We start from the raw sequence: 65,085 nt of genomic DNA, 5'->3' as shown, positions 1-65,085 counted from the left end.
GGTATGCCCCTCCCCACCATTACCTGGCAACAGCCAGGTAGGCCTGGCCCACTATAAAAAGGGCTGCTCAACCCCTCCTCTCTCTCTTACTCCCTATTACTCCTCTTATCTCTTACTCTCACCTCTCTCACTCTCAGCTTCTCTCTTGCCCTCCTTGGGCTCTCTTCCCCTCCCCCTCTCTCCACATGGTCATGGCTGGCCTCTGCTTCTCTACTCTCTCCCTCTCTCTGCCTTTCTTCACCTCTACTACCCCCTTAACTCCCATCCCATGCCCTGAATAAACTCTATTCTAGACTATGTCTGTGTGTGTCTGATCCCTCAGAGGAAGGGATGCCCGCTGGGGCACCCCCTTCCCCCACACTGCTGTATACCATATTCTCTAACCTCTTTCTCTTTTTATGATCACAGTCAGTCCTTGCATGTATACCAGTTGTGTTGTATAACACTATTGGGGGGGGGAAGTCAAATGAACATTTGCTCATCCTAGAGTAGGAACCAATGACAGACTAACAACAGTCCAACTTGGTGGAAGAGTTTGATTGTGGTTCCTTACAGGAGTGTGGGTGAGTGCTTAACTTACAGAGACGTGGATAAATGGAAGGGTGCTTGCATCATCCATAGGGTAAGCCTACCCTAGCACAGATGACAACTTCTGAAAGCTGGAATTCTGAACTTACTGCACAACTTGCAGAGGCCAGCCAACTCCCACTGTTTATACACCCTTGAGCAGAGAAGGGCCCTGTGAATCTAATCAGTTTCAGGGACTTCATGAAACTTGTGAGTTGCCTAAAGGAGCTTCTTTCTAGGGTAGGATGCTTCAACTAGGAGGATATTATTACACAATGTCCCCAGATCTGACCCAGATTTGCAGAAGTTTCTGGAACATTATTTGTCACCAGGAAGCAAGGGAAGGAAAGGCCTCCACCTGCCCTTGCCTATGACGTCATCCCCACAGAGTGGCTCTAGGAGAATAGAGTAAGCTCTCTCCATTCCCTTCTCTCTTCCCAACTTTGCAAAGTCTAAAGGACAAGTCGAAGTCACCCCAGAAAGAAGACTCAGGAGCCTGGCTAGTGTCCTATAGTTCTTCAGGGCTTCCATTGTTTCTGTGACAGCTTCGAGAACAGTCCTTTTAGAGCAGATGTAGCCATGCTGCTTGAAAGGGCTTAAAAAGAGAGGATTGGGGGGTAAGGGAGTGTGGCATGGCGGTGTGGGGGAAGGGGTACCCAGGCAGGCCCTTGTCCAGGCACCTCTTCCCCCTGAGGGACCACACGCACACAGGTATGGTATAGAATGGAGTTTATTCAGGGTAGAGGATGGGAGTTACAGAGGTACAGAGAGAGAGAGAGAGAGAGAGAGAGAGAGAGAGAGAGAGAGAGAGAGAGAGAGTAGAGAAGTGGAGTGGAGTGGAGGCCGGCCATGACCATGTGGAGAGAGGGGGGAGGGGAGGAGAGCCCAAGGGGCAGAGAGGTGAGAGTGCGATGGAAGAGAGTAAAGAGAGGGCAAAGAGGAAGAGGAGGGGCAAGCAGCCCCTTTATAGTGGGCCAGGTCTGTGGGGCGGGGCATACCTGGCTATTGCCAGGTAGGTGTGGGGTGGAGCTTAGACAGAATACCAACACTGCTCACTTAGCTAGGCACATAGGTTTCCAGACTGCAATTGTCCCCATGTGTTCCAGCCCCTGCCTGCCTCCATGTCCCATCTCGTACTTACTTAGTGGTCATGCTGTCCTTCAACCTTTGCCAAGATTTTGTTTCTGTTTGTTTTCTTGTTTTAGTTTTCATTTTTATTTTTTATCTATCTGATAAACTTAGTTGATACCCAAGCCCTATGCCTGAGACAGCTGTTCCCATTGTGGCAAAATGCCAGTTAAGGCCATTTTATACAATTCTCTCCTCTGTCTTTCTCTCCCTCTCCCTCCTCTCCCCCCTCTCTCTGTTGTTGTTGTTGTTGTTGTTGTTGTTATTGTTGTGCCCAGATTATAAAAACCCCAAAGAGAGCACCAGGAATCACAACCCTCTGTAATCGCCTGAGGGCCTTTATTCAAGCTCCAGCTTGGGCCACGACCTTCCTGATGGGACAGAAAAGAGAGTGAACCCCCAGGTCTAAGTGAAGGGGTTTATAAAGGAAAATCTGTTTTCAAGCCTTGGCATTGCATGAGAGGGTAAAGGAATACCGTCCTTCAAAGCTGATAACATTTGTCCAGAGAGTGGGGCAGAACTGTGCAGCTGGAAAAGGACCTTTCTGACCTGGGAAAAGGAACTTATTTCTTTTTCATAGTCCAAGAGTGGGCTATTCTCTTACTCTCTTGTTCTCTTTCCTTCTCTCTCTCTCTCTCTCTCTCTCTCTCTCTCTCTCTCTCTCTCTCTCTCTCTCTCTCTCTCTCTTTCTTTCTCTCTCTCTCTCTCTCTCTCTCTCTCTCTCTCTCTCTCTCTCTCTCTCTCTCTCTCTCTCTCTTCTTGCCCCTTGCTCTCCCTCTCTCCCCATTCCCTTTCCCCCTCTCTCCTGGCCATGACCAGCCTCTACTTCTCTACTCTCTCCTTCTCTCTACCTTTCTCTGCCTCTACTACTCTCTTAACTCCCCTCCCCATGCTCTAAATAAACTCTATTCTATGCTTTAAAAAGAAGAGTGGGCTATTATTATTTCAAGGGTATTGGCTTGTTTCCTTCAAGGGCAGGAGCCATCTGCATTGGAGAAATGTCGTTGATTACAAAAGGGGATGTGAGTTTCAGTGACATGGAGGCTATGCAAGCTGCTTTTTGTCTGTTCCCAAGGCTGGCATTTGCCCCCCCCCAGGGGGGATGTCAGGGGGAAGGAGTGCTAACTGCTCTGGCTCTGCACAGGATGTGCAGGTTTCTCCTGTCTCTTCAGTGTGTGTGTGTGTGTGTGTGTGTGTGTGTGTGTGTGTGTGTGTGTGTGTGTGTGTGGTGTTCCCTTTCCTAAGTAATGTCCTTGAGAGAAAAGTAGAGGCATTTCAGTCTCTGCTGGGTAGTACCTGTCACCAAGTAGGCAGGAAATGGTGTATGCTGACAGGATGGAGTGCTGTGAGCAGCTCCTCAGAGGAGCCCAGTGCCAGCCCTGCATGAACCACAGCTTGAGTCCTGGGTTCCTCCTCATTGCCTATCTGTCTTGGTTTCCTCATGCAATTAGAGTGACCCTGCACTTGACTTCTGGTGGCATCTGACCTTGACCCAGTCCATTCTCTGTTACTTGAGAGGCCAGCAAATTGGCCTACACTCCTTTTTCTTGCCCTTGGATGGAATCCCAACAAGTCACCAAGCATCTCTTAGTCACCCCGGGGAAGATCTTCCCAGATCTTCCTAAGTTAGCCATGTCTGGTCTCTGTAGTTCCAGATAACACGTGGGGACTATAACCTATACTTCTAGGTGCCTTTAAGTAGGGATGCATTGCTACTGGATATACTCTAAGAGTCTTGACTTTACGAAGAGACAGTATCATATTAAAATTCCCCAGTCTCTTGGAAGTACACAACCTTGGACGAATGATGAATCCCAGTCTACATCTTCAGTTGCTGAGCACAGAGCTGAAGTCTGCTATGAACCATCATCTTTTTATTTCTGTTGTATTCTCTTTGGTCGGGATGGAGTGGGTGCCAGAAAGTACTGGGGTTCTCATCTCCTAGAATTACTGGCAATGCCTGACACTTGAATAGCCTATGCCTTAGCCTGAATGGGAACCACCATTTCCTCCTCAGAGAGGAAACTCCACCAAGTTCTCAGCACAGAGGAGGTTTATATGTCCCAGAGGGTCAAAGAATAGGAAATAAGAGACAAAGACAGGAGATAGAGGATGAGGAAGAAGAGGAAGGGAATAAGGGAGAAAGGAATAAGGAAGTATTTGTCCCGTGTGTGTGTGTGTGTGTGTGTGTGTGTGTGTGTGTGTGTGTGTGTGAAAGGACTGCCTCTGGATAGAGAGGAGACAGACAGAGCCCATAGGAAAGTAGAATTTATAAAGGTAATAGTAGAAACTCATTTTAGGATGACATGTTTAAGTTATTTTATTTTATTTTATTTTATTTTATTTCATTTTGTTTTATGTATATGAGCACACTGTCGCTGTCTTAGACACACCAGAAGAAGGGCATCAGATCCCATTACAGATGGGTGTGAGCCACCATGTGGTTGCTGGGAATTGAACTCAGGGCCCCTGGAAGAGCAGTCAGTGCTCTTAACTGCTGAGCCATTTCTCCAGCCCTGAGGTGTTTAATTTTAATTAGGCACGTTAATTAGCTGAGCCAACAAGGGCTTTTGATTGCTGGACTTCAATACTTCAATAGTTAGACATTGTAGTCAGCCTCAAGAGGAGTCTCAAATAATGGAATAGACCTTGGTGGTTAACTTTAGAAATGTAATCTAAAGATTTTTAGCAAGGCATGGAGAATGGGAAGAGGGCAAGGCCTGCCAGAGCCATGTTTGCCACGCTGTGGCTGGCTAGAGTCCCTTCAACTGGGGTTCCTTCTCAGCTCACATCTGTTTGTCTCACCTGAACCCCCAAGCAAGAGAGGCTGAAGAGAAATTGGATTTGTTACTTTGGGCTTGAAAAACAAGTTCTCCTTGTTTGTCCTTGGACGACATCCAAGTTTCTGAAGTAGGACTTTTGCCATCCACATTTGCCAACAAACTATTTCAAAATCTCTGAAAAAAGCTTCAGGAAAATGGAGACAACTCTGACAAATGACAAAGCCAAGACGAAGTCTTTGGGAGCTAAGCTTTCATCACGGTGGTCACCACTAGGCTTGTTGCCACGACAGCATCTGTTTCTAGTAGAGGAATCTTAATCCAGCAACATGGGCGCTCTGGCAAGGGATTATATCCAAAGGCCTTGTCTATGTAATCTAGGTCTATGTGATCTGACTGGAATGCGGTCAGGCTCTGGATCACAGTACAATCTGGCTGGAATACAGAAACGCCCTTAGTATGTACCTTTCATCCCTAACAATAAAGGTAATGTTGGTTTATAGAAGAAAGCAGCCATGTTTGAAAGTGACATCTAATTGAGAAGTAGACAAAAGTGGTGAATCAGAGAAAGATCTGACAGAATGAGTCAGAGATAGGATGCACCCAACTCTCACAGGAACAGACAGAAAAGTGAAGCTATTTAAGAGTAGTGCAGTGGAGAACAGAGGGCAGTTCAGTTGAGTTCTGTTCAGTTTGTGCAGTCTGGACAGTCAGTGCAGTTCAGTTCATGGAGTTTAGAGGCAGTTTTTCAAGTAAAGCAATTCAGTGAGAAGCTGAGAGAAGCCAGTTGGAATCAGTCAGCTTGGAGAGGAGTTTTGAGCCAGAACATCTGAGTTGAACCAGCAAACCAGAGCTCAGAAAGAACTAGAAAGGGTGAGCGTATTCAACAGTATGCCTCCCAGATGACAATTACATCTGGTGAATAAAAGTTACTTTTACATCTGTGCTGATGGTCCTGCAAGGCAAGTGCAGAGGTGGGGGTGGGGAGGAACATTCTTCAGCACTAAGTTAGTGCCCAACCTCTCTATCTCTTGATTGTATTCCCTGCAGATAGATGTCTGCTGTGGAGAGAGATGGATGACCTCCAAATGGGATCTCACAACTGGCTCTAAAATGTAAGAACTCTTGGGTGGAAAAATACCAGTGCCCAGCAGCAATCAGACAGATGAGACCCAGTTCTCTCAGAACCTTAAGTACCATGCTCAGGGGAGTACCAGTAGCCTTCAGAGGGACTGTAGTAGATGCCAATGCCTTATCCAGTGTTGGACAGAGAGAACAGGTTTCCTTTTATTTCTACAGGAGACACTAAACTAGAGATGTGGAGAACAAAGTGGTTACCAGACTGTGCTGGCTAGTTTTATGCCAGTGTGGCACAGCTAAAAGTCATCTGAGAGGAGGAAACCTTAATTGAGAAAAATAAGTCCATGAGATCAGTCTGCAAGTCGAGCCTATAGGGGCATTTTCTCTATTAGTGATTGATGGGGGACGGCCAGGTCATGGTGTGAGGTGCCACCACTAACAGTAGTCCTGGGCTCTATAAGAAAGCAGGCTGAGCAAGCCACGGGGACCAAGCCAATAAGCAGCACTCATCCATGACCTTCTCATCAGCTCCTGCCTCCAGGTTTCTATCCCGTTTGAGTTCCTGATTTGGCTTCCCTCAATGGACTGTGATGTGGAATTATGTAAACCAAATGTAACTTTTCTCCCTAAGTTGCTTTTGGTCATGTTGTTTCATTGTAGTAATGTCTCTAACTAAGACACAGAACTACAAAAGATTAAAGCTGGAAGGGGCCTGCAGGTCATTTAGTCCAAAATAATTTTATAGATATGGGCACTTAGGCCCAGAGGCAATTAACTAGCTTGGGGACCTACTGGTTGCCAGGGACAGCACCCCATAGGGTTTTAGATCTCAGCTCTGACTCAGAGCTACAGACAGAGGTGAACTTTTTCTGTCAGAGCATGATTTGTTGTTGAGGCCACTTCACTGGAAAACCCTTGATTCAGTAACCAGGGACTCCAACCGTTTCTCTTTTATAGAGAGGCAAACATTAGTTTGGGGCTCAAGTGAGCTGCCTTCAGTTACCTGTGAATATTACTTGGCTCTGTGGAATAAAGGCCACTTAGCCCATTTTATTACAGAAATACAAATGTCCCCAGTTGTCATTAGGATGTAATAATAGGAATAGGAAGTATAAAAGTAAGGAGTTACATGTGAATGAAAATATCCGGTGACTGTTTGAGAGGTTATCTCCCCTGGTTAAGAGCCTTCCAATTTGAGTGGTCACGATGACACATCTCTTTAGTCACAGCACTCAGGGAACAGAAGCGGGCAAATATCCGTGATTTTAAGGCCAGTCTGGTATAAACAGAGAGTTCCAGAATAGCCAGAAATACATAGAAAGACCTGTCTCAAAATAAAGATAAAATGAACCCTTCAAATAAAAATCAAATATCCTTTTCTTACTCTCAAGACACCTCCTTCAGAGGCCAGAGCTGAGATGGGTCACTTGGACAGCTTAGGGTGGCACGATTCCAGGAGGTCATTTGCCTCTGGCCTCTCTTTCCTCGAACCTCCACTGATGGGGTGCTGGAGGAGTCTTGAAGAGTCACAGGGGCCCACTTGATATTCCTTACCAGGAATGAAGTCAAAGTTCCAACATACACACACACACACACACACACACACACACACAAGCACGTTTCTTTCTCTTTGTCCTAGCAGCTCCACTCATTTTTAGACATATCCCCAAGAAACTATACATGTACATAGGAAGCAACTGCTGAGAGAGAGAGAGAGAGAGAAAGAGAGAGAGAGAGAGATATTTAAATGTACATCAATAGAATGGTCTGTGGCAGATCCACACAGTGGAATATTATATAGCTGTGAAAGGGAAACTAGTTAGAACCACATGTCTAAATGAAGCTTAAAATTTCAATGTTGAACAAAAAAGTGTGATGCGATTTAAGAATTTAAGTAAAACTTGGAAGTACACAAGTACTCACTAGTGCTCAGGGATCAAATGACCACTTAGTAAAAATATAAAGGGATGCTTAGAATATCCAATCAGAGTGTAGTGTAAGATCCTGGTCTTCTCAGTATAGGGCACTAGAGGGAAATTCAGTTGTAGTCCTCAAGGTTTATCGAAGTTGGCAGAGGTTCATGGGTGCGTGACACACAAGATTCTTTTCTGAATTTTATACATCTAGAATATTAACGAAAGGGAACAAAGAGAAACACCGGGCTGCCAACCCCATTGGAAACAATTTATTTACCACTGTAAGATTTGTGCTCCAATGTGTAACCAGACATGTGACCACAATGTCTCATGCGACTTTTTGTGCTTCGATTTGGGATGGCATCATGAACACGCAGTATCTAACAACAGGAAACAGAGAGGGCAGAAACACTCCACAGGACTAACTTTCTCCTCCAAAGCTTCCCACCTCAGTCCAGTTCAGACACTGCCCCTCCCCCCGGGGCTCCTTTATATCTGAGAGCTGCTGGTCTGAACAGCATTGCTGGGCTCCTCTGATCTGGTGTTTCCGTTAAGGTGACACGCTGCTCAGTCGCCCCACCCCTACCCCAGCCTTCTCTAATCAGAATGGACAGACACATACAAGGTCTTGGTGGACAAACACTCGACAAAAATACCTATTTGCCGTTGGGAGAGGATTCAGAGAGGGCTGGGGTGAACTCCTAACTCCCCAGCAGTAGCCCAGCCTGGAATGGCCTCTCACTTTATTTCCACCTCTTTCCAGAAAACACTCTTTGGTACAGACATAGATAGGTTCCTTCCCAAGCTGCTTCGGGGGGTGACTTACAAGCATGGCTGAAAACAGGCTAAGCCGATGTAAAAGGTGACTGCAAGGTTTTGGTCTGCCAGTCTAACATCTCTGAGAAAGTTACAGAGGAGGTTTAGGAGAAAAGGCACAGCCAATGGAGGAGCCAGGAAGTGCCATCGAGTGAACAGCAACAACCGATGCCTGCTAAGATGCCTCTTGCTCACCTTCTGAAGTTGGACTGGCAAGCTCCCATGACATCGGTGCTGTGCTATAGGTGGCCACACGGAGGCGCTGTGGAACACGGAAGTAACTGACAACCCGAATTCCAGCTCACAAGTATCTATCTACCCCTGCAGCTAGCTACTTATATTTGTATCCTAGTGGGGGCATCTATTGGAAATATCAACAGGGGCAACCAGACCTAGCTTTTTGTTATTTCCAAGTTAAAGGGACAGGTCTCCCAAACTGGAGGGCGGCATGTTTTCAAGAGGTCACATTTCCTCTTTAAAGTTCATCCACCTCATCATTTACATAGCCGGATGGAACAAGGAAAGCTCAGAGCTGCTTCTTCCTGAAGTACAGGCTGGGAAGGACAGGTCTGTCACACGGAGTTCGCTTGGTGGGTGACGTGACAGCTGTCCTCAGAATGCCGCAGACACTCTAGACGAGTGGCAACCTAGACTTGCCAGGGAAAGGACACACTACATGTGATAAAAAACAAACAAAATCCACTCTGATCCCTTAAATAAAACAGTCAAAACACACAATACAGCTCGAGAGTGAAATGCGAACAGCAGAAAAATAAGAAAGAAGAAATGAAGTAAGCAGAGATCCCTGTCTCCATACTGTCCTGGTGCTGAGTTCCTGGAGGTGGGGGTTGGGAAGGCTGCCTGGCCTTGGGAAGGGATCTTCTCATCAAGCGTAGCCCCTCCAGCTCTGCTCCAGAACCCCTGTGCTAGTTAAGGACAGATGCCTCGTGTATTCCACCCAGAGAATCAATGCGGCGTGACCCCAGTGGCTCAGGGACCTGCTGCCGGCCACTGATTTTCATCCTTCCTAACGCTGTGACCCTGTAATGAAATTCCTCATGTTTTGGTGCTCTCCAACCACAGAACTGTTTTCATTGCTTACTTCATAACTGTAATTTTGCTACCATTATGAATCACAATGTAAATATTTTTGGAGAGGGAGGGTTGCCAAAAGGTCATGACACACAGGTTGGGAACTGAGGCTTTAGACCAGTGTGAGCAGGGACTGCCTACTGAGTGTACCTGATACACATCTTTTTTCCATGACACAGATGACCAGGGTCTTCTGAGTGACCCTGATGTGCCAATCCCGTCACTGTCCTGGTGACACCGTTCACCTTAGTATTGAGAATACAGTAAGAGAGGAATGAGGTCCTGGCCTCAGCCAACATGTCTGCATCTGTCTTCGGGTGTGTAGGCATGTGGACAGAGCAGGAGGGATGACTGACAGCTGAACCTGGAAGATGACTGTGTCCAAGAAAGACGGTCAGTGGCTGGCGGCAGGTGGCCGACTACAGGTGCAATTGGTGCCACATGGCGATCTGCCGGCGCGGGTTTTTTAGCATCTCCTCCCAGTGGCTGCGCTCAGAGCCTGAGGCATGCAGGCCTAGGCTGCAGTGGCCCAACTCGCAGCTCGGCCCCTCCTCGCCCTGGCTCAGCACCTCCAGCTCCACACTGGATGCCCGCAGCAGGTCATCCGGCAACTCAAACATGATCATCTCGTTCCACACGGGGTTGATCTTGTGCTTGGCCCGTTTCGTCTGTTTCTTCTTCAGCTTCTGAGCCTGGTGTTTCAAGGTTACCTTGACAGAGACATCTAGGAAGGGGTACAGAGAAATGAAAGTTGGAAGGGAGCAAGTGAGCTGCTAGGATCTAGAATACTGCTCCTTCTTGGGGTTCCCTACACTTCCTCTGGACCATGCATTCTCTCAATAGGTATTAAGTATCTACCAGATTACCAGATGGCAGGAACTGGTCTAGAGATAGGAAAACAGAGTTGCATGTTTAAAGCTTGCATTAGAATGTAAAAGAATCTGGGAAAGGGGATAACTTTTGAAATGTAAATAAAGAAAATATATAATAATAATAATAATAATAATAATAAGAAGAAGAAGAAGAAGAAGAAGAAGAAATGAATGTGAAAGACTGACCATACAGGTTGAATATCGTTCTCTATAAGGTTTGGGACCATAAACATTTCAGATTTGGGGTGTTTTACAGACTAGGGGATATTTGCATATATTATGCAAATTGGGATTGGGACTCAAGTGTAAGCATATAACTTAATTCATTTAATGATTCCTTTTCCTTGAACCTCAGACTTTACACACACTAAGCAAGCATGCTAGCACTGAGCCAAATCTCCAGCCTTCTTTTTCTTTTTCTTTAGAGACAGGTTGTACCAACTCACTACAGTTGATCTCGAGCTGCCTCTGCAGCCCAGGCAGCCCTGGAACTTGAGATCTTCCTGCCTTCACAGAAGCTGGGATTCCAGGCCTGCACCCTGAGACTTCCACGTGCATCTTAAACACACAGCCTAAAGATACTTTTATACAACATAAAACCAAGTGTTCATGGAGTAGAATTCTCCACGAGTGGCCAGGAGATTCCAGAAGTTGGCATTTATTAGATTTTCAGGTTAGAGATACATTAGCCTGTCACAAAACATGTGAGGTCAGTGGGTGGCTCAGACCTGAGCATGTCAGATGGCCTCTGGGGAAGCACGTTGGCCATAAGCCCTTTCTAAGTGACTTGACAAACCAAGTCACGGGCAAGGGCTTAAGAGTCCTCTAGTTTGCTATCAAATGAAACCAGAAAAAAGTTCTTTCCACCTTTAGCTTCTCCATTGTCTGGTCAAGCCTATGTGTCCATTGTTAAGATGGTCCTCCTGGCTGGCTGAGTTCTGCCAGAATGTCTCTTTCCTAAGTTTTACTTGAGGATCTAGATTGACTAGAGAGAGAGTGAAGGCAGGCTCTCCCGCCTCAGGTCCCCAGGAAATTCACAAGTCAGCAAGCAAGCTTCTGCAGCTTAGGACGGTTTGTTTTCATTAGTCAAGGTTGCCCAAGCTAATGTGAGAATAATTGTTACTTTGTATTTATTGCTACCGTTATCGCCCCTGGGTGGTTAGTTTGTTATTTCTACAGAGATATTTCAGACAGAAAGTGCTCTTCTGTAATGGTCCTGATGGGAGCTATTAAAAAAAAAAAAAAAAGCAAGACAGAATTGACTGGCAGGGATGAAGCCAGGCAACAGCCTCTGACCTGTGGCTCAGGACTGTAGCGACACCAGCCCTTCTGATGTCATTTATCCAAGACTTGTTAGGAATGCACAGGTGAACCTGTATTTTTAACGTTAATACATAAAGATGATTTGCGCGTTGTTGCTATCTTGCACTGAGCACTCCATTGCCTGTGTAGGTGTGTCCCAGCTCATGCTTGCTGTGTTTCTGCTTTGTTAGGAGAGCCTTCTCGGTCCTCATGACTAGGAACCTGTGCCCAGGTATCAGAAGGCAACCTTAAACCTACAGGCTTTTATGAATAGGTTTATGTGGGCATCTCTACCACAGACTCCTTGCTCCCCAAACTTTAGCTTCATAACCAATACATAAGCTGCTGTATGCCCATGCTCGGCAGGTGTGTATGGGAGGAGGCATTTGGCCAAGGCTTGGAATGGAGAAGAGAGGGGAAGGGTGTGAGCTCACTAGCAGAGTGGTGAGAGAACTTGAAGGCACGAGTGTGTCTGTCAGAACTGGCAACAGATGCTGAGGGTGAGTCCACAACGGGACTCCTATCACCTCCCCGTTCACCCATCTCCGTTTTACGCCACGTACCACTGCTTTCCGCATGTATCCCAGAGCTGGGCCATCCTGCCCGTCTCCTTGCACCCTCACTTACCCTTGCCCAGAAGCTCCTTGGATTGGTTGGAGTGAAGGTTCTTGGCTTTAATCAGCACCACCAGGAGGCGATTGGCAGCTGGGAGGTAGCTGATTGACAGAAGGACCTCCCCGGTCCCTGCAGATGGCTCCTGAACACACAAGGGTAGAGACTGCACTTGAGCTTGGCTTCTGAGCCATCAACTGATGCCAAAACTGGAGTCACACTGCCCTCATACACCATAGACATTCCAGGGTCCACTCACCTAAGGTTTGTTTATCTACCACTGTACAAGGCAGCAGGGACCAGAGGAAGGGGGCTGGCATATATGCCAACAGGGCTTCATCTACCATATGTCATTGTTCTATGTTTATTTGAAACAGGGTCTCACTATATAACCCTAGCTGGCCCAGAACTCATGTAGGTCAGGCTGGCTCTCAAAGTTAAGAGATTCCCCTGCCTCTGCCTCTTGAGTGCTGAGATTAGGCATGAGCCGCCAAGTCTTGGCAAGTGTTTTTTCTTTAAATCCAAATTATACGCAGAAAATAGTCCCCTCTCGTGCTACATTGAGGGTGGAGAGCAGAGGGCCTCTCCTTCTGCACCCTTTGCCTAGACTCTGGGTGTACCTTGGCAGATATCTAGGGCCCTAAGGAACCCAGTTTGAGAGTCCTGGGGGAGTAGAGTTATTGCTTTTCTCCCCTTGTCTTTCTTTATTTTTAATTATGTGTATTTGTGTGTGTGTGTGTGTGTGTGTGTGTGTGTGTGTGCAGGTGTGAATGCAGGCGCCCTCAGAGACCAGATGACATCAGATCCCTTGGAACTGGGGTTACAGGTAGCTGTGAGTTGCCAAACATATATACTGGAACGTGGGTCCTCTTTAGGAGTGGTTGGAGCTTTCCATCACAAAGCCATTTCTTCACGCCCATGTTGTCCATTTCTTTGGTTGAAGAGATAACTCCAGCTTTGCAGGTTAGCATCACCAATGACGTGGCATGTCCTAATGCTTACCAGGGACTGGATTCACCAACAGGAGCCAGCAACACCAGCATGAGGCTGGGCACCAGGAACGACTGGCAAGGACTGAGCAGCAATGTCCCAGTAGGCTGGAGACGCTCTGTCTCTGTCCAACCTGGCACCCCCCAGCGCCCCCAAGCCCCACCCCACCCTCAGTGTGCAGGTTTGCAGTGTCCCCCATCAACTTCCTGCAGGAGTGTGAACTGTTGCCAAATGTTTTGGATGGAGCCCTCCCTGACCTGTGACACAGCTCTAAAACCCCAGAGTGTGTCCATTTTTCCTGTTCAGTAAGGGGATCCAGGGAGCCCACCCCCTACCCAAACACTGGCGAGCAGTCTCAGAGCCCCTTCCTTCCTTCAGTCACACTGGCACAGAGCCCAGCTGTGGAGAGTGGAACCCTGCTGTGTGCTCCAATCACACCCTCTGCCTGTCACCCAGGACAAATGTCTACCATGACCCCAATGGCTCATTCTTCCCAGAAGACTCTTTTGAAACTGTCCTTTGCTCTTCGAGGGAGGATCCAGGTCTCTACCCTAATTACTTCTGTTCTGGTCCTCTAATTTTTTCCTCCCCTTTTGTTTCTAGTTCTAACTGGGGAGCCTGCGGGCCATCACCTCCTGTTGGGAACTGAACCTCCAAAGCAATGCCCCTGTAGAGATAGCCTCACCCACACCTGTGTACCCACAGTTGTCCTTCCTGTGACATCTCAGGGCGTCTTCGGGACATGAAGGCAGACAGCTTTCTTAAGTGCTTGCCGCCCTCCTGATGTAGTCCAGGGGAACAAGCCTTCCTGCTCTGTCCCCATTCCTGTCCTTGCTAATTGATTGGACCCTTGAGGCAGCTAGTAGTCTATCCTGGGCTGCTGAGATGCCCAGAGGCAGGCCTTGGCCTTGAGATTTCAATAGAAGTTTAATTAGATATAGATGGCTAGCCACAAAATTGTGGCTAGTGACAAATTGATCTGGGAGTGTCAGGCGTGACAAGAGTGCAGATGGCCAAGGTCTATTAAACACTAGCACTCTGCTCCACCCAAGTGTGTTTCCTGTCCCACCAGACTTCAGGTTCATTCCACATCCCTGGCACTAGGCACGCACTGGATACAAAATGTTTGCCAGAAAATTTTCAGACATCTCTCTTAATCTTAGCAGTGACCTTGGGAAAGGCACTGAAGCTCTCATTCTCCAGAGGAGCCTTGCTACCTCCCAGGTCAGTAGCTATGACCCAGCAAATCTGAAGCTATGACCCAGCAAATCTGAAGCTATGACCCAGTAAATCTGAGACTCCTGTGGAGTCTGCTCTAAGTCCCGGTCACTGCTCCTGCTTCCTAGGTGGACAAACTGTCCTCTTATTCTCATGTCACAGTGGAGGCAGTGAGGTCTGGGGACAGGTGACAAGCACACCGCCCAGGAGCAGCAGAGCCAGCAAGGTCACCCATCAGAACAACACAGCTGGCCTGGCCTGCTGTTACAGATGACCAGGCCTGAGCCTTCTGTCCCCGACCCCTCAGCAGAACTGTACTGCTGATGGGCTTCTTACATATGTGAGAGGGAAAACTAAGACCAGCCTCGTGGATGTCATCACACCAGAGAACTGTGACACCTGGTCCTGGGCTCCGATGCTCAAAAGAAAACGAGCCTTTTCCCCTCCCTCTTCCTGTCTCTTGCTTCCTCCTTTTCTCTTGGATGCTCAGTGAATCACTCCAGGCTGCCCTCTGAGTGGGGTGCTCTGTTGTCCCCAATGACGCACATGCCACTTTTGACTAAATGTCTTCCGGCAGAAACTGGGGCACTGCTGCCACCTCTGTTAACACATTCAAGCCCAGAAAAGAAAAAAACAAAACAAAACAAGAACATCTGGATTGCAGAAACTGCAGACTCCCTCACCAGCTTTAAATTAGCCCTCGGTCTGCATCTGGGTGGGGTTCCTGACCTGGCCCGGGAGCTGAAGGCTCCAGCACACCACAGTCAGGAGGGACAGATGCGCCTGGCTGACTGTGGAGTAGTGACAGCTGCAGCAAGTGATGACATTAAGATGGGTGAGCCTGAGGACAGGACTCCCGCTGCACTGGTGGCTCTCTGCCTGGGACGCAGCAGGGGTTGGATGAGGTGCTTGGGAATGAGGGATTGTTGTCTTTCGGGGGACAGACAGAAGCAGGCAAGACACCCAGGATTCTGGCTCAGTGAGGTGGATTTCAGCTCTTCTGGGGTCCTACCAAAAACACCCAAGCCTGCAGGGGACCTTCTAGGCTCCAGGGAAAATAAGCTCTTTAGTTTAGTAAGTCCACATGTCTTCTCTCCCACCAGGGACCCTGTGTGTGACCCCACCTGCCACACAGTCATTAGCAAGTGGGCTTAGAGGCATCAGCTCTCAAAGGGTGACTGCGGATTTTTCCTATCAATTTTCCAAGCGGAGAAAAGACAGAGAACCAGGGCCCAGGAGAACCGATGAGCCACAGAGAAGCAGGTGAGGAGGGGACTGCGCTCTGCTTCCCACAGTCCAGCCTTGACTAGGAAAGACGCGTGCCCGTCACCTCCCCCGGCAAGGGCATGGCAGGTCGGAAAGCACCCAGGATGAATCAGAGCGGCATGCCGTGGAGGCTGAGCTATCCGCCAGGCCTAGTCTGCTGATACTGTGTGGATTTCTAGTCAGGTCAGCCTCAGTTTCCCTGTGTGCAGACAGAGTGGTCACGGTGTTGCCCTTACCTGGCTGGTTTGGAAAGTGGTGCTTATGTAAAACATTCTGAGATTGTTGTGTAAGGATATATATATATATGTATGTATGTATTTGTATAAACATATACACATACACATACATGTACATCATATACGTATATGTATATGTATACATATACATACACATATATATAACTTGAATGCACACGTTTCTTGATGGTAAATAATGACATGTGAATAACAACATCGTGGCCCAGTGTCGAAAGGTTAGACACATCTTAGTGATGTAGAACAGACAATTCACAGATGAGCTATCACTATCAGAAGTTCCCCGAAGGTTGCTTAGTGGCAGGCTCTTGGGTTGGTTCTGAGGACTGACGCACCATCCCTGACCTACTTTGATGACACATTGTCCTGACTGGTGGGGAACGTGGCTTGGAGCCCAAGGTCTCACCAGCCTCCACAGAGGACATTATTCCAGTCTGTGCAGGCCACTGACTGCCACTGACTGTACTCTGGCCTTCACAGGGCCCAGGCAGTTCATTCAGAGTCAGTACTAGCACCCCTGCTTAGCAGGCCTTCCAGAATGTTCCATCAGAGCACACAGAGGCTCTTTTTAGACATCCCAGGATCTAAATTCTGTCTCAGAGCAGCTGTCGGTGGCCGTCTGTATCAGTGTGCCCGCAGGTCTGCTTGCTCTGAGATCAGAAGGGCTCTGTCCTTCCCTCCTCTGCTCACCTCTGCGGGGCTAGCTGGGAGGAACGTAAGAACCGAAGCTGGGGGCTGGAGAGATGGCTCAGCGGTTAAGGGCACTGACTGCTCTTCCAGAGGTCCTGAGTTCAAATCCCAGCAACCACATGGTGGCTCACAACCATTTGTAATGGGATCTGATGCCCTCTTCTGGTGTGTCTGAAGACATCTACTGTGTACTCATATAACTAAAATAAATAAACCTTAAAAAAAAAAAAGAGCCAAAGCTGTATTTAGATGAGGGAGACTCTATAATAGCATAGAAGCTAATGCCACCCTCACCATGATGCTGATAGCAAGGCTGTCTTCAAACAGGTGCCAGGAATCTCAAGTTCTGGTCTACAAATCTGCTACAGCCTTTGACCCTTTGACCGGGAGCCCAAGCTGCCTTTTCCCTGAGTTGAGCGTGTCTCTGATTCTTATTCCATCATTTCAACTTTCTCCTCCCACGCTCTACCAGTCAGCTCTAGGCCTCGGGTCTGAAAACTCCCTACCTTTGCTGTGGTCTTCAGTTCACCCCACTGTGCCGCCCCCAGGGGTACAGATGCTCCATCCAGGCCCAGGCGGAGTTCCCCAATCACACTGTGGCGGGAGAAGCGGTCACAGGTCCGCAGGGTGAGTGTCAGGGTAGCTGTGGGGAGCTCTTCCTCACCCAGGGGCAGGGCCAGGCCCTCCTCCCAGGCTGTGTGCAGCTGTCGTTTCTTCAGAGCCGTCTGTGCCTCCACGGAGCCTGTCTTGACAGCCACACTGCCTTGGATATAACAGTCACAGCCTCCTTCGTGGTCACTGGTGACAGCTGCAGGCAGAAACAAAACAAGACAGACCTGGAACTTCCCGGGCATTGGGGGCAGTAGGTCCTCAGACAGGACTACAGAACACAGATGGCTTTGGGTGTCTGCAGGACCGTGGGGCTGACAGGGCATTCCATCACTATGTAACTGTCTTGTAGGGAAGAAGCATTTCATAATGGGACATCATGGGGCTGGGGGTACGGGTTCCTTAGATAATAAGGGTAAGAGGAGTCACTTTCCAGATTCCTTCTGACCTCAAGATGCAGAGCTGTCCCCATTGGTACCAAGGCCCCTGGAGAGCTTTGGTTAGCATAGCTACCAATGCTGCGTGTGACTCATGTACTTCTGTATTTTAAATATTTACCACACAGCTACTTGAGATCTGAATCACCCGGCTGCTGCCTCATGACTGCTGCTTCCGACTCTCGACCTTGATGTTTTGAATGCGTCACACTGTGGGTTGTGTCAGTCAGCTTTCTGACACTGTAACAAACACCTCAGAGAACCAGCTTAGAGAGTGAAAAGGTTCACTTTTGACTCACATTTTCAGAAATGCTAGCCCATGGCACCAGTGGTTACATGGCTTTGTGAGGCAGCATGGCCGGGGGAATCATATAACTGACCAGAACAATTATGTCATGGCCAGTGTGAGAGAAAGAGGCCGGTGAGCTGGGGAGCAAGCATTAGCCACATGCACCTCTGGGGACAGTTGGGAACTAAGCTAGAGCGTTTGTGTGAATCTCTTAACAGGCATCTGGCCACTGATGGGCTCTGGTCTTTAACCTCACCAGGAAAGGGACCTGGGTCTCCCACACAGTGTGCCCCACCCTGTGCCACTAACTCTTTCCCTGCTGACCAGTGTCTCTAAAAGTGTCATGGCGTGGATGTGTCCTGCAGACCCTCCTCCTCCTCCTCCTAAGACTCTGATGCCTGCCCCTTCAGTGTGGAAGCTGACACTTCAGAGACGTTGAATGAGCCTGTTCTCCACCAGTGAGGCCTGAGGACCTGAAGCCCCAAGAGTCAACAGCTTCCTTCTGAGCCTCAAGGGGCTGTTTATTCCTGGCTCCCTCAACCATTGTCCGAGTAACCTGGAGCTCTCGGAGGAGAGGCTAGAACAGTTTCCTAATCGATAAAATGGTAGTTATCCGAGGACCAGAGATGTACAAGGAAGTGCTTAAACACCTCAAACAACAGTAAAAAGGGAAAATTCTCACTCAAACAAGGAAACCAAGGGCTGTAGGGGGAAGCTCAGGGGTGGGGTCCTTACTCAGCAGGCTTGAAGCCCTGATTTCCATCCCCAAGGTCAAGTTCAACACAAGACTGATGTGGTATGAGTGGCAGTTAGCATTGTCAACTTGACAAGATCTAGAATCACCTAGGGGACAGACCTGTGGGCCTACTCATGAGGGAGCTTTTAGATCCTGAAGACCTACTCAACTGTGGGAGGAACCCTAGGTCTGATATCCTGAGCTGAGTAGAGTAACTGAGCCTCAGAGTTCATCACTCTGTGTTTCCAGTCTGTAGACTCCATGTAGTTGGCTGCCTCCAGCCCCAGCAGCCGTGGTACACAATGGATATGCATCTTCCAACTGTGTGACAAAATTAATCCTTTCCCTTTAAATTGTCGTCAGGATATTTTATCACAGCAGCTAGACAAGTCACTAATGCAGGTTTGGATCTTAAAAGGTCCTGCAAAGGCGGCGGGCTGAAGGCTCGGCCCTGGCTGGCGGTGCTCTAGGGAGGTGGGACCCAGGGGAAGGTAACAGATCACTGGGCATATTCTTAAAGAGGATCTTGGGATTCTGTCCAGCCTCGGCTTCCTTGTCACTGTAAGGTGCGTGGTTTTGCTCTCTGCCATGACATTCCCCTCACCACAGACCCAAGGTCAACAGGGCCACTGGTGGACTGAGCGAAACTTCTGAACTGTGAGCCAGAACACCTTCCTTCCTCAGGTCTTTTGCCACAGTGATGGAAAGTTGGCTAACACGTTAACAGGACATCAGGAATAGAAAGAGCACAGCTGAAGCATCACTGCCACCGGCCCGGGTTTCTTCGTAAAGTCTGAACTTGGTTGGTGATGGGGTGTGTACTGTCAGAGGAGTGCTCCCGGGGTATCCTACCGAACAGGCTCTGACCTTTGAAAGACTGCCTTTGTCTGGCCCAGAGCCCTGTTCAGTGTCAAAGGCACTGCTGGCAAAAGCCGCTAGCTGTTCGTCCATCACTTACCTCCTGTCCTGGTAGGCAGCCTGCCAGGCCACCTTTCCTAAGATGCCCTGCAACAAAGTGTGGCCAAGTGAGAAGGCTCCAACTGATGGGTATGAGAAGAAGTGACTCACGCTTATCCATTAAGGCTATTATGGAATGGCTGTGGCCTCTGCTAATTCTCATCTTATGGCTAGAAGCACCTAGCAGGAGGCCTGAGGAGCTCAGAGAACTACAGGTGGAGGAGACTGGTCCTTGAGTCACCATGCTTTAGAAAGATGTCTGCCAGTTAGGAATCCCTGGTGTGCATGGTTATAGGAGGGAGGGAGGGAGGGAAAGAATCTGTGTCTGAGCACCGTGCATGAGAGACTGTCAGAGTGCTAACCCTTGTATCTTCCAGCTGCAGCCCCTCCCATCCCACCTGCAGGGCCTGCCAATCACACAAAACAGTACCTTCCAGGCTAGTCACAAATAACTCAGCCTTCTTCTGGTCATAGTCCAGGCGGAAGTGGAGTTTGGGGGCCTGGTTCCAGCTGGCAGCCTTCTCTGGGTTCCAGGTCTCCATGACGCAGACATCCTCTACCACACCTGGGAGACAGACAGGGTGACCATGGCTGTCATGCCGGCGTCCTGATCATAATACACTACCTTTGCCACCCAAGCCCAAAACTGTCCCTAAAGGGGGCTATGGAATTGCACCTCAAGGGACCATTATGGTTCAGTGATCAATATGTGGGTTCTGATATAGTACTTAGGTTGCTGTGTGTTTTGGGGGGGATTTTCTCAGCTCTGGGCTGGTCTATGGTGTACTTGTCACAAGGAAAGCTGTCACGCGGTCACATGGTTCTGGTAGGGGGTAGAATTATGGGGCAAATCTCACAGGAAAGAACAGGTGGAGACAACAGCAAAACCAAGGCCAGAGGTGATGCCACTGGCGATGATGGTGGCTTTGATTTTGATTTTATGTCCATTGAACATTTGCTGAGTGAATGGAGAACCTTATTTTTAATCAAGAAGCTCCTAAAACCACCAATAAAACCGCCAGTATTTCCTTCTTCCCCTGTCTCTTGAGCTGGAGTCTAATGTGTGAAAGATTCTCATGAGTCAAGCCTAAAAGGAGAATTAAGGAGCCACAGTGGATGCTGCAGATGATACTTTAAGCAACCAAAACTGAGCTGCTGATCCTCAGGATAAATCAGAGGGCAGGACTCTAGGGGACCATTAATGTCCCCAAGGACTCATTATTAGATTCTTGCTACAAAGTGTCCTCTAAGGAGCAGATTGACTGTGGTGAGAACAAGATATTTATGTGCAGGATGCGCTTGGCTCCCAAAGCCATCCTGAGGATGCTGCAACAGATTGGTAACAAGGGGACTCAGTGGTACCTAGAGGTCGTAAGGTTTAGGCAGCCTCAGACTGAGGCCCCAGACCCAGTTCAGCTGACATTGCCTATCCTTGGCTGTTCAGGGGAAGCATCTGCAAAGCACCCTCCGCAGCTGATTTTTTTCCTTGAGTGAGGGGAGCAGTGGAGCTGGGGGAGGGAGAACAGTGGTCAAACACACTCAGTGCATCATGGGATGTTGGCTGAATTGACCAACGCTGCTAGCTGTGGGTCAGAATCAGGATGTTGCCCTCTGTGATGGGAAGGAAATGAAGACAGGAGTCTATGTGTGCTGGATTCTCTGGAGGCATAGAGGGTTCCATCCTGGATCTATCCAAGAACTGAGCAATCAGGTCCTTCTGAGAGAGGCTCTGGTAGTGGGAGGAATACTCACACCCATCAATCTTGCCTGGCTTTCAATTCTCCAATGTTCAATTTTGAATCTATGTGAAATGTGGGTAGGGAAGACTGATTACTGACAGCCGAAAGGGTCAGCCCATTCGCAGCACAGATTGAAGTGGTTTCTGAAAAGCCAAGCTAGGAGCACTACTGGCCATCTGTCCGCTGGCCAACAGGAATCTACATGCACCAGGTCATTGTCAAAACTGCTGCTTCTAGCACTGCCACGTGCAGCAGACCTGGACTACAGGATGGGCTACCTTCTTACTCTTAGGATTGTCTCTCCTAAAAGCTTCTGTATTCCTGTAAGTTAAGGCCTGCATCTCAACTCCCCTCCTATTGCCCTGGCTGCACTGTGCTAGCCACCCATGGGTACTGCTTTCTGAAGCCTGGTGCTCATAGGAAGAATAGGGACAGTGACAATACCCATTTGTTTTGATGCCTTGTACTAAGCCCTGGTTCAAGCATTTATTCTAGTCATTATTGATATACATTTAACAGTAACTTTCACAGGGAGGAGATGATATGGTCCCACTCTATCGATGAGGATGAAGTCCCAGAGAGGCTTAGTAGTATGTCCAGTGCCACACAGCAAGCATATAAAAAGGCAGAGATTAAACACAACTCAGAGCCTGTTTTTAACTTTGTTTTTTTTTTTTATCTCTTATTAATTACACAGTAAGATCTGAAACAGCTTTCTCATAGGAAAGCTGGATGCCAAACATTTCGGGTGTAGCACACCGGGACCCTGGAGAACTTTGGCAGGTCACACACTGTGTCTAAAGACACAGGCCAGGCCCTCCCTACGCCCATGCTCCCCATCCACCAGGTGCAGGGAAACCTACCGTTCTGAGGGAGGATGAACAGCTCCTCTGTGACCTGCCTCTTGAGGCGACTGTCACTCTGGGCCTGGGGACTGGCAGGTTCAGCAGACTCTTCTGTGGTCCCCAAGGTGTAGTCTGCGTAGTTGATGACTTCAGGGGCTGTCACAGCTGGCCGGGGACCATAGATGTCCGGGAACTTAAGGAGAGGTCGGGGCTGGACAGGCTCCGTGGATTTTTTAACATTGAACTACAGATGTGAATAGAATGCTTAGTTGTGTGAACAGAAGCCTGTGGTAGGGACCATCTCCCCCCCCCCCAAGAAGAAGTAGGGGCTGACTTCCTAAAGGAGGCAGGGTCAGAGGTCTGCCTCCAGTCTGCCCCAAAGAACATAGTCTGGGAAAGGAAAATGTCATTTCTAACATCTAAGAAGTATATGTGTGAATGGGGGGTGAGGTTCATAATCCATGATTTACCCTCCCCCAATCATCTCTGGGTAAGGTCATGCTTCTTCTGCGCACCCCCTTTATGGCCTTCCTCTCTATCTCTCTGTCACTCTCTCTGTCTATCTGTCTGTTTGTCTCTCTCTCTCTTATTCTCTGTTTCTCTCTGTTCCTTTCTAATGGCTGAGCTAGTCCCCACATCTATCGCAAAATCCAGACCCCTGTGGTGACTTGTAAGAGCCTGCCTTGCCTGACCCACTGGCCTCTGGCACTTCCCAAAGCTGTCCACCTCCCTTCTAAGGCTCTAAAGGCCATCTCTGATCCACCCATCCCCATCTGGACTATCCCTACCTCACCTCACCACCACATCTGGCCTTTGGCTCGAAGCACTGGCCTCCCCCAGTAATGTTTTAGCTGTCAATGGTCTGGCTGTGGTCTGTCCCTTGCCCTAGTATGTCAGGCCCATGAGCACAGCAGCTAGATCTAGCCCCACTCCTGACCCTAGCACCAGGACAGGGCCACTTTGGCTGGGTCATTTTGCCTCTCTGGGGTGTAGCCTTAAATGATACCTCTCAGTTATTGCTTCAGGTTGCAAAGAGAACAGTGACAGTGTCCTTTGGAGAGACATCCCACACAACAGAAGGGAAGAAAAAGTCCTTTGACTGTTCAGGAGCTATCAAGTCAGCAGACCAAAGGTCAAGGGCAGGATGACATGTGACCCACAGGCAACTAGAGAGCTTGGAACTTTCACCTTGACCTTGAATGAGGGAGGTGTGCAGAAGACAGAAGGACCATGTCCCTGACATGTAGTATATAGAGCCGTGTCCTGCATCACATCTCACCTAAGTGTGGGTTCCATCTGTTTTACTATTTCACAGTGGGAAAGCTGAAACTCAGAAGTACTTGGGGCCATATAGAGCCACCAGAGACTTTGACAGAACTTCATACCATTTATTGGTTAGTATCAGCTCTTGGTATCTGCTGTCATTTGGCCATTGGTAGTGGGCCAAATGGCAACTGTAGCACCCAATCCTGCCTCAGGTGTTCTACCTTGTCCCTCATCCCCAAGGAGTTCCTAGATACTGCTGGGTCTCAGCCACCCTTGACTGAGAGTCAGCCTGTCTGCCACCTATTGGGACCAGAAGTGAGACTGTTTGGGTGGCCTTGGGAGCATGCCCCTGTCTGTATTTGATTTTATTCCACCTCAATTGTTTGATAGAAGGGCTGGTTTGGGCTCTTGGGTTTGAGTCATATCTGGCTGAACTTATGGTTTTGGTGGGGGACACAGCACTGGCTCCAGGAATGAATGGGGCCCTCCACAGAGCCAGGGCATGCTTTCCTGCCTATCCTTAGGCAGAAAGACCCATCCTGACTCCCTTCCATCTGCTTTCCTGCACACTGCCTCCTGGTTCTCGAGGACCATCTTCAACCCTAGGCTGTGACTGCTTGCTCTGATCCTCCTATCCACGGCATTACCTTGGTGGCTTGTCCTGTTCAATCCTAAGCAAGTCAGCCCAGATGCTATGTTAGGCAGATAGAATGTGTCCCCACTAGGCAGAAACCACATGCCCCTCTCTTGTGACTGCGAAATGAGTCAGAGTGAGGACAAAGCCAACACCATGCCCTGCGGGTGGAGGGACACAGAGTCTGTTTCTCTGATATTAATAGCATTTGGCCACCAGGTCCATTCACCCTGTGGCCCAGCCTCCTCGAATGCTCACAAGTGATGATGTCCTTACTTTTGGAGCTCTGCCTTGAAACCCAGAGCATGCCAAATGGATGCCCAGCACTACAGACACACCCCTCAGGGCTCATCAGTCTGCTGTCCACTCAGCCTTGGGCAGGACTTCGTACCCCTGGAATTTTCTGTACACCCAGCCTATGGCTTCCATACTTGGTATTGATCCTTATCCTGAGGGCAAACAGCAGTGGCCTTTTGCAAGAATGATTAATGGTCCAAGCTCTGGGAGCAGAGCTTCTGTCAGCAACTTAAATCCCCAAGGCACAAAAGCAACAGTCACACATCTTGTTCCTCATTTCAGAACCATGTTTCAGGGCCATTGAGTTCACTGGTTCACTGGGTAAGGGTGTTTCTGCCGAGTTTGACAACCTGAGTTCAATACTCAGAACCTACATGATGGAAAGAAAGAACTGGCCCCTGTTGGCTGTTTTCTGACCATACATGCACCATGGCATGTGTGATGCCTACATACATACATACATACATACATACATATATACATACATACATGCACACATGCATACATACATACGTATAAAAATTTTTCATCTTTTCATTGAATGTCAAATAACTGAAACTTCCCAAGTCATAGAAAAGAGGCTGAAGGCAGAGGGAGCCTGGGAGAGGGGCTGAGGGCAATAAGAAAGTCTAGGCAGAAGGGGAAACTAAGGAGCAGGCCCTGCAGGCACACTTGTACCCGAGGTGGAGAGGTGACCTCAGAACCAGGAGACTTCTGGTCTCCCTGTCCCTGCAGCCCAGTATAGGGATGTGAGACAGTGGGTACCAATGCATCAGAAAAGGTGTTCAGAGGGACGACAACCAGGAATGTCTGTCTGTCTGTCTGTCTGGAGCCAAACAGACAGAAGAGACATGCATTCAGAACAGAGCCCTCAGAGGAGCCCCTTGGCATCCCAGCCTCACCCGAATCCTAGGCTGTTAGCCTCTGATTCCCTGCACCATGACCAACTGTGCAGGTACCGGGTCCAGGCTGGGGAGGAGTGTACAACAGTGCCTGAGACAGTGGCTGAGACATGCCTCCTGCTTCAGGGCTGAATCAGCCAGTCAAAACCAACCAGGGAATGTAAATCGCTAAAGTTCTATGGGGAAAGTAAAACAAATCTACTCCACCCAAAAGCAGGCAAAGGACTTCTATGGTCATTCTCCAAGGAGGAAACACAATTATCATCTAAACAGGATATGCTGGGTAGTTTCTGTCTACTTGACACAAGCTAAATCATCTGGGCAGAGGGAACCTCAAATGAGAAATTGCCTTCATAACACTGGCCTATAGGTAAATCTGTAAGGAAATTTTCTTGATTAATGATGGACGTGGGAGTGGCCAGACCACTGTGGGCAGTGCCACCCCCGAGCAGGTGGTTCTAGGCTATATAAGAGAGCAAGCTGAGCAAGCCATGGGGAGTAAGCCAGTAAGCAGTGTTCCTTACTTAGTAAGCAGGAATTGCTGCCTCCAGGTTCCTGCCCCAACAACAGAGAGACAAGGGAGAGAAAAAGAAAGAAACTGAGAATGCAGGCCTTGAAATGCTATTGGTCCTTAAAAGAGGAGCCCTGCTATACCTCTGTGTGCACAAACCTAGAGAACATCACTGTAACTGGAAGATGCTGGCTACAAGACAAACCTGAGGGACTTTGGGTAGTCCGACACCATAGGTAGGCTGCAGAAGGGCGGTAGCTAGGTGCAGTGCGGAGGAGGGAGGTACTGTTGAAAGGGGACAGAGCTCCATCCTTACAGAAGCCACATGCTGTGGAGATGCTGGGTCATTACCCAGCGTTGTGAGTGCGTTTAACATGTTGACCTACATACACATGCCACACTAAACAGATTTCATGCTATGTGTATTTAGTACAATAAGGCATAGTGAGATGGGTGTGATGGTCAGGCATGATGGTTCGCTACATGCCTGTAATCATAGCAGCTGGGAGGCAGAGCTAGGAAGAGTGGCATGTTTGACGTCAGCTTGGTCTTCATTAATGAGTTCCAGGCCAGGCAGGCAGGGCTATGTATTGAGCAACTCTGTTTCAAAAAACCCAGTACATACACACATTCACATAATACACACATACATATATACATTCATATATATACATACATACAAACATACATATACATATATACACACACATACATTTATAACACAAATGCATATGCACATATATGTACATACAACAAATATACAGTTGTGTTATATGCATGTGTATGTATGTATATGATACATATACATATATACACATATACATATGTATACATATACATGTGATACATATACATACACACATATATACATATATAACACACATACATACATATATATAGCACATATACATGCATACATATATAAGCACACATAGACACACATATATACACATATAAAACTTACATATATACATATACACATATACATATATACAAACATACACATATATAACACACATATATATACATATACACACATACATACACATATGTACATACATTAAAGCTGGCATAGTGACTCACATCTATAACTCTAGCACTCAGGAGGTAGAGGCAGGAGAATCACAAGTTGAAGGCCATTCAGGCCTATATAGTAAGATCCTTCCACAAACAACATCTATAAAAACAAAAATTTTGTTTTTGGAAAAAAAACTTGTGAAAAGCCAGTAGCTCTGGGGAGAACTTGGCTCTACAGGAAGCCTAACTGCATTTCTGTTTTTCCTCCTCTTTGTTTTCCCCAATGGCATCTCAAGAACTTTGGGGTTGAAGGTGACTCCTGCAGCCCCAGCTGTCACTAGGTGCTAAGTGGAGGCTGCTGCTTGCCCGCTGCCCTTCCTCCCAGCCTCAGCCCCACCCTCCTGGCTCAGGCTTCCCCAGGCTCTGTCTACAGCGGCTGTTGCAGGCTGACAGATGGCTCGGGGGCAGGGTGGGAGGACCTGGACTTCTTCTAATGAGCAAATATTGATAGAGCCTCACCTCAGGCCAGGCATCACCTGACATGAAGGCTCCAGGAGGGAAGAGACAGATGCCCTCCCAGGTGAGGTTTATGTGAGAAAAGCAGAAGTCAATTACAGAGCTAGTGGTCTGTGAAGACGAGGCTTACCTGAGGTTTTCATTGACCCTGTTATTAATTTGATGTTTTGTGCTGGGACATCCTTCTTAAAGTAACAAATGTTTCAGGAAGCTGGAGAGATGGCTCAGTCAGGAAAGGGCTTAGTATGCAAGCTTGAGAACCCGAGTTCAGATCCCCAGTGCCCACATAAATGCCAGGGTATGAGGGCACACATCGGTGACCCTGGTGGTCAGGGGTGGAGCCGCAGTCTCTGGGCTCAGCAGCCAGACGACGGCTTATTTGAATCAATGAGACCCAAACTCAGTGAGGCCTTGACTCAAAAAATAAGGGAGGCACCCAAGCCTGATCTCTGGTCTCCACATTCACATGTACACAGTTACACACACACACACACACACACACATACACACAGGTACACAAATGTGCACACACATAACCATCTCCCCAGGGGAAGATGACCTCCTTCAGGCTAAGTTTGTAGTTCAGGAGGGCTTGGCTTTTCTTGGAACCTAATTTTGCCATGGAAAACTATGTGCTCTGTGACAAACAGCTTCCTCTACACCACAGAGAACAGTTGGGGTTCCTTTCAACCTAGGCTAAAATCTAGACTTTTATCTTGATGTCCCCTACTGCCCCACACAGCCTTCAGTCCAGGGGTGGGGGATGGGGAGCAGGTATGTTGGAGGAGCTAGCTGGCAGACACCATTTACAGAGAGGAATATGAAACTCGGATTCCAAGCCCCGGCCTCAAGTAGATTCTGCATGTCTAAGAAGCCTCCCAAGGTGCTACTGGTGCGAATGGTACCTGCTCCACACTTGGGCCCATCCCAGAGTGACAGAGATCCCAGAGTTACAGGTACGGTAGATCAGCTTGGCTGCTCAGGGCTGAGTCCACAGGGTCCCAGCGAAAGAGGTGTGTATTTCAAACTGTGGAGCTGAGCTTCCTTTTAAAGAAACAGCTGGTCTTCTGGTCCTGGCATCAAGCAGTGTTTCCATGGCGACCCTGCAGCCTGCACCACCTCCTCTTCTGTGTATTCCAAGCCTGTGTCCCAAATCCCCTTCTCTCGGGACTCACCTCTTCCTACTCTCTTTTTCCTTGGAGGTTATTTTTAAAACTAAGATGGCTAGCTTTGAGGCCTGGGGATGTGGCTCAGTAGGCAGAGTTTTGTCTAACATTTCCGAAGCCCTGGGTTCAACCCTCAACACTCCATATACCAGTGATGGCACACAACTGTGATCCTAACACTCGGGAGGTAGAGAGAGGAGGATCAGGAGCCAAGGTCATCCTTGGCTATATAGTGTGTCTGAGGACAGTCTAGATAGACTCTATCAAGACCTTGTCTAGATAGGCTGACAGACATGTAGATGATAAATGACAGACAGACAGACAGACAGTCTAGCTTGCACTGGATCTAATCAGCTAGCCAGTACCCAACACATGAGGATCCGGGTTGGAGTGGAGTGGGTGACACACCTGGAGAGGTAAACCCTCTCTCTGCACTCAGTCACTCATCCGGCCATCCACTCAGCATTGACTTCTTCTCTGGGGGCCAAGGAGCAGTAACAACAATATCTTTAAGTCAGTATCCTCATGGGAAGGACAACATCAGTAGACACAAATCTAGATACTACTAGTCCCAAAGACAGTTTTGGTTAGAAAGAAGTAGTGTTAAGACCATGTCAGGGCCAAGGGCCTCTTTTTTTATTGATGTCCAACAAGGCCATCCTCTGCTACATATATGGCTGGGGCCATGGGTCCCTCCATGTGTACTCATTGGTTGGTGGTTTAGTCCCTGGGAGTTCTGGGGGTACTGGTTGGTTCATATTGTTGTTCCTCCTATGGGGCTGCAAACCCCTTCAGCTCCTTGGGTCCTTTCTCTAGCTCGATGCCCCAGTGTAGGGGAATGCAAGGACAGGGAAGCTGGAGTGGGTGGGTTCATGAGCAGGGGGAGGGGGAATAAAATAGAGGGAATTCAGAGGGAAAACAAGGAAAGGGGATAACATTTGAAATGTAAATAAAGAAAATATCTTTTTAAAAAAAGACTATGGCAGGGAGGAACCCAGTGAGGAAGAAAGGAAATTATGTCCAAAGCGTCAGGAGAGCTAAATTCTGTTGTATGTGTCTGTGTGTGTATCTGTATGTAAATTGTGTGGCACACTCCTTTAATCCTAGCCCTCAGGAGGCAGAGGCAGGTGAACCTCTGTGAGGTTGAAGCCAGCCGGGTCTACAAAGTGAGTTCCAGGGCAGCCAGAGCTGTTATACTGAGAAACCTTGTCTCAAAAACAACCAATAAACAAACGAGCAAACATAAATAAATAAATAAATAAATAAATAAATAAATAAATAAATATCTCTGTGTATCAGTCAGGTGTTGTTCATAGATCTATACACTGTGCCAGAAGGATTTGTTTGAAGTGTACTACCTCATGAGGAAAGTGCCTACATTCTGCCTGATTTTCAGAAGAGGAAACGGAGGCACAGAGGGGTACTTCTGAAGTCATGTGATTAATGAGATACCAAGCTAGGATTTGGACCCAGACACATGTAACTATAGAGTCTGTAGACTAGCCTGTGCTTCTTTTCTGGCTGTGGACTTCCCAAGGCTGTGGGAAGATGTAAGGAGAAACCAGAGGCTTCAGGGGAGAACATCCCATCTCTGTGTTTCTAGGCCGGGCCTTCATTCAATCTTCTGGTCAGACATCATTCACCATCAAGGGCATTTTCTGTGAAAGAAACCACGGCAGCCACTAGTTTCTACCCTCACACATGGGCTGCATGTGTGTGATAACACGAGGTGGGCCAGTCTAGTAAGTAAAGCCAGCAGCTGAGGGAGATCACTGTGTCCCCAGGGGAAGCCGACCTCCTACAGGGTAAATCTGTACTCTTGTTCTCCTTGGAACTTAATTTAGTCAGAGAAGACTATGTGCTCTGTAACAAACAGCATCTTCTGCCCCCACCCCCAGGTCAATGGCTAAGTAATTTGAAAGCAGATTTTTCCAGTCCGAGGAGGATCTCCATTTCTCTCCTTTAAACTCAGGCTTCTGGCTTTTCCCACCCCAAGTCTGTCTGCGCCCTACACTGTCCCATGCAAACTCCTCAGCCTTCTAAACCTCAGTAAAGGAAATTCTGTGAGATTGATACATAGTTACAGATGTTTAAGGGAAACTCCTATGCCGAGCCCAATAAAAACCCAGCTAGAAGGGTGGTTGGAATTCCACAGCATCCAGAGAAGGCAGGGTGTGGGGGAAGGGAGCCATGCAGGAAGATACTCAGAGACCCTGACTTTGGACTGGGCATCCCAAAGCAGAAGTGGCAGCTTGACAGGCAGAGACATTGGAGAGGAGCATTCTGGGAGAAAGCAATGGCTGAAAGTTTTCATCCAGAGAGCAGTGAATGTAAGTGCCAGTTGGGTGACGGTAAGGTGACAGAGGATGAGGGGGGCCCAAGCCATTCAGAGAAGAAACAGAATGATCGGAGCATGGACTTGGCCCTCTCCAGAGGACCTGGGCTCAATTCTCAGCGCCCACAGGGTGACTCACAATCATTAGCAACTCTAGTTCCAGGAGATCTGACACCCTCTTCTGACCTCCACAAACTGTTTGAAAGCAGCAAACAGACATTAAATGCAAGTGAAACACACTCACATATAAAAATAAATAAAAATTTAAAACTAAGGAAAATCAAATCAGCATAATTACTTTCTCTACCAGGAAAAAAATGGGGTATCGTAAAAACTGTTTGTTCAAGGCCTCAAAACGGGTGGGCAGCTCAGACGGAACTAGACCTTTGTTTGGCTCAGAACTTGTGTGGCTCCCGTGTCTGGATATCTATGGAAACACTGGGAACGGAATCTCCCAAGGCGTGGCTCTCAACGTTCACTTCGGTGTTGCATAACTGGTCACCTCGTCCTAGGGTCCTTCTTCTGTAGACCAGTTAGCTGTCTGCTGGTTTTGAATGAACTGTCTGGATGTTTGAGCATTACCCACTTTTCTATGTGGTTTCTGTTCATATCTGAGTTTGACATTCTTTGTGTGCCTTGGTGACTTTTGACCCCAGAGCTGTCTCTCCAGCAGCCTTTGACCTCCAGAGTTTCTGTGTGAGCCCCTCCCTTAGCACCGGTCCCTCCATGTGCAGGGCCTGAAGTCTCTCTGTTAAATGGAGGCTAGGGACCAGGAGCTCAGCTGAGCCTGTCAGCAGCTCCTGTAAGACAGCAGTAAGGGGATTCCTATAGCCTGTGATCCGGTTAGACCCAGATTTTAGCCTTTAACCCCTTAGACCCCTTTACTTCCGTTTCTTATCTGTGGGGGGCCATGTTTGTTTTGTGATGTGTGTGTGGTCACTCAAGTGCCCATGTGGTGCAGGCATGTGGAGGTCAGAGGGCAGGTCTTAGTTGTTTCTTAGGTGACATACCTACTTAGTTCTTTTGAGGCAGAGTCTCTCCCTGGCCTAGGACTCTCCAAGTAGCCTGGGCTGGCCAGCAAGCCTGTATCTGGCTCCTCAGCACTCACTGGGTTACAAGATAACCATGCCTGGCTTTTCTTACACGGGCCTCCTCACTTTCCTAGACACCAAATCTAGAATCTTTCTTCAAAGCAGCCAGAGAAACTGTTGATTCTATAATCCTTGCATAATTGATGAAGTCATGGACCAGGACAACAGTTTCACCCCTGTTATGATGCCAAAGTATTGAAAATCATAAGCTACTGAAACAGGAAGGAGTGTTTTTACCCGTGAAATAAGGAACGTACTCAAGACTATTCTCCTAACCACGCCCACTGTTCACATTGGCGTCCCGAAGCTTTTCTCCATGTTAGAGGAGGAAGTACATTTGCTGAGCCTGGCAAGCATCTCAATCATCCATCAAAGGTGACACAGGGTGGAAAAAGTGCAGAGAGGTGCAAGTCTCCGGGCACAGCTGTCCTCTGCTCAGTCACGTGGGAGGCGCAGGAGTCTGCCCTGGAGGTGTGAGGACAGCCAGGGAGGTAGTGTGCTAGCAAGCAGGTGTGCACTCTCCTTTGACTTGGGGCTTAAGCCTAGATTCTCCTCATTGGGTTAGGATCTGTTAAGTCATTCCACACCTATTTCCCCTTGTATTCACCCAGCCTCTGCAGCAAACATGAGGCCCTCCTCCCAGAGAGTGTACTGAGGAGATGGATGAGAGACTCCATACTCAGGAACAAGGAAGTGCTTTTCCTGAGACTGAACTCACAGCAGACATAGATAATCCATCAAACTCCTCATGGCAGATATAGCTAATCCATCAGATGGTTCATTTTGGCTGAGCTCAGACATCCTTGTGCTCTATCAATGGATAAGAACCGATATACAAGATGAAAGGTATTGTCTACCCTGGGTGCATCTGTATAGAAAGTTGAGCAGCAGCCTTTCATTTTGGGATGGTGCCCACAGCCTCATGTGTAGGCAAGCCCATTACAACTCAGCAACTCCCCCAGCCTGCTGAATGGGGCCTTTTAAAAGTAATGGTTATTTTTATCTACGTATATATGTCTATGTGAGTGTGTGCCACATACACGTGGTGCCTGAGAATGCTAGAAGAGAGTGTTGGGCCACCTGGAAGTGAAGTCATAGGCGGTTAGTGTGAGCCACCTGAAGAAAGTGCTGGGAATTGAACTCATGTCGTCTGGAAGGCCAGCAAGTATCCCTGACTGCTGAGCTGACTCTTGAGTTCCCTGAATGTGGTCTTAAAAGGCCCAGTGTTTGGGGCTGTGTGCTACTGAAGGCCCAGAGAACAGCTCTTCACCATCCGTGTGTTCAGCCTAGAGTTAGAAGGTGACGAATGACAGCAGAGATGGAGCATCTCACGTAAGATGGCAGTAATCTGAAGCCAGAGGGGTACACACTCTTGGCATGGTGAAGTCACCAAGGTGAGGCTGGAAAAGAATGTGAGCCCAGGCCATTAAGGTTTAGAGTTCTCACAGCGGAAGCGTTGGAGAGTCTGTGATGGGAGGATGGCCTCAACCAAACGGATTCAGGTAACTCACACCAGCAGGTGCAAGCAAGGTCAGGGGAAGATGTGTGAGAAGCAAGAGGAGAGAGAGAGATGGAAGGGTGGGAGTTGTCCAGGAGGGAGGAATCAGGGGCACCAAGAACCAACATGAGGAAAGGAGCATCAGGTGAAGTCTCCAAGAGCAATGCACAGCTTAGGGGCGAACCAGGTATGGGGGGGGGGGTGTGTGGAAGAGAGCTGCACTCGGGAGGAGCGCTTCCAGGTTTTGTTTGTACTCTTCCCAGAGAGACCTATTCCTGGAGGTGCTGCAGATTAGGTCCTTCCTTGACCCTCCTGTCAGTAAGGGATGTCCCCTTTAAAGAGCAGATACTGAGTAGGCAAGGAGTCGGAGATAACATAGCCAAGGACACTGGCATGTCGGCAGCTGTATTTCCTCACGGTCTGAACGCCCTTTGGGGTCACAGTGAGGTTGTTGTTGCTAGATCAGAAATTAGGGCCCTCACCCAATTTCCAGATATGTGCTAAAGAAGGATGTGTATGTCTGGGCTCTTCAAGACTCTGGCTTTATAATATACATCACTTACATTGTGGTTTTGACTTCTGTATCCTTGTGGCCTTTTTATAGGATCATGGGAAGAAACACCCTAAAAGGAAGATCTGGTCCAGCATGATTTGGGAGTGAAATGGCTTGCTTACCTTAGCCCATGAGTATGTTGCCTACCACATGCATAGTTATAAAAGTTTCTTTCAGTCAGACAACCCGGAACCCACTAGGCAGCCTGCCCCCTTCCAGGCATCCCAGCTGCCTTTGCAGTCTCTTTTTTGGAGTTATCTGCTTTGCTTAGCTTTGCTAGAACAACAATAACAAACACAGGCAGCAAGTAGACAAAACCCTGTGGTTTACACAGTCTGTCTCTTACTTAATCCTCTCCCTTGAAAAAATACAGAGAGATGTCTGCCTCCAACCACAGCAGAGCCAGGCCAAGCATCTCCCTTCAGGCTGCCATTTTGATACAGCTGTTCTTCCTTCTAACCTCATGCATCTCCCCCACCAACACATCTACAAAATGTGCAGACTTAGGATTGAACCACAGAAAGTCAGTAATATTGGAGCAGTTGGCTTCTGGTTACTATAAACTTCGGTGTTTCTCCTCAGGTCCTTACAAGCTCCCTGGAATGAGAACCACCCAGGAGTGCCCTGCTCCCAGGTGTTGGTTGGTAACAAGTATTAAAGGTCATGAGATGCATAAGGTACTGGCCGGATGCTGGATAAAAAGGAAAAATGAAAGCCAGTGCTATAGGTTGGGACCTTGTGTGACTAGAAGCATCTTCCCTGTTGGGCCCACCCTTCCCAGTTTCATTGGTATCTTCTCTTGACTGTCTGCTCCCCCTTCTCCTGGCTGACTGTCAGGGTCTGTAAGGATAGCTAACACCGAAGGAGCACCCATTGTTAGATTTGGGCAGGAGCACGGGATACATTGACACTGGATGTCAGGATGCTGCGGGGGTTGGGGGGGACGGGATGGGGAACCTTTCATTAAACATTTACATTACTGGACGGTCAAGGCATCAGCATTAAACATGAATAGTGGATATCTCAGGCCCAGCAGAATCGTTGGGGCTCTGGGTAAGGAAGGTCACAAGACCCAGGGCAGTTGGCTGACTGAAGACATTGCCCTGGAAAGTGCTGAGCCCTTCAGTTATGGATACAGCAACCCTGGCAGGGAGGAATCAGAGGAGGTCTCCTTCAGGGTCCTCTTGGACTAACACCATAGTGTTCTACCAGTGTAGCAGACAGGAAGGAGCCTCTAGGGCAAGAGCATGAAAGGACAGAAAAAAAGGGTCCCTCAGGGTAAAGGCAGGGATAAGGTAAGATTGGAGCTGGGTCAAGAGGGCTCAGAGAGAGGCGTTGGCAACAAGGGGCAGTTCCCACCCCAGCACTTACTGCATTCTGGGCACCATGCCTTGTGTGTGTAGTTGGTGCTTTTTGTTGTTGTTTGCTTAAGGTCGGGTTTGTCATGGCTCACAGTTGGAAGGTGTCCCGGAGAGGTGTGGCTGCAGGCCCTTGGGGTGGTCGGTTATATTGTATCCTCAGTCAGAAAGCAGAGAGATAAATGCTGGTGCCTAGCTAGTTTTCTCCATCTTAATTTGTCTGGGACCCACCCCTCGGGATGGTCTCCCCTATGGTTAAGTCAGGCCTTATCACCTCAATTAACCTCATTTTGATAATTCCCACAGGCAGGCCCAGGGCTTGCTTGCTTAGTGATTCTAGATTCTGCCAAGTTGACAATTTATCCTAACCATTACAGCATGCCACCTAAACTCCATGATTCAGGGATGGAGAAACAACAGGTAACCAAGGCGGGTGTGGAAAGCTTAGGCCATTGGTTGGTGTCAAAGCAGAGAGAAAGTGGATCCGCTCAGATGCCTCTTGCCTTCACTCGAAGACTATATAGCAAAAGCACTCTGAGAAGGGCCTTTGAAGGCGGCTTAATTATTCATACTATTTATTAGCCTAATTACCATTCCGATTACTGCTGCAATTAGCGCAGCCTCCCAGAGCGGCCTGCCTGAGTCCCCAGGCTGGGCTTCTCCTGGCTTAGTCAGCCTCAGCTACAGCCACCTCTCTGTGCTCCTGAGGAGGCTGTGGCCCTACGGCCGGCCACCTCCCCCAGGGACAATCTGCAATGCTGTTTGGATCCCAGGCAGGATCCTCAGCCCACTTTTCCAGGCTTCTAGGCTTAGGTAGAAGCAGACTCAGGGAGTCACTGTGAGTGCTCTGCAGGGCTTTTCTAGGGGGTTGGCAGCTACACGGCCAAGGATTCTGGAGCTTTCCTAAAATGAAGGAAGCGTCAAGAAACATCACCGGGCAGGTTTGACAGGCATTTGCTTCCTCTGACACTAGCAGCTCAGTCTCCTGGGTATGGACTGCAAGTATTCCAGTTGTCCCCTAACACTTCCTCCACTACGCCCCTACTTGCCTTACGGGGACCTAAAGGATGCTTTGTCCATTCAGACTCGGGTGGGCACAACACTCTCAGGGCACCCCAGGCCTGGTGCCCTCACCTCCAGCTTCTTCTCTTTCCCTCTGCAGGCTGAAGTCTCCTGCCTCTGCTCCACAGAGACTCTGACCATCTTCCCCTCCAGCTTCCCTATTGGGTTCCATAATCTATTGTTTCAGAAGTGTTGTGGAACCCAAAGAAGCCCTGGTTCCTCATCCCTGTCTTGATGTCATCTGCAAATCTCTGGGCTTGAGTCAGCCGCTCCCTAACACCCTTTCGCTCTTCTTGTCTGTGTTTCGCACAAAAGGCCCCATCATGTGCTGCTTCGAGGACCTGCTACCCCTAAGGTAGGAGATGAGTTCTTCAACGGACATACTTCCACAGCTTCAGGGAAGCCTGCAGGTCAGGTTGTGTTTTGTCTTGAATTAACAGCACTGAAAAGCCTCTGCCTGACAGCTTGCCCTTCCTTGTTCTGGAAATAGAAGCATGTCTGCTGCTGAAAGGCACTGAGGGAAGGGAAGATATGAAACCAGGAAAGGCAGGGCCACCATACGTGCAGGGAGGCAGCCTGGCCTGGGCCTGCCGCCATCAGATCCTCTGCTGTCCCCTACAGTGTTCTCCTCTACTCTGAATCCTCTCCGGAACATTCTTCTTTAAAATTTTGGTCACCACTATTTTGGATTTTTTGAGACTGAGTCTCAGCAGCCCAAATCAGTCTTGAACTTGCTATGTTCTCAAGGATGACCTTGAACTCTTGACTCTCCCACTTCCGACCTCCCAGGGCTAAGACTACAGCGGGCACCACGTGTCTTACTTCTTAAGTTATGCTGGTTGAGCTCCACCACAGCATTTTCATGCATATGCGTCACTGTACCTCCACCTTCCAACCAGCATCCGCTCTCTCACCCAACTTTCTGGTCCCCTCGTCCCTCCCAATGCTTCCCCTCTGTGTTTACATGCATATGGGAATCTCCTTGGCGTAGGAGAGAAGGCGGTTTGTCATAGTCAGTTGTGTCGCCCTCGTGCTGTCTTCCTCCTCCTCCTTTTGTGACACACTGGGGACTACTGAACCAAGCAAGTATTCCATCCCTAAGGCGCATTCCAGTCTGAAGGTGTGTCTTTCCTCCCATCCTCAACCCCTTCTTTGGCCCTCCCGTTCTTTAGAAATCTTCCTCCCACATCATAGTCTTCCTTCTAAGTTACTGTTATACACATATGCATATACACACTCAAACATACATGTATGAATACACACACAAACATTCATGCACAAACACACATATATGCATGCACACACTTGCACTCACAAACACATATGTACACAGGCACACATGTGGACATGTATACACACATACCTACATACACACAAACATCCATACATCCACACAGACACATATGTATTCACATGCATGCACAAGTACTCATATGTATATGTACACACACACACACCTTTCTCTCTCCTTCTGTTTGCCACCACTGGTCCATAGCATAGCCACCTTAAGCAGTTTGGACCCTTTGTCAGCAACAATATGAACTTCCCAGGTGTTGGAGCCTGGTCCTCTCAGGTGAAGTCTTAGGGGTGTGTGCAGAGACACTTGCACATGTGCACATGGAGATCAGAGGTAGGTAACTGATCCTATGGCCCCCTGGTGCTGGGACACTATGCCTCATGTGCCACTGATTTGAAGAGATCTCCATGCTTGCACAGTCAGCACTTGGCAGAGTGAGACAGTTCCCCAGGCCTGCAGGGGAGGTTTTTACTTTGTCCAATGCCAACCAAGTGAACGAAGGCCTACAGGGAGGGAAGCCAATTGGGAGTGAGTCTGTGCACACTCCATGCCTCTCACGGGTCCACACTGTACTAACCGGCAAGTGCAGAGATTGTGTGTGACCCTGAAGGCCTCCTGCAGCCCGAGGCCTATGCCATGAGCATGCTGTGGCCGCGGCAGCTTGCTCGTCCACTCCCCGGCCATCACCCATGCAGCCTCCAATCCATTCACTCTCTTCGCCTTCCTCCAAGCCCTGTGCCAGTTTCTAAGAAAGAAAAGTACACCCTGGCTTCAATGAGCGGAAGTGAGGGCAAAGGAAATCAATGAAATCTATCAACGTGCCCTGGGTCTTTGCCAGGTGCACTCATTCACACAGAATTCCCTCAGGGCCCTTCCCCACTTTTGTTCATTCATACTCATATGCGTAAACTGCCCCTTGTGGCACGATCCCAACTTGTTCCCATAGAGCAAGCTTCAGAAGGCAAGCGACACTCTGTCATTTTAATGGGAAAACTCATAACGTGTTCCCTGTCACCCTACCAACCTCAACCAACCTCTCAAAAATATCGTGTAATTACCCTTCAATGCGGTGTGAAAAGCGTCTAAGCCTTTCCTGTATTATGAAGGCATGAAAGCCCTTTAGTCAAGGAATTAGCACTTAGTGAAAGTTTCGATGGGAAGGCTTGGGTACAGGCCACACACCAGCTCCACGGGGGACATGGTCAGAGCTCCTCCTGCCACTGCTCTGGCCTGTCAGCATCAAGACATAAGGACATCATATACAAAATGCAGTTGAGCTTAGAGGACACCGAGTGTCTGGTGAAGCACCAGGAACCGAGGAGGGCTAAAGGGTGGTGGGGTGAGAACTGAGGAAGAGGACTGAGACAGCATGTGACAGATCTGAGGTACAGAATGGCAAGTACAGACTTCTCAACTGTGTCACACCCACCACTTCTGAGACACATGTACCTCACATGTACTCAGACGCACCTGGGTTCACTTCAACAAACTTTCAGGGCGAACAGCAAATGGCTATTACAAACCAGCTGACGAACTTAGAAATGTAAAGCAGACTAAATGCACAAGAATAATTTTAAAATGTTTCCATGAAGGGCTTAGGAACTTCTGAAGTGAGATACATGTGTGTTTTAAGTTCCATCTCTTGCTGCTATGACCAAACCTGACAAAAAGCAACTTTATGGGAAGAAGAGCTTATTCTGACTCACAGTTTTAGGGGATACCAGGCCATCATGGTGGGAGAGGCAGGAAGCTGGAAGGTGAGGCATTTGGTCAGATTCCTTCTGCAATCAGGAAACAGAGTCGATAGGCTGTGGGCCAGGCTGTAAAATCCCAAGGCCCGCCCCTAGTGGCCCACTTCCCTCCGCAATGCTCCATTTCTTCAGCCTTCCAAAACATGGCCACAAGCTGGAGATCAGATGTTAGAGCACAGAGAACCTGGGTGGGGTAGGGTGGGGTGGGGTGGGGTGGGGTGGGGCACAGCTTATATCCAGACCACAGCTTTTGTGAGGGGGAGCTCTCAAAGGAAAGAGGAGGAGGACAAAAGGAAGGAAGGAGGGAAGGAAGGAAGGAAGGAAGGAAGGAAGGAAGGAAGGAAGGAAGGAAGGAAGGAAGGAAGGAAGGAAATCAGAATGAATGTCAAAAGAGTTGCAGAATTTGGCTTCTCAAATATTGCTGGGGGGATAGAAAATGGCAGAGCGTCTGTGGAAGGCAGTTTGGCTGATCCTCCAGAAGGTACATATAGAATTTCCATATGATCTGGGATTTAACTCCCACATGCATTGTGTCCTGAAGGAACACAAACCAACAGGCTAGGATGTCCAGGAGCAGGACCAGGGAAAGGAAAACAGTAGGGATGTGTGGACAATGGGGCAGACCTTTGCAATGCTGAGAGTTGGGGCTGGAGAGCTGGTGCAGCAGTGACCAACGTTTGCAGATGACCAAAGCAGGGTTCACACCCTGCCTCCCACACCAGACAGCTCACAGCCATCCATAACTTCCCATCCAAGTACTCAGATGGCCTTCTGAATCCGCATCCAATCCGCATCCAAGTGCACCTGCACACACACGCTCAGATGCACATGCGCACGCTCAGACACACACACAACTAAAAATAAAACAAAGCTTTATAAAAAGAGACATTATGCTAACTGTAAGATGCTAGACACAGAAGGTCACTTGCTAAATGATTCTATTTATATGAAATGTCCAGAACAGGCAAATCCATGGAGACAGGCAGCAGATGGGTGTTTACCAGAGCCTTGGGAGGAAGGGCAGGTTTTCTGCTGAGGTGATGAATTATCCTGGAACTAGGTGGAGTGGTAGTTGGTAAACAACGTGAATGTACTAAATAGCACTGATTCATGATTCATGCACCTTAAAGTAGTTGGGTTTTGTGTGGATTTTACCTTAACACAAAAACACATGGAAACTAAATAGAATCCATCCAGAGTCCAGAGAGGCATTAGAACATACTGAGCATGCCCGGGGAGAACCCAACCAGGGGCTGCCTGCCCCGGCTTCCCTGGCCCTCCAGCCTGACCTCAGCTCTCTTCACTTCACACACGCTGGCCTTTCTGTTGACTCTGGTCCTTCCCACGGCACTACATGGGTCACTGTACCATGGATGAGGGAGCAGCCACTACTGTGTACCCACCCCTGAGTAATGAGCCTGGCACATAGTATGTGCTCAATAAATGTCATTACTGGAAAAGGCAGGGAGTGCTGGCGCAAACCTTTAATCACAGTACTTGGGAGGCAAGGCAGCAGGATCTCTAAGTTCCAGGCCAACTTGGTCTACGTCATGAGTTCCAGTCTAGCCTGGGCTACATAGTTATAACAGTGAGACCCTGTCTGAAATCTCCAACTTAAAGAAGAGGAAGAGGGGAAGGGGGAGGAGGGGAAGGGGGAGAGGAGGAGGAAGAAGAAAAGGAAGAAGAAGAGGGAGGAGAAAGAGGAGGAGGAAGAAGGGGGAGGAAGAGGAGGAGGAGAAGACAAGGAGGAAAGGTATAAAGACAGCGAAGGGGAAAGAGAAGAGAGGGAGGAACACTTCTGTTTTCCTTTCCCCTCTGCTAACATGTTAGTTTCTACAACTTGGTTATGAGTGTGGGCTCAGATGCGTTGGTTCTGATGCCCATACAGATACTTCCTTAGTTATTAAAACTCAGCTCTACTGGGACTGGAGAGATGGCCCAGTGGTTAAGAGTTCTTTGCTCTTGAAGAGAACTTGGGTTTGGTTTCTGGTACTCACAGGATGGTTCACAACTGCCTGTACCTCCAGTTCCAGGTGATCCAATGCCCTCTTCTGACTTGCATGCATGCATGCACTAGTATCCATGCGTGTGCGCGTGCACGCACACACACAAACAAACAAAAAAACCCACTTGCTTCTGTGAAGCTATTTTCTTCATCCTCAAACCAGGTTTCCCCAGAGCTAGCAAGAAATAGGCCCTATGGGTTCTGAACACAGAGGCACTGAGCTCAAGGGGGAGGTGAACTGTTGCCCTTTAGTAGAGGAACATGCAGAGAAGCTGTACTCAGAGTAGGCAAGAGAGAGCCTGGACCTCAATATCCCTGTAGTGTGCCCAGGAAAGGGCTCTTGTCTGCGTATTCTGATTGTTTTCTGGGTCTTGACTCAAGTGCCCTCTTCTCATTCTGGGTCCTCCTGTTGGTCTCTTCTTTCCTTTGTCTCTGTCTTATCCCCTGCTGGTTGCTTTAGGTAGTTCCTCTACTGAGTCCTTCTCCTGCATTCCCAGTTGTGGATTACATGGTCAGCATCTAAAACCGTGGGCAGGGTGTAACAGTGTTTTCTGTATGGGTTCCACTAGGGAACAAGTCACAAACCTGACTCTTGGCTAATTTTCCTGTTGCCGTGATAACATGCCTTGTAGACAAGGGGAAAGGCTGTCCTTTGGCTCAAGGGATAGCAGGGACGTCAAGGCAGCAGGAGCTTGGAGCAGCTGATCACATCATATTCTTAAGAGGAAAGCGGAGGGCAGTGACGCACACCGCGCTTCAGCTCCCTTTCACCAGGTTTGTAGTCCAAGATCTCAGCCAGGGAATGGTGCCACCCATAGTGGACAGGTCTTCCCACCTTGGTCAACATAATCAAAATATCCCCAGGTTTCCCAGAAGCCTGTCTCCTGAGTCATTCTAAGTTCTGTCAATTTGATAATAAACACTAATCATTACACTAACTAACATAAGCCATACCAAAAAGAGAAACTAGGGGAGGAACCGGGAATGCGGTAGGTGAGGACCTGCCACTGGGAAGGGTCTGATAGGTTCAGGTACAGAGATATCCTATGCGATTGCTTTGAAGGGCTTAGAACTTCCTGCGGTTGTGTGCTCATCTCCCTGAAATAATTTATGCTAATCTTGTGATGAAAAATTCATACTGTCTTTGTTGTTGCTAAGCAACCAGCCCAAACATGTTTACTGTGTAAAAATCTCTCAGGAGGGCCCTGAGCTGTACCCATTGCCTGCAGCAGCCGACAGATGTACAAAGCAGAGGAAAACGCCAGCATCAGGGGATATTTTGGAAACTGACCTGCAAAGACACAGACACCTGTTCTCCTATCTGGGGAAACAGTGCCCTGAACAAAATTTTGAGTAGCTTTTTTTCAGTAAGCTCTAGCTAAGTGATCAAATATTTGGTTGTAGAGTGAGACTTCACGTCCCAGCTCTGCCTATGAATATGTTACTTACGCTCTCACTGGTAAAGTGCAATTGTCTGGTACGTGTAAAGAACTTATGTAGATGGCAGTGCCAGACCTGATATTTACCTTTTGGTGGAAATGGGTCTTTTATTGTTGTCCATACAAACAGAAGAGTTACTAGTCGGGGGATTTATTAACAGTAAACTGGCAGTTGAAGCCTTTAAAAAGCTGAGAACTGAGCAGGTCTGGTCTCGGTAGTGCCACATGTACTTGGCATGTAGGAAGGATTGGGTTCAAGCCTCCCCTGCCCCCGCCAATAACTATCGACAGCAGTAACAAGAAAAAGGCTGAGAACCTATGAGGTCAGTCCTTGAAGCAGCCGGAGTCCAGTCAGTTCCAGAAGTGGGGTTAGCAGTTCACAGGGCCTCCATTAGGAGTCAACAAAAGGGATGTCCAGAGAGTGGCCTCTCAGACCTGGAGAAAGATGTACTTTGAACTGTGGCTGGCACTGCCCTCCTCAGGATTTCTCAAGCCCCCTGAATTACCTATAATGAAGCAGCATTACATGCTCTGTGGCAACTGCTGGTTGTACCTTCTGTCTCCTCAGCAGCAGTAAGTCTGCCTGTCACCGTATACTGTGCCTTGGATGCACTCATTAACCTTTAATGGATGATGTGATTAATATGTGGTGCTACTGCTGTGCTTGGCCTGTCTCACTTATAGGTGTAATGAAAACAAGCAGCCTGGAGGAGGTGCTCTGAGGCCACAGGAAGGAGAACAAGTAGCAGAGTCCTAGGGCCCCCCTGATGGCATTGTGGCCCCAGTCCCTAGAGCAAGACTTTCATGCTGTAGATGGAGAAACAGTAACAGAGAAACAGTAACAAATGGGTAACGCCAAGAGGCAGCTTATGATAGACCACCCACAGGAGGATTTCAGGCCTAAAAGCCGGATCATTAGAGTACTGGCCTGGTCTTCATCATGTTCACAAACACTATATCACGATGAGATGGCTTGATAGGAACCACGCTGATGCATAACTTCTTACAAGAACGCGCACAAACAATAAGTCTAGGTAAAATGTAAAGGCAAAACCATGTCCCCTGCACTTACACCAAGGGGCCAAGCAGAGATCAGAGTCCAGAGGCTGGCTGTTCCCCACTCAGCCTTGCAGGGTGCCACCAGGCATGCCTCAAGCCTGGGTTCAGGCTTTCTGTAAATGGGGACTTGCCTGTATGACCTCCTTCGTGGTTTGTCCCTCCTAGACCATGTTATGTATAAAACATCTTCATTCAATATACACATCCAGGCAGATCGCATGCCCTGCTTCCCAGCAGACATTGTTAGGGACATGGAGAGGTGAAGGACATGCTTTGGACTTTGGGGGAAAGGACCTGACTATGCATATATTATTTGACTTGTCCCATGAAAACTTGGAACTCTGCTTCTGTTGAAAGCCATCATGATTCAATTCTGATAGAAGGCAAGAAGTGAGTGAGCTGGGTGCTGGTGGCAGTGGGGAGCAGGGGTGTGGGTGGGAGAGCTGGGTGTGGCAGTGGGGAGCAGGGGTGTGGGTGGGAGAGCTGGGTGCTGGTGGCAGTGGGGAGCAGGGGTATGGATGGGAGAGTTGGGTATGGCAGTGGGAGCAGGGGTATGGGTGGGAGAGCTGGGTGTGGCAGTGGGAGCAGGGGTGTGGGTGGGAGAGTTGGGTGTGGCAGTGGGAGCAGGGGTGTGGGTGGGAGAGCTGGGTGCTGGTGGCAGTGGGGAGCAGGGGTATGGATGGGAGAGTTGGGTATGGCAGTGGGAGCAGGGGTATGGGTGGGAGAGCTGGGTGTGGCAGTGGGAGCAGGGGTGTGGGTGGGAGAGTTGGGTGTGGCAGTGGGAGCAGGGGTGTATATGGGAGAGCTGGGTGCTGGTAGCAGTGGGGAGCAGGGGTGTGGGTGGGAGAGCTGGCTGAGTACGGATAAAGGCCAAGCAAGTTCACTAAAGTCTCTGTTGCCTTGAGAGGACAGACAATACCAGGTGCCTTGGGAATTTAAAAGTTATTGGAGAAGATCCACTTATGGCCACAGGCAAACAAGAGTCATGGAAAGGAAATAGGACCCTCTTGACCACTTAGGGTTGTACTAGGTGACATCAGGGTGATGGGGGGAGGGCAGCTTCTCTCTTCACCCAGTAATGCCAAAAGGGACAGTGGGAACCTGGACCCTGGAAGAGGAAATTCCAGGGAATGGAGCCAGGGGGTCTGAAGGCAGCTTTCACATAAATTCTGAGATGGTTGTGAAGGAGAGGAAACGGCCCTCAGTGCACCTCCCTGAGGGGCCATTCCCCCCCCCCACCCCCCGACTATTTCTTCTTCAAACCACAGATCACCTGTAACCAAACTTCCCAGAGTGGACTGAGGTGTCCCAGTGATCCCAACAAGCCAGGAACAGCCCGTGCAAGAGACTGAATTGTCTGCATCTCCCCAAAGGCTGGACACAAGTGAGGTGGAGCAAAGGGACCTTAGTCTGGCTCAGTGCTCAGCACTGTGACCTGTGACCTGAAGCCAGCAGGGCTTGGTCTGAAGAGAGCTGCCCCCCTCTGCCACCTGGCCCTCAGCTGGAGCTCCTGACCATCTGTGCTGTGGCCTGACCCCTTCTCTATCTAGAGAAGCCCCCAGATAAGTCTCCGGGGTGCTTAAAAATCTGAAGGTAAAACACATAGGCTGTAAAGGAATAGTCAATAGCATATATCCAGGGAAAGCTACATGCGTGGTCCTTTATTAATGTAGTAAATCACAGGGCAGAGCAGGAACTTTAATAAATGCCATAACTTAACATGGGAGGGGAGGAAAACCAACAAGGGGAGGCCAGGTAGCATGTTTCAGATGAGTATGGTTTTCTGCAAGGAAGTTGGAGGGATCGGAAACACACCCATGCTTTCTTGTTTATAGTCCCATTTATAGAAAATGCCAAGTCTCAGTAGGAGTTACTGGTGACAAAACCATGATCATTTCTTCCCCCACTCAAGATCCTGACCCCCCAATAAACTCCACCCGCAGACTCCTGGCAGACTTCGAACCCCTGGGAAGATCTCCAGGCTCCTTTTTCAGTACAATTCCCAATTTTGTTTATTCATTAGGGCATAAATCAGATTCCAGACCTGCCCTATGAGACCAAAGACCTTTCCCAGCCTCCCAGCCAATGAGATCTGGGAGCCCGAGGCAGGGATGCTGCACCCTACAAACACCCCAGACCTCAGGGAGACACAACAGCTGCAAGCTGATGGAGTCAGATCTCTGTCTCCCCCCTCCTCCAGCTCAGCATCCTCTCTTTGAGGATGTCTTCAGAGAGCCTTGCTGCCTGTCCTCAGCCGCCCCCCACCCTGTGCCTGAGTGTCTTTGCTGTTACTTTATCTGGGTCAATGGCTGAATCAGAGCACAGAGGCCACCAAGATGCCTTGAGCTCTCAGGCCATTGTTTTCACACCTATTGATTTCGCCTCTGTTGCCAAGTTCCCTGGCACCATGGAATGAGGAGAAGAAATGTAAATGGGTGAGCAATATTATCCACAGATATTCATGGGCAGACATCACCGAGCCTCCGTAGAACTGACCCTAGACTGCAGACGCAGCCCCTGCACCCATATATGCCTTGGAACAGAAGACTGGGTGCCTTTGTTTGCCAGTGGTTTCTTATTGCACAAAGGCCATTTTCTAGGTACTAGGAATGAGAATTATGCAGGTGGCTAATATGAATGGCAGCTAATGTTGGGAGTGCTGTAAAGGGCATTAGAAGGGATGGCATGGGACACGGACATGAGGGTGGTTGCTTCTTGGGCCAGTGAGTAAAATCCTCCCTTGGAAGATTAATAGGAAAAGATTGAAAGGTTGAGAGGCCATCTGTATGGAAAATGAGTGTGGGGAGGAAGAAGAGGAGGAGGAAGAAGAAGAGGAGGAGGAGGAGGAGGAGGAGGAGGAGGAGGAGGAGGAGGAGGAGGAGGAGGAAGAAGAAGAAGAAGAAGAAGAAGAAGAAGAAGAAGAAGAAGAAGAAGAAGAAGAAGAAGAAGAAGAAGAAGAAGAAGAAGAAGAAGAAGAAGAAGAAGAAGATAGCAAAGACTGCAGAAAGAGTCACAGGGGTGAGCCTTCCTGGAGAAACAGGCACCTGACCGAGGGGAAAGTGTTGGCTGCAGGGGCTGCCCTTTTAAGTTAGGAATCTTAAATCAGACTAGCTCAGGGACAGTGGGGCTCAAAAAACTGTGTGGCCTTGGGCTAGTCACTTGCCCTCCCTGAACTTATGTTTCCTAATTTGTAAGCTGGGCTATTTGCTTTTACATTTGTTGGTCTGTTAGAAGCAAGAATATATGTAAAAGTCTTACCAGTGAGGCAATGTGGGGGCGGGTAAGCCCGGGCTGGCTTGCTGCCACTTATTCTAACTAACGAGGTGTGTGTGTGGGGGGGGGGGGGGCGGGTGAGTTGAGAGAAATAGCCTGGCTGGCACGTCTCTGGCAGATAATCAACACTGTGTGGGCTACTGGGGTCAGTAGGACAGTCGGAAGGGAGCTGGGGACTGTATACTCTAACTGCTCCCCAGTCGGGGCAGGGCTGGAGAGCCGGGCTGGAAGGCAGGAGGATGCCATCTGTCCCTCAGTGGGAGGGAAGCGCAGTGAGCCACACCCTCACCACGGGGCAGGATGGGGGGGGGCACTCCCCACTTGCAGACTGGTCCAGGCTGACCTCGCACCACTCAGCAGCTCCTGTTTACCAGGGACAATGTCGCTTGCCTGGGATTCTAAGTGCCTCAAGGACAGCAGCCATTTCCTTTACTCTCTACTGTGACCAATGACACAAGCTCCACTCTGGGACCTGGGGCGGGGCGGGGGGGGGGGGGAGACTCCTGAATAATTAATTTACTAGGAAAAGGAGAACTGGCTCAGAGCAAGATGCTCCCAGAAGACCAAAAGCAGGGAACCTGTAAGTTCCTGGGAGGTCCGTGACGCATGCCTGACCTGTGGTCAGTCTTCCTCTGGCTCTCCGAGGAGCAGTGGCCTCTACCTGAGAAGCTTTCTGGAGGTCACAGATCATGGAGAAGGCCGGTCTCCCAGACCTCCCAGACCCTACTGCTGCTCCTGCCTGGGATGAACAGCCTATAGCCCACTTCCAGCCCCAGCGGGACCACAGATGTAGGGGATAAAAGCCCTCTAAATGCCCAGAGACCCACGGGGATGCTGAGGCTCAGCTGCTAGGGTGGGGGTCGTGCAGATTCCGCCTCGCTGGCTGCCTCTAGAGGCTCCCCTATTGCTCCTGGTGTCCAGCTAGGAGGTGTCGGCTCCCTTCTGATTATTTTTCAGTTATTTGTTTGTCCTACTGTCTCCTTCTTTTCTCTGGAGGACCCCACTACCCTTGCCCTCGATGTCCGCAGGCGTCCCCCGAAGGGTATTCCAGCCCTGCAGCTCCCCCATCCTTCCAAAGGCTCACGACCTCTCCTCCCTGCACACTGTTCCCCCACCTCACTCCTTTCCCAGCCCTCTGAAGCCCTCATCCCCGCCACCCCCCACCCCGGACCATTCTCCTTCATGTCCCTCCCCCATTCCTCTGGGCCACCGCGACCCCTGCTGCGGGTCTGCTGTCTCTTCCCTGCTTGGCAAAACATAGGGTGACCCGGCCATCCCACCTGGCCTTCGCTCACCTGTTGGGCCGCCTGGAGCACACCCGGCCTCGCCTTCTCCGGGTCGGGCTCACGGTCCCGCTGCAGCAACCCCTTCTTGGGGTGCATATGCCGGCACAGGCAAGTGACCCCGCACAGCGCAAGGATGCTGGTGGCAGTGCCCAGCGTGGCGCCCAGCGCGATCACAGGCACCGACAGTACCATGGTGCCTGCTCCCCGCGGCTCGCCCGCCTCCCGCCGGCCTCCTGCACCTCGCACTCCCGCCTGGCTCCAGCGGCTCTCCAGACTCCGAGGGCGGGGACGCAGCCAGCTGGGAGGGAGGATGGCTGCAAGGACGTCAGAGGCGGAGGCTGACCCGGAGGCGCGTCAACTGCTACCCCCTCCTCGCCACCATGTGACCCGCCCCCTATCTCCAGAAGGGCAGAGGCAGGTAGGTGATAGCCTCAGGTTTGTGTGTTCTATACACACAGACTAACACACACACACACACACATGCACACACACACACACATGCACACACACATTGGCGGGTGATACCTCAGGGTTGTGTGGGGTCATTCCTAGTTCTCTCTCTCTCTATATATATATATATCTATATATCTATCTATCTCTATCTCATCTCAGGCTTATGTGGAGCAATTCATTGAACTCTGTGTACACACATGTATGCACACACAGGCAGATGCACACATGTACCATGTATGGAGACACACACGTGATAACCTCGGGTTTGTATTCCTAGTGCTCTTTGTATAGACACACACACATATGCATACATTCATAAAGACACACACACAGTGGGTGATTTAGTGTTGTCTGGAGACATTCTTAATGCTCTGTGCTTATGCGTACACACACAGGCAGCTGGACCTAGGAAGGACTGGAGCTTACTAAAGTCACAGGGTCACTCAGCCAGGGCTTCAGCCCAGACCTGGAACTCACTCTGGGTAGCTGGTCACCTCATCTCATTAGTAACCCTTTGTTTCCCACACCACCCTTCCCCCTTCCCTAGAGCTGCTAAGGAGGCTCTAAAGAGGATGCCCCAAGCTTTGCAAACACTCACACAGGACTAGAGCTGTCTCATTTTCTAGGCTCACAGTGACTTCCCACTAAGGACAAAGACAGAGACTGGGAGAAGGAATGTGGGGGGAACAAGGAGAGAGATAGGGGAGCCTGGGGTGTGGCAGGGGCTGGCTGATGCAGTGTGGCTTCTGGCCTGGAGTGGGGTCCTGTGTTCTGTGTCTGAGTTATCTATGGACTGCATTTACAGCTCACATTTATTATTACCTGATCTGCTCAGCAGAGACCTTACCTCCTACGTCACTGAGGGTGCTGAAACTCCGCAAGGACACAAGGACACTAAAACATTGCCACCATCCTGAGGCCACACTCAGTGTTGCAAGTCCAAGGACCAAGAACCTCAGAGGTTGCCGCTGGGGCACAGGGCATAATACAACATGGAGAATATGGATGCTTGTGGAATATGTCTCAGCTCTAGGAAACTGAGCTGTTGGGTGAGGTTTGCTTCATTGAGGACTAGATGTTGTCTGTGGGCTTTCGGGGTGCTGGGCACTTCTGAGAAGAGGCTCGGCAGAACTGAATCCACAGCTTCCAGGCAGTGGATTAAACTGTGGAGTTGGAGATGTCCAGCAGCTCCGTCTGTCCCCCCTCAGGTGAGACCATTGCTGGGATCCCCCCTTTCCTCTCTCGAATTTATCACTTACTCACCGCAGGGAGCCCCACCCAGGACTCCGCGGCGGCTTAGAACAGTTGTCTTTCTACACTGGGTGTCTAGTGGTTTCAGCTAGGTGGTTTCTGCTCAGCGGTCTGCTGGGACTGCAGTTATCTAGCGGTCCAGCTGGTTTGAGCTGTGCAATGGAGCAGTCAGTGGTAGCAGCTGGTGCTGGGCCACCATGGAAAACAATCAGAGACCTCCGCAGGCACCCCTGTCTCCTCTGCGTGGCCCCTCTCTATAGTGCGAGCAGCTTCAAGAGGAAGAAAGCCCCGACTGCCAGTTCTCCTAAGGGATGGATGGGTACAGGAGAAAATCATTCTTTTGCTCAAAGTAGTATGCTTGTTTTTCTAATTCTTTCAACAGCTACCAGAATGGATGTTTCTGAAGCCTGCATCGGACCCTGACTGTCTCAAAGGTTCTCCGTGGGTCGACCCCAGGAGCAACCCCAGATGCAACACTTTGCTACATGGTTGGTCCTGCTTCTCTTCAGTTATCCCTAGTGGGTTGGAGATTCATTCATTTATTCAAAAATTAGAGGCTCCACGTCACTCATGACTGCACACAGCAGGCACTCAATAATTGTTAAGTAACCCACGTGATCATTTCCCTAGGGCTTCTAGCAGCTTGGAGGGGAGTTCCACTTTTGATATCAACTCCATTTTATTACATTGACTTTTCCAGTTATTACTTGTGGGTCTTCTCTACACCAGGAATATTTTTCTATTAAGCTCCATTTGTTTACAACTGTGAATTGTATTTCTTAAACTCCCACCCCACCTCCATCTCCTGTGTTCTATTTAGCAGCCTCTCATCAGAACTGCCCTGGGAGATTCTTTTGGCTCCTGAGCTTGGCAATGCTAAACATTCTGGGGGAGATGAGAGGCTTAATTAATGCAGTTGGCTGCAGGTCTCCCAGGCCTGAGCCGCTCCCCTGGGAGACTCCTAATGCCACCACTCAGAAGAGAATCTAAGGAAGGCATGGATGGAAGGAGGAAGAGCACTTAGCACCAGAAAATGTCTGATGGACATCAGACACCTGCCATGTGGTCCATTGTTGCTATGGTTACTGGGATGCTAGCAGCTGCAGTGGCCCCCAGCCTAGGAAGAAGAGCTCACCTCTCATCTCTTTCATATGCAATGAACCTATTAGAGAGCCAAGCATGGAGCCCAAGACAGATGAACCCCAGGGGTTGTCAGGATGTTGGGATGCCTTTGCTATCCAACCAGACAGTCTCGCACACGCCATCAAAGGGCTAACTTACACTTCCTGCGACTGATATCTGAGAAGTGGCCTTTAATGAAAAGGCATGGCTGGGTCTCTTTGACAAACGAAATCATGTGGTCTGATAAAAGTGGTTGACAGAGTCATCCTGGAAAAAAGGACGAGACAGTGAAGAAGAGGCTGTGGATAATTGGGAATACTCTGGCTGCTAGGCTGCTAAGGTTGGACAAGGGCAAGAAGGGGGTGGGGTGGGATCTCAAGCAGAAGGAGGCTCTGTAAGGGCTGCCTCCCGACCTCTGAAATGCCTGCAATGCTCTTTTGTAATATGCTTGGACCTTTAAATAGTGGGAGGAGTCACGCATAGTCTCTAAGATCCAGAAAGACTTTCATCCTGGAGAAAAAGATTTCAAATATAATCATATGGCTGCTCACCATGGGGTGGCTTCTGAGAATTCTTCAAGCCACAATCCCATCATAGGATGCAATTACAAAGACCAGAACACAGAGATCAGTCAACCCCCCTCCCACCCCTGGTCACTGTACCCAATTAAGGGAAACCCTGACCAGAGGCTGCATTCAGCATCACTGTTGCATAGTAGTAATTTTTAAATTATTGTAAGGAATGCATTAGAAAACGCTGATAATAGTAAATGCAGTAAATACATGAACCAGTAACAGCTGACTTGTCTTGAATGGAACTCTATGCACCCCGTGCTTCGCTATGACTGGTACATGGTGGTGTAGCATGTCTGTCCTCACAAGGCTCTCGGAGGGCTGTCCTTAGACAAGCGCCCTTAGACAGGGGCTCAGCCGTAGACAAGTGAGGACTGCATCATGGTGATGCCAGGTCAGACCCATTCTCATCTTATGGGGCCAACATCAAATGCGCTGCCTCTCACACATCCTATCCCTGTAATAATGCACACGGCAGTTTAGACAGTCAAATATGAGTGACCATTGCCCAGGAGCATGGATTCAGGTGCCCTCAAAATGTGGTAACTATTTCATGACTTTTTTTTAATGTTAACAGAACAAAATAAAGTCAAAAGTCACTTAGAGTACCTGGGTGGAAAGAGCCGCTTTGTAGGTTTGAGCAAAGCCGATGTGGTGGTTTGAATGAGAACTGGCTTCCATGGGCTCACGGATTTGAACATTTAGTCCCCAAGGTGGGGTCTTAACAGAGGAAGTACTTCACTGAGACTGGCTTTGAGGTTTTATAGCCTTGCTCCACCCACTTCCGGCTCTGATCCTTCTGCTTCCGGTGCGTGGAGGAAATGTGGCTGTCCAGCTTCCTGCTCTTGTTGTGCTGCCATGCCACACTACACCTTCACTGCCATTGTGGACGCCAGCCCACTAAAATCTATGAGCCACAATAAAGTCGTTCTTAGTTGCTTTTGATCGTGGTATTTTATCCCAGCAACAGAAAAGTAACTCATGCCATACACTTTGGCACATGCCCCGATGCTCAATTTTTGAGTTTCAGGGCCAGATAGTGCCAGGATGTCAGGTCAGACACAGTAGTGGGCAGCAAAGATGACTGTTAGGAAAGATAAGGATTTCTGAGGAACCTCCAGACTGATTTCCAGAGTGGTTGTACCATCTTGCAGTCCCACCAACAGTGGAGGAGTGTTCCTCTTTCTCCACATCCTCGCCAACACCTGCTGTCCCCTGAGTTTTTAACCTTATCCTTTCTGACTGGTGTGAGGTGAAATCTCAGGATTGTTTTGATTTGCATTTCTCTAATGACTAATGATGTTGAACATTTCTTAAAGTGCTTCTCAGCCATCCGAAGTTCTTCATGTGAAAATTCTTTGTTTAGCTCTGTACCCCACTTTTTAATAGGGTTATTTGGTTCTCTGGAGTCTACCTTCTTAAGTTCTTTGTATATATTAGATATTAGCCCTCTGTCGGATTTAGGGCTGGTGAAGATCCTTTTCCAATCTGTTGGTTGACGTTTTGTCCTTTTGACAGTGTCCTTTGCCTTACAGAAACTGTAATTTTATGAGGTCCCATTTGTCAATTCTTGATCTTAGAGTGTAAGCTATTGGCGTTCTGTTCAGGAACTTTTCCCCTGTGGCCATGTCCTCAAGGGTCTTCCCCAGTTTCTTTTCTATTAGTTTCAGTGTGTCCGGTTTTATGCGGAGGTCCTTGATCCATTTGGAGTTGAGCTTAGTACAAGGAGATAAGAATGGATCAATTCGCATTCTTCTGCATGCTGACCTCCAATTGGGGGAGGGAAGAGGGCTTATGGGACTTTCAGAGAGTGGGGAGCCAGAAAAGGGGAAATCATTTGAAATGTAAATAAAAAATACATCGAATAAAAAAAATAGTATATTAAAAAAAAAAAAAAAAAAGGAAAGATAAGGATTGCTCAAGATAATTGCTTCTGGGCCTGCAATGTTCCAGGTCTCAACAGCATAAAAGTCTGAAGACACTGTAATGCTGGTGCAAGAGTTTGGTTTGGCTTGGTTTGAATTTTGTTTTTGTTTTCTGGGAACTTCAGTCCACAGCGCTCCCAGCTGACCAAGCATCTCATTTGTGTGTGAAGGCCAAATATTGATGCGTTTTTTGTTTGTTTGTTTGTTTGTTTGGTTTGGTTTTTTATTTGTTTCATGGCACTAGAAAGGCTTATTCCTAGTTTCTGCTAAAGCTGAAACTGGAGTGATAGGAAAACAGAGAGAGAGAGAGAGAGAGAGAGAGAGAGAGAGGGAGGGAGAGAGAGAACGTAAAGTCAGTAAGGAAGAAATCCCTATACCACATCAAATTTTAACAGTCAGATCTGGTCTTTCTTCCTTTCCCTCCTGTCCCTCCCTGTCCATCCTCCCTCCCCATCCTGTCCATCCTCCCCTCCTCCCATCCATACTCCCTCCCCCTCCAGTCCATCTTCCCCTCCTCTATAACTGACATAACATTTGCATGTGATGCATACTCATATTGCAAGTATTATACCACAGAGAAAACAGTCAAGAACCCAGTATGGACTGAAGATATAAAGGCAGAAGATGAGGGAAAAAGGCTTTTTAACCAACCAAAAGCCATATTTTAAAATAGATTAATCACACATTTCCCTCTGCATCCTTGTACTTTAAAAAACAGCTATTTAGACTACTCAAAATAATTTATTATCTTTTAATTTTAGTTTTTCTAAAATTTTAAGTTTGATGGTAGAATTATAACTTTATGAGAAGTGCTAGTCTTAGTTTTAGGAAAGATTAATCTTCTATTCCTAAATCACTGTAATTCCTCTTTGTGACTAACAACTTCATTTGTTCTACTATTTTGGTATTACATCAGGTTCAGTTTGGGGAAGTAAATAGAAACTCATGTTAGAGAAGGATCCAGATGACAGTATAGTATAGTATCACTTTCAATTTCTTTTTAGCAAAATACACTTTTTAACTTCTATCTCTCTCTGCTTGATGATTCCTTGAAATTTTTCCTTATAAACTTTAGAAATATTTTTCCTAAAGTAATCTTATGAAACTACAATTTCATAAAAATCACAGAAAGCTTTATTTAAAAAACGGAAAACATGGACATCATGTGTTCAGTATCTATCAGTTATAAATAGAACAGGAAACATGGCACAGTTCTGCTATCTTAGTGCACATAAACTTTTTTATGATGGAAATCCTGGTATAATGGGCATTTAGAAACTGCCTTTGCTCAAAGCACTGACTTCTCATTCAGGGCAAAAGGCAACCAAAACGACAGCTTCAAGTCGGGCATTTCTGTCGCTGCCCAGTTCATCAGTTTCTTTACATTTGGGTCATCAGTTTAAACGTTGAATGGCTACCTATTTATTTAGTTTATTCCTCTTCAAGGCTGAAGGCTCAGAATGAATTGTTGTTGCAAATGCACCGTGGAAGAGAAGATCTAAATCATATTTAGGATATAATATAAGACGTTAGTATCATTTGTAAATGGGACTTTTTTTTTAAATCTGTAAGCTTCAAGCAGGCAAGTATAGGCTAGCGGTTTAGATTTATAATGATCTTTAAGACAAATTAGTTCTAAATTTTCAGAGTTGTAAGGACCTTGAAAACACTGTTTTTCAAAAATGGCTAGAAGTCAAAATTATACTCAAAATGCTTATGTCTGCATGTACGCATACACACATACACATTCATGCATGCATGTACACTTGTGAATGCACGCGCGCGCGCGTGCGAGCGCATGCACGTGCGTGTGTGTGTGTGTGTGTGTGTGTGTGTGTGTACACACACACACACACATCTTAAGTTAGGCATGCCAAGAACAGTAATTATAGTGTACAATAAATTTAAAATGTAAGCTGCAGTGTCCACAGATTTTTTTTGCTCAGTTAACAGTTAATTTTAGAGATAGAATCTTGTGTCAATGTCTTAGACACAAGTGACCCATAAAAATGATCATGCGAACAGTGACCACTAACACACATGGCATGACATCAATAAATCAGAGTGTCTTGGAAAGATGGAGAGTTTCACCACTTTGAGAGGAAACAAAGGCTGAACAAGAGTCACAGGGAGGCTTGTCAAGCCACTCAGGGGAGTAACTGTAGCTGTCTCTGGATACTTTGTGGGTTCTTCTTCCTCCACCCCTTTCCTCCCACCCTTTCAAACCCCTAATCCTAGGCAAGAGAGAAAAAGGATAGAGGGGAAAGGGGGAGACATTATCGTTAAAGTACTCTCTGGCGCTGAGAGGAGTTGAGTTCCTTGGGGCAAGTTTGATTTTCACAGTCAGGATATCTAATTTCTTCTTGTTTCTTCTTTGTGCATGATTAGTTAACAAACCATGGCCAACAGCAACCAAGCAACAAGCAATACCCCACCCCTCCTCTAGGAGCCCTGGCATTTATATACCCTCTGGAATGTTCCCAGAAATCTCAGTGTCACACAATCACAGAAATTATCTGCTGCTGGCAAAATCACACGCCTGCTAGAGCACAAGGCAAGTCACAGTCACCTGCTGTGGTTGATCCGAAGCAGCCCCATATCCACACCTGGGGTTAAAATGAAAACATTCTTGCAATATTTTTGTGTTTTCTAAAGAAATAAAAATCCCAAAACTGTCACCACAAGTAACCACCCCTATTCCACAGCCACTCGGCATGGAGTGGGGGTGGGAGGGAGGGAGGGGTTTCACGGAGGCAAAGGATATCCTAGATCAGACTGCTAGCTGGCATCTTTTGCAGAAGATAAGAGGAAGAGGTATGGTCTGGGGAGGCCAAGTGAGAGGAAGGAACCGAAATTACATTTCTCAGAATTTAGCTCTGGCACAGCCTCTAGAGTTTTCTTATTAATTTCCTTTTCATCTTTAACATCTCTTTAACTTAAATGTAGTTCCTGAGGCACCCTGGGAGCATCCACCACCCATCACTGAATCCTACCCAGGCACCAAGTGAAGAAGCCCAGTCAGTAGATCTCAAAGGACAATAACAGTTCAAGTGGGCAGGCTTATTCCCGTGACCCCAGCCTGCAGCAGGCCCATCCCTAAAGCAAAGCTACCCAGGGGACGATGGGCCACTCACTCCAGCACACGACTGAGCCAAGCAGAAGCTGGAAGAACCTCCCCACTGAGCCCGGCCCAATGCCAGCCGCAGAGCTCTGAGCTCCATTAATTTCCATGACCTTTTTGGTTTTGACGTAAACACTGCATATCAAGAACTAAGTGATATAAACAAAGAGATGATGTCCCATCATCCCTGGGTTCATGGTAAGACAGGTAACATTCTTTTTTTTTATTATTTATTTTTTATCTTTTACTTTACGTTTTGTATGAATGGTTTGCCTTCAATGTCTGTTTGTCTCATGGTGCCTGATACCCCCTGTAGAGATCAAATGAGGGCATCAGAACCCCTGGAATAGGGTGGCTGTGAGAAACTGTGGGTGCTGGGATCCAAACCTGGGTCCTCTGTCAGAGCAGCCGGTGCTAACAACTGCTGAGCCACCTCTCCAGCCTCCCAATACTCTGTGCTGTTGAGTTCCCCAGAGCAGAGTCTTCAAGCTGCATGGTTAATGCCTCTGGTTATTTTTCTTACTGACCAGGGGCAGCCTTACAAAGAAATGCACAAGATCTTTCAGGTCCCAGCATTAAGGAAGTAGACAGGATCACTTCCCGGAACTGGCCTCCTCCTGTCCGGCTTTCTAGCTTTAGTCCCAGCTCCACACGGCTATGGCCGCACCTGATGGCTCAGTCTGTTCTATGATGCTCATAGCCCACAGCCCACACCCTAACTGACCTCACCCTTCTCCCCTCACCCCTGTCTCCCACCTACCTAGGGATAGCTTATTTCATATCCAGACTTTGTAACATTTGTTGACATCATTATCACGTCTGTTTGCACAACCACTGCAAGTCAATCTGGAAGTTTCTCAGAAAATATTTCTACCTGAAGACCCAGCTATGCCACTCATGGGCATATGCCCAAAAGATGCCCCACCATACCACAGGGATATGTGCTCCACTATGTTCATAGCAGTTTTATTTGTAATAGCCAAAAGCTGGAAACAACCCAGATGTCCCTCAACTGAAGAACAGATGCAGAAAATGTGGCAGAGCTACACAATGGAATACTCAGCTATTAACAAACAAGGACAGCATGAAATGTTCAGGCAAATGGATGGAACCAGCAAATATCATCCTGAGGGAGGTAACCCAGACCCAAAAGGACATGCATGGTATGCACTCACTGATAAGTGGATACTAGCTTTAAAGTATAGGATAATGGTGCTACCAAAGAAACAAAATAACAAGGATTCCCGAATTCCACTCAGAAGGGGAAATAAAATAGTCTTTGGAGGCAGATGGAGGTGGGGAACTGAGTGAGAGAGGGAATAGAGAGGGCAGTGGGAGAGGCGTTATCTCTGGGACCCAGAGACATAGGATGGCGGAGACTCCCAGGAGTCTGTGGGGAGGACTCCTAGCAGTGGGGGTTATGGAATCTGAAGGAGCCACCTCCTGTAGCCAGGCAGGACCCCAAGTGTAGGGATGAGGACAGAGATGGAGAAAGACTGAGGGCATGGCCAACCGATGACTGGCCTAACCACCCCATAGGCAAGAAGCAATCCCTGACTCTGTTGTGCTTGCAGACAGGAGCCTAGCATAACTGTCCTCTGAGAGGTTCCACCCAGCAGCTGACTGAAACAAATGCAAAGACCCACAGCCAAACATCAGAAGGGAGTCTTATGGAAGAGTTGGGGGAAGGATGGAAGGACCCAGAGGGGATAGGAACTCCACAGGAAGATCAACAGAGTCGACTAACCTGGACCCTTGGGGCTCCCAGGAACTGAACCACCAACCAAAAAGCATACCTGAGCTGGACCTAGGGCTCAACCCCGTATATAGCAGATGTACAGCTTGTTCTTTATGTGGGTTCCCCAACAACTAGAACAGGAGCTGTCCCTAAATCTGTTAGGCAACAGGGTCTGTGGATCCCATTTACATAACTGGGCTGCCTTGTCTGTCCTCCATGAGAGAGGATGAGTCTAGTCCTGGCAGTGACTTGATGTGCCAGGGCATGGTGATACTCAAGGGGTCCTCCCCCTCCCCAGAGAAGAAGGGGAGGGAGGACTGAGTGAGGAGGGACTGGGAGGAGGGGGGCCTGTGATTAAGATGTAAAAAGAATGAATAAATTAGTTAATGAAAAAAACCCACAACATAACCCCATATGTTTTAATTAATTGAGAAGTCAACCAACAAATGAGAAGCCTGGAGCATTCGTTTTATGGAACCCAAGATGGGTGCTTTGCCCAGGTCCACTGGGTAATTGGTGCCTTTAGAGTTGCTAATGAAATAGGGTGAGTTATTCATAAAAGTAGGAGAGATACTCCAACAGGTAGCAGCGGCAGCAGCAGCAGCAGCAGCATCAACAGCAGCAGCAGCAGCAGCAGCAACAACAACAGCAGCAGCAGCATTATTTAACAGGCTGGGGAAAATCCCAGCATTCTAGGAGTCTGCCCTCAGACTCCAGGCAAACCTGCTTGTCTTCCCTTTCCTGTAGAACAGGCAACAGACCAGGAATCACAACCGAGGCTCCGTGGGTGTGCTCGGAGGTGAGGCTGACAGTCATTAAGTGCTTCCTACCTGTCAAGCACACTCTGAACTTTCTGTCAGTACTAATCTATTACGTAAAATCTGAGGAGAGTGGCAACTCTTGCTAGTGGGGGTGGGGGCAAAACAATGTGACTGTGATTCAGATTAAAATAAAAGCTTAGGGTGTGGGTGTCGTTGTGACTTATAGTTGAAGTACGATGCACACAGTGCAGATGTAGGTCCTAAGCATGTCATAGCGGGCTCCTATAGTGTGGGCACCCCGTTTACCAGATCAGAGAGCAGTATTCCCTCCCTAGTGGCTCTTCAGGCTCTGTGTCAAAGATGCCCCTATTTTAGGAATAGTTTTAGACGGAAGTTGTTTCTTGAATGAGGAAATGCTTCCCCCTAGAGGCCATCTGAGGAATTGCTCCCTGTCTGGGTCTGCTGCAAGTCTTGTCTTCTCTAAGCAGCCTTCAAGGGACCTGATACATCTGAAATCACCATCGCTCTCTTCCATCCTCCCCATCTCTTGCCCCATCACCTCCTAGTCCTCTTTCCTGCATTACTTTTTCAAGCGTTTGGACTTACACTAGTTAACCTTCCACAGCGCACCACTTATCTGTCTTGTTTATCTTGCTGAGTCTTCTCTGGAAATCAGGCCTTAGGAAGGCAGGAAAAAAAAGGTCCATGCTGTTCGTTGGTGTGTTCTCAGCCCTGAGCAGAGCCAGGCATACTACATCCCTCTATAAAGACACCAACTGGTGCTGACAGCCCCCGTGTCAGCCCTGTCCAGGATGGATATTCAAGACCTGAATGACTCTATGCCCAGACTTCAGGTTTCTCTACCGCTTCCCACTCGAGGGGGCCACAGATCTCCCGTGACTGTCAGGCTCTCTGTGGCTTGACTGAGCAGGGGGAGCCTTAGCCAGAGCCCCTGGCCTCACTGGTTTGTGTCTGTTCAGTGGTCAGGCAGGCTGAGAACAGCATTGTGCTTTTTCTTTTTCCAAAGTACATATTTTTTAAGTGTTGTGTGTTTGTCAAGCTGGAAGAAAGTGGCCCCAGTGTACCTGAATCTCACAAGGAAGCCATCTGGAAAGCCTTGGATAAAACATATTATGAAGGCTCAGCGCAATGTCTGAAAATGGTGAGAAGACTGTACAATGGACACAGAGGTTCAGCCTAATGCGCGTCACACGATGTGCACTGGACTTGGAATGATGGCTGTCCTTCAAAGCAGCACTGTAGAATGTGAAACGTGCTTTCAGGGTGCAGGAGGGAGTCCAGTCGCAGTGACAGGAGTAGTAGGAAGTAAAGGACAGGCTGCTTTGGTGGAGGAGAGCAAGGGCAGACTCGATCGGACTAGCCTCGTCCCCCAGCATCACCTCCCACACACCTCTCCGAAGCACCAACAGCTCTGCTCTCTGAAGTACGTGTGAAGCCCCTGGTGGGAGTTTGTGCCCTCATTTTACGGGGCGGGGGCAGGGAGGTATTTTACGGATGGGGACATAGGGCTATACGGAGGTGGGGGAGGGCTTACTACCACAGCCAGATAGCCTCTCTCAGGGGAATGTTCTCAGAGCTTCCTCAGCATTCTTGGTCTCTGAACTCCATGTTGTACTGATAAAGTGTCCTCCTGAGAGATTCCAATTAAGTAGAATCCAGTGCCCCCTGGGAATCCTGCTTCAGTAGACAGACTGGGGGGGGGGGGGGGTTCTCCATGCTGGCAGCTGCTGTCCAAGTGCTCGTGATGGCTTCCTCAGAATCGTGTGCCTGCCACCAGCCATGTGAATCTGTCTATGATCCAGCCCTGAGAACATATTAAGTGCCACCCTGGCTTGGGACGCCCTCCTCTAAGATGTGGTGACAGGAATCAGATTGGTGTGTAGGCAGAATTCATACTCGCTAGGATTCTGTCTAAGCTCCACCCCACAATTACCTGGCAACAGCCAGGTATGCCCCTCTGCACAGTTGCCTGGCAACAGCCAGGTAGGCCTGGCCCACTATAAAAGAGGGCGCTGGGCCTCCTCCTCTCTCTCTTACCTCTCTTACCTCTTGGCACTCTTACCTCTCTCCTCTCTGTCCCTCTTGGGCTCTCCTCCCCTCTCCCCTCTCTCCTCATGGTCATGGCCAGCCTCCACTTCTCTACTCTCTCTCTCTCTCTCTCTTTCTCTCTCTCTCTCTCTCTCTTTCTCTCTCTCCCTCTCTCTGCCTCCACTACCCCATTAACTCCCATCCTCTGCCCTGAATAAACTCTATTCTATATCATGTCTGTGTGTGTCTGGTTCCTCAGGGGGAAGGGATGCCTGGGCATGGGCCCGCGGGGGGCATCCCCTTCCCCACACCGCCGTATACCTTACTCTCTAAACCTCTTTCCCTTTTTATGAACCCAACAATACTGACCCACCTTCCCAGACATTTATCCCTTTGCCAGTCTAGACAGTCATGGTCGCCACATACTCATTCAGCAAGGTCTTAGTGCAGTTTGGGGATGTGTCAGTCAACAAACCAGACAGTGGAGACTGTGGAGATGGCCTTGGGGTAAAGTATTTGCTTCACACACATGAGGACTTGAGTTCAGATCCCTAGGACTTACGTAAAAGTCGGGCACAGAGGTGCATGTCTGCAACCCCATCACCACAGGGCAGAGACCGGTGAACCCGGAAGCTCACTGGCCAGCCAGCCTAGCCAGTCAGTCACCTCCAGGTTCAGTAAGAGATCCTGTCCCCAAATACAAGGTGCAGTGCAATAGAGAAAGGCACCTGACATAACCTCTGGGTTTCTTTTACACACACACACACACACACACACACACACACACACACACCTTTTTAAGGTGTACTTAATTATTGGAGTACATCCTTAAGTAACTTCCTCAGAAAAAATGTGTGTGAAAGAACTGGTCTGATTCCTGGTAAAGCTGAAGTGTATCTTTCCTCTCTTTATCTTAACACTCTGCTGACTTTTTGGCCACAGCATGGAGCCCGAGGTTGACAGCCCCCTCACATTTTATGGATTTTGTTCTACCCCCCCCACCCCCGCCCCCACCCCAGGTCAGTGTCTCAGAAGCCAGTTGACATGACTCATTTGGGGGTGACATCTTTTTGTTTGTTTTTCTCTGAGTTTCCAGAATCTGGGTTTCATCAGTGAGCCTGAATGTGTCACCCAGTATGTGGCATCTTCTGTTTGTTGGGCTGGGCACTCTGGGCACCTTGTGGTTTGAACACTCGTGCCCTCTTGCCCTTGGATCTCATTGTTTCCCCAGTTCTCTCTCTGGACCGCTACTGAGGAGAAGCACCTCTTGGACCAATCTCTTCCTGCTTTTCTTTAGTTTCCTACTTTCGGGAGGATTTCCCACTTCACACTCTCACCTTGATTTTTATTTTCCATATTTTTATTTCTCCAGTGCTCAGTGTTGTTGTAATCATAAAAAGAGAAAGATGTGTAAGAATAGGTTCTATGGTGGTGTGGGGAAAGGGGTGCCTCAGGAGGCCCATGCTGAGGCATCCCTTCCCCCTGAGGGACCAGACACACAGCAGTATAGCATAGAATAGAGTTTATTTAGGGCATGGGGAGAGGAGTTAAGGGGATAGTAGCGGCAGAGAAAGGCAGAGAGAAGGAGAGAGTAGAGAAGCAGAGGCCGGCCATGACTGCATGGAGAGAGGGGGGAGGGGAGGGGGAGATAGAAGAGCCCTAGAGAGGGCAAGAGAGAGACTAAGAGAGTAAGAGAGGCAAGAGAGAAAGGAGGGGTGAGCAGCCCACCTGGCTGTTGCCAGGTAACTATGGGGAGGGGCATACCTCGCTGTTGCCAGGTAGCTGTGGGGTGGAACTTAGAATTCTAACAAGTGTATTTGTCTCCAAACAACAGAATTTCTTGGTTGCAACATCCTGAGACTCTCAGAAGTATTGAAAACTATGGCCTGTCGCAGGAACTAGCTCCTTTCCTTACACTCGCTTTACTATTTATCCTTTACTCTTTTTTTTTTTCTTTTTTCTTTTTCTTTTTTTTTTTTTTTTTTTTTTTTTTTTTTTTTTTTTTGGATTTGGTTTTTTCGAGACAGGGTTATTCTGTGTAGCCCTGGCTTTCCTGGAATTCACTCGGTAGACCAGGCTGGCCTCGAACTCAGAAATCCACCTGCTTCTGCCTTCCAGAGTGCTGGGATTATAGGCGTGCACCACCACCGCCCGGCTTTTACTCTCTTTTATACTGTGTTTCCCTCCTCATTTTTCTCTGAGGATCACTCTTTTTTTTTTTCAAGGCTGAAGCTCACTGACAGTCTATAACTAGTGTGGTAGTTAAGTTTAGTGCCAGCTTGACTGGGTGGAGAGCTGTCCAGTCAGCTGGTAAAGCATTATATGGTGGACTGTGTGTGATGGGGTCTGACTATGTGCTCAGACTTCTTGTGCTCATGATGTGTCTGCGCCGTGTCTGTGTGGGAGTCGGGACCCCCTGAGACGCAGGGGGGCCTCATCGATGGAGGATGGCGTTACACCAAGGGTCACAAAAGTGGTTTTGCTCTCTGTTCTACTTCTTGGTGTACCAGCTTACCAATGGCCTCTTATGGGACTTCTTGGCCTCCATAATTATAGGAGTCAGTTCCCCTGTTAACCCCCTTTCCCAGTTATTTATGTATCTATCATCTATCTGTCCACCTATCTGTGTATCTGCCATCGTCTATTTTATATCTGTATTGATATATCTTTCAATCTTCTATTTACCTATTTATTGATTTTCTTTCTTTCTATCTATCTATCTATCTATCTATCTATCTATCTATCTATCTATCACCTATCTTATTGTCCCTGTCTTTTGAGAGCAAGCCCTGAGTACCACGGTGGTAGACATTACTTACTAACTGGCGAGCTTATCTCATGACCAAGGACGAGGACAGGCTTTTTCTTAGAAGACGCTGAAGTGCCGGGTTGCAGGGCAAGTCCACCTCAACAAACAGAGCCCACCAGATTCGTGCTGACCTTCAGCGAGTGCTCGCCCCTTACCCTTACCAAGGTCCCTTTCCTCTCTCATGAACAGGGCGGGGTGTGTGTGTGTGTGTGTGTGTGTGTGTGTATGTGATATGATTCCTGCCTGCCTAAAGAACTGTCCGAGTGACTCGGTGAAGGCCATTACTCTTGGGGAACTGCAGTCTTCTGTGATACACAATTAACATTGTGGTGGTCCATCCTTTTGTTTGAACTATTTAGAAGGTAACTTCACTCCCTCCTTCCCTCCCTTCCTCTTCCCCACTCCCTGAAAAAACTATCACTAAGCCTTTGTTTCTTTGGGAAACAGAACTAAGGGAAGCTCAGAGCTGAGTGCCCCTCCCGCCCTGCTGCAGGAGAAGGCCTGGCAGAGTTCTGGCTTCTCTGCACTGCCGAGCGGGCTTTCTTTCCTGTTTGCTTAGTGCTTCACACCCATGGAGGGCCATGCGATCTCCAACTGAGCTTAATTGTTATTGATGTTTAGTGGGCCTTAAAACCCCAATTTCCTGGCTGCACCTGCCCCCAGCTATAAAGGACCCATTTGCAGCAGCCTATAAACCCAGTTCCATTCCCAAAGCCTGGAGGGTTTGCAAACATCAAAGCCTGCCCCCATCCTTGCCTTACTGGTTCCTCTGG

The 65,085-nt window shown here is 48.5% G+C and overlaps 1 protein-coding gene across 1 annotated transcript; it reads right to left on the bottom strand.

The window, feature by feature from the left end:
* Nucleotides 1–7,725: 7,725 nt before the first annotated feature.
* Syt13 (synaptotagmin 13) lies at nt 7,726–48,804 on the bottom strand. Its single transcript, XM_052183040.1, has 6 exons — nt 48,521–48,804; nt 22,214–22,439; nt 20,042–20,176; nt 17,090–17,391; nt 12,181–12,310; nt 7,726–10,103 (listed from the first exon to the last, which is right to left on the bottom strand). The coding sequence occupies exons 1-6, from the start codon at nt 48,701–48,703 to the stop codon at nt 9,799–9,801; spliced, it is 1,281 nt and encodes a 426-aa protein (XP_052039000.1). The 5' UTR covers nt 48,704–48,804; the 3' UTR covers nt 7,726–9,798.
* Nucleotides 48,805–65,085: the final 16,281 nt, after the last annotated feature.

This window comes from Apodemus sylvaticus, chromosome 5, assembly GCF_947179515.1.
Source record: "Apodemus sylvaticus chromosome 5, mApoSyl1.1, whole genome shotgun sequence".
In the NCBI taxonomy this organism is placed as follows: Eukaryota; Metazoa; Chordata; class Mammalia; order Rodentia; family Muridae; genus Apodemus; species Apodemus sylvaticus.
Note: the sequence above shows the minus strand (reverse complement) of the source record. Positions and strands in the feature narration are given on the sequence as shown.

Excerpts from the sequence above, each read along its gene's own strand:
- Syt13 (XM_052183040.1), bottom strand. The coding sequence starts at position 48,703 with ATGGTACTGTCGGTGCCTGTGATCGCGCTGGGCGCCACGCTGGGCACT. Across the intron at positions 22,440-48,520 it reads TGCTCCAGGCGGCCCAACAG|TTCAATGTTAAAAAATCCAC; the intron begins GTGAGCGAAGGC and ends TCACATCTGTAG. Across the intron at positions 20,177-22,213 it reads GTTCATCCTCCCTCAGAACG|GTGTGGTAGAGGATGTCTGC; the intron begins GTAGGTTTCCCT and ends TCTGTCTCCCAG.